General features: G+C 35.7%; 1 protein-coding gene and 2 pseudogenes across 2 annotated transcripts; all 3 read left to right on the top strand.

Moving 5' to 3' along the window:
- The first annotated feature begins 13,231 nt into the window (after positions 1 to 13,231).
- Positions 13,232 to 28,186, top strand: LOC110132927 (arylacetamide deacetylase-like; annotated as a pseudogene).
- On the top strand, positions 22,765 to 27,706 carry LOC139034669 (S-adenosylmethionine decarboxylase proenzyme pseudogene; annotated as a pseudogene).
- A 9,795-nt stretch (positions 28,187 to 37,981) lies between the features above and the next one.
- On the top strand, positions 37,982 to 55,556 carry LOC110132928 (arylacetamide deacetylase). 2 transcript variants are annotated; one of them, XM_070466574.1, is made up of 6 exons: positions 37,982 to 38,181; positions 44,496 to 44,565; positions 44,783 to 45,002; positions 45,958 to 46,027; positions 47,234 to 47,405; positions 52,423 to 55,556. In XM_070466574.1, exons 3-6 carry the CDS (start codon positions 44,819 to 44,821, stop codon positions 53,017 to 53,019), a joined length of 1,023 nt encoding a protein of 340 aa, XP_070322675.1. In that variant the 5' UTR covers positions 37,982 to 38,181; positions 44,496 to 44,565; positions 44,783 to 44,818; the 3' UTR covers positions 53,020 to 55,556. The 2 variants fall into 2 exon arrangements, with proteins under 2 accessions (XP_070322675.1, XP_020742214.2); XM_020886555.2 differs by lacking the exon at positions 44,496 to 44,565.
- Positions 55,557 to 56,396: the final 840 nt, after the last annotated feature.

Genomic DNA, 56,396 nt, shown 5'->3' with positions numbered 1-56,396 from the left:
TCATATTTTCTTGCCAATTTTTTTTTCAAAGTGTTTGCCTCAATGCAACATCATTTGTTTATCACTGCAAAGTTCACTTCTTAATGCAAACTTCTTCCTGTGCTCAGATACCAGATCGGTGCCAATGATCTCATAGGCTTTTTAGGAAAAAGCAGCTCTATTCTTGTGACAAATGAGGGGCATTTAAGTGGGAGGCAGTAACTCTACATGTAGCATCAATGAGTGAAGCCCAGGACATAGAGGAAATCACAAAACCCATTTGAAATTTTGATCTCTGAAAGTCCTGGTGTCTATATGGGGTTAGTAGGCTGACAAATAAAACTGCTATGTTATTGGACTGTCTTAGTCAATTTGGGCTGCTGTAACAATAACTATAGAGTTCGTGGCTTATAAAACAATAGAAATTTACTGCTTGAAGTTTTGGAGGTTCAGAGTGTCAACATGGTCAGATTGTGGTGAGAGCTCTCTTCTGCATTGCCAACTGTGACTTCCGTGACAAAGAACACCGAGGGGGCAGGCTTTTCTATGAGTCTTATAAGGGCACTCATTTCAGTCACGAGGGCTCCACGCTCATGAACTCACCTAATCCTAATTGCTTCTCACAGTCTTCACTTCACTTCCTAATACCATCACAGAGAAGGTAGGGTTTCCACATAGGAAACTTGGGGGGCACATTCAGTCTATAGCCTAGACTGGTGAATAAACAGTAATGACCATATATTATGTAATGTTTGATAATTTTGGAGAAATACTGAGGGAGGCAACTCAGGGCTAGTATGGCATCTCCTCCCAACCATCAGAAATCAAGGCTTCTTTCCATTCCTCCTCAGCTATTATCAGGCAGAACGAGGGGCAGGTTAGGGGAATGGGAGAATCAGAAACTTTCATTTCTGTTTTTATCAAGAAAAACAATAGCATTTCTGCATGTCTCATTTTATGTTTCATTTTACAGAACTGTGTTTCATGTGGACACACACAGCTGTCAAGTTTGCTTAAGGAGTAATATTTTTTTAACCTGGGCACAACGTCCTGAACAAGATTTTATTTTTTTCACATAAAACCATGAGAGAGAATTAAGTAAACAACTAGTAGTTAGGTCACAAATTCTGTAGGCATAAATGGTTTAAATTACTTGTGGAAAATACACAGGAATATTTGTGGTCATGTATTACATGAGACAGAAGTATAAATGAATCATACTTATGGTTCCAAAGGGAGCACCACTGGGATACTTGTGTAATATTTGTGTACTCAGTTGAAGAGGACTTTTTTACTTGTATCTGTATGTCCCACTCTTTTACCTCCTTCAAACCACCTACCCATAAATCAAAACAATGTATGTTAATTACCAGGTGGGAACAAAGTCTTAATTTGGAATAGAAAGGTATGTTTAAATATGGACATAACATATGACACAAAGTACTTTTTTAAACCTATATAAATAATAGTGATGCAAAAGTTGATGTCGGTTGTATGTGTCTCCTTAGATTTCCAGCCTAAAGTTATAGCAGAGGGAGGGATCAATAACTAGCAAAACAACAACATCAACAAAAGAATTCTCTATTCTCAGCTTAAGTTTCCCATTACAAAAGTCCATCCAAATCCCCACATTTGGTTTTTACCAAGTACAATAGGATGAATAATTATAGGTGTCCTGATGACTTCTTGGGCTTTGCTGATAGCTCAGTTGGTAAAGAACCTGCCTGCAATGCAGGAGACCCTGGTTCAATTCCTGGGTTGGGAAGTTCACTGGAGAAGGGATAACTGGCTGTCATTAATTGATCTTTACCCCTCTCTACGTCAGTCCTCACTCTCAATCACTTTCATTTCTCACCCCCTAATCTCTGTAATGTATTCCCTGTCCCTGATTCTCCCCTTTCCACAACCCCTTCTCAGTTCCTATAATCTTCCACTGAGCTCTCTGGAACTCCTGGATCATCATGAACAGATATCCATAAGATTTTATCTGTGCCTTCCATTAACTGTCATCTGAGACGTAGTACTTAATTGAGGACCAGGCTTCTATTTTCTCTACCACATTGATCAAACCATAAGTATCTTCCTTGTTCATTGATGCTACCAGACTATTCTTTCTCCCTACAGCCTCCCGCATCATGATAGTAGACTTTATCATCAGTTACCTTCCCATTATGTAGTCACCTGCCAACCTCTGCATCACTGATTCTAATGTCTCAAAGATTTCACCTTTAAAGTTATCGTCGCTATCTCCACTATCACAATTGGGGATTTCAAAATCTGTATAGATGATAAAACTAACAGTGTGGACTGTAAATTGTTTGACTTTCCTTCCCCCTGATAATGTTGGCCTTTAGACTTTGTTACTAACTGAAACTGCACTCTATAATCTCAGTATCAAAGACTATCATCTGACTGTAACCTGCTGTCATTCTAGGTCACTCTTACTAATACTCCTAATTACCATGTACTTGAATTATATCAGCATTTTAAATTTCCTCATTCTGCACGTATTTTTCCTTCCTTATGCAGATTTAGTTCTTCAATCATTATGATCACTTTCTTGTATACACCCCCAGATTCTATTTCTTGCTCTCTATTACATTTTCTCATCTGTCTTTTTTCTTGATCTCTTAGTGGAGTGCTTCTGCATTTGGGTTTTGTTTGTTTGTTTTTAAACCCATACTCTCTTCTCTGGTGATATCAGGTAGTCTCATGGCTTTCAATAATCTGTAAATTAAAACCCCAATTCACATCTCTGGTCTGAACCTTCTTAACTCCAGATTAGGTGTACATATACATCTATATACATACTTTACAATCCCAGCTGGATTTAAATAAATACTTCAAACTTAAATTTCTGATCTTCTGTCAAATAACTGTTGATCTTCATCTTTCTCATGTCTGCAGATAGCAACTCCTTATTTCTAGTTATTCAGGGCAAAAACAAACAAAAGTAAAGTAAAACCAAAACAAATAAACAAAAACTCACTTTTATTTGTCTCTTTTTTTTTCTGTCACAGTTATCATTATTAAATCCTCTTAGCCAAAATATATCCTGTATCCAACCCTTATTTATTCTTCCATTGCTAACACCCTGATCTAAATGACTATCAATTTTTGCTGGAAATAGCCCCCCAAAATTATAATTTCTCTCTCCTTTTTCATTTTGAATCCTTAGAATCAATTTGCAAGATGCTAAACAGAATGATCTTTTTTAAAACGAAAGATGATGTTACTCCTCTTCTCATGGTCCCCCAAGAAGTTTTGTCTTCACTAGGGCAGTAGCCAAGATGTCTGAAGGAAACTTTTAGGTACATACACCTCAAACTGCTAAATGAAATATGCAATGACTCTTTCTAAATTATGAATGGGTTGAGGGGGAAAGTAGAGGAAAGTTCGGGGACAAAAGTGTTCATAAAGTGCAAATCCTGAGATTCCTACTTGAGATTTCTCTGACATTGTTAAGTGAGACAGTAAGTAGCACATGTCTTAGGTGATCAGGCCACTTTCTGTGGCAGGAGCTGTTTATCCCATAGCCCAGGTACCAGAAAGCAATTTTCTTTTACAAGGTAGGTTTTGAATCTATAATCTGACTTTAAAACATAGATTTTATTGTTCTCCTTCTGTGGCAAAGAGATCAGGGGATGACTGCCGATTAAAAGAGCTTCTGACAGGTGCCGCGAGAGTCACGCCACTCCATGGGGGTACCACAAGTGCAGGCCCCAGAGTCAGTCAGGACGCAGAGAGAGCAGGGGAAATGTGGGCCAGAGCTTCACTGCGGTTTCCAAGGGAAAGAAGATAGGCAAGGTGGGGTAACAAGTTTAGGGTCGGCTAATTTGAATGATTTCAGGGCACTGTTGGGTATAGGGGCTGTCTCTGGCTGGTACTTGGCCCTGTGGTGATTAGGTGATTAGATGACTAAGCCCTGGGGTGATTAAGATAAAGAGACTTTAAGGGAGTGGGTTCTGAACGGGTTGGTTTGCATATGAAAAATGTGCTCACAGGCCAGTTGGTGGCTTATCTCTATCCATTAGCTGACCCTGAGAGGGGTAGCCCCTCCATGGTCAGAAAGACCTCAGATGTTGAAACACCAAAATATAGAGAAAAGGAAACAAAAACATGCTAACTGCAAGTCCCAAAGGATGCCACTGGATAGCAACACTTCAGTTCTACCACAGACTCAATCTGCAATTGACCAGGTAGTGGACACCTCCAAATTCATCTTTGCAGTGGCTGCAAAAAGTCCCCCTCCCCTTTTTGGTTTGTTTGCTTACTTAGCTAGTTCAAGAGTTGAGTGTGTGTGTGTGGGGGGGGGGGGGTTGTTTTTTTTGTTTTTTTTTCGTTGGAGGATAATTACAATATTGTGATGGTTTTTCCCATACATCAAAATGAATCAGCCACAGGTGTACACGTGTCCCACCCGTCCTGAACCCCACTCCCACCCTATCCTTCTAGGTTGTCCCAAGCGCTGGCTTTGGATGCCCTGCTTCATGCATCGAACTGGCATTGGTCATCTGGTTTACAGATGGTAATGTACCTGTTTCAGTGCTATTCTCAAATCATCCCACCCGCACCTTCTCCCACTGAGTCCAAAAGTCTGCTCTTGTTTCCTTTGCTGCCCTGCCTGTAGGATCATTGGTACCATCTTTCTAAATTCCATATATAGGCATTAATATACAGTGTTTATCTTTCTCTTTCCGACGTACTTCACTCTGTATAATAGGCTCCTGGTTTTCTACCTCATTAGAACTGACTCGAATGTGTTCCTTTTTATAGCTGAGTAATACTGCATTGTGTGTATGTAACCACAGCTTTCCTATCCATTCATCTGCCGATGGACATCTAGGTTGCGTCCATGTCCCAGATATTGTAAACAGTGCCTCAGTGAACATTGGGGTGCATGTGACTCTCTCAATTCTGGCTTACGCGGGGTATATGCCTAGCAGTGGGATTGCTAGGCCTCTAAATATCCTAATTGAGAAGAAAAATACACCAGATAAAAAATGAATGTTCTGTGCTTAGTCGCTCAGTCGTATCCTACTCTTTGCGACTGCATGGACTGCAGCCCGCCAGGCTCCTCTGTCCATGGGGATTCTCCAGGCAGGAATACTGGAGTGGGCTGCTGTGCCCTCCTCCAGGGGAATATTTTTGACCCAGGATTTAAGACAATGTCTCCTGTGTCTCCTGCATTGCAGGTGGATTCTTTACCACTAAGCCACTGGGGAAAATCCAACAGCAAAATAAACTGAATCTAAAATATATTTTCACTATGTATTACCATACCAGAAATTTAAAAAGAATTCTGACTGATCAGAAAAAAGCAGTGTTCCTGGGAGAAAATGTATCAAACCTTTAAAAGCGCAATTCTAAGACACAAAAAGGAAACATTTCTGTATTCATTTTATGCGATAGTTACCTCAAAACTAGGATAGTAGAAAAGGAGAACCTACAGATTGATTTTACTTATGCATAGCTATGAAAAATTCTAAAAACATATAAGCAAAGAGAATACATTAGCAGAGTATAAGGACAATATATCATGACTAAGAAGTGCTTATATTAATATTAGGAATAAAGGAATTATTCAGTATCTTTGTTAATAGTAATGAGAAAAATCATATGCTTGTCTCTAAATATCTCAAAGAGAAATAAAAGTTCACATTCACTTTTTAACCTTTAAACAATATTCATGTAATAGTAATAGGATATTTATATGGCTAAATAAATTATTATAATCCAAAATTAACTTCATGATAATATCAAAATTAAATAGAACTTATGAATGTCATTATCTTTACTATATTTCATTTTCTGGGTAGATCCTACCCATCTCAATTAGATAAGAAAATAAAATTTAAATAAAACAACTGGAAAGGACTTAAGTTATTATTGTTTCATATGACTTGGATAATTTAAGATAACCAAATAAAAAATATTAAAATAGATATGCAGAAAGGTGTTTAGAAAATTAAAATTTAGAAACATATATAAAATTAATGAAAAATTTTGTACTTCCTATAAACAAGAAGAAAAGTTAGAAAATATTTACCAACATTATCCTTTCTTTTTCACATTACTCCCTTACCTATAAACCCTCTGTTTCATTTCTTATTCCTCCCCAGTTCTCAACCAAAATGAGCAGTGTACATATTTTATTAAGTCTTTTCATTTTAGTAAGTTCTATGATCTACTAAAAAAAGTGTAAGCAGTGACATATTTATTTTCTTGGGCTCCAAAATCACTGAGGATAGTCTCTGCAGCCGTGAAATTAAAAGATGCTTGTTAGCTATGACAAACCTAAACAGTGTATTAGAAAGCAGAGACATCACTTTGCTGACAAAGGTCCATATAGTTGAAGCTATGCTTCTCCAGTCTCATTACCGATGGTAAGAGTTAGACCATAAAGAAGGCTGAGTGCCAAATTATTGATTCTTTTGAATCATGGGGCTGGAGAAGACTCTTTAGAGTCCCTCGGACTACAAGGAGATCAAACCAGTCAATCCTAAAGGAAATCAACCCTGAATATTAATTAGCAGGACTGATGCTGCAGCTGAAGCTCCAATACTTTGTCCATCTGATGCAAAGAGCCAGCTCATTGGGAAAGACCCTCATGCTGGGAAAGACAGAAGGCAAAAGGAGAAGAGGGCAGCAGATGATAAGATGGTTAGACAGCATCACTAACTCAATGGACATGAAATTGGGCAACTGCTGGGAAGTAGTAAAGGACAGGAAAACCAGATGTGCTTCAGTCCATGGGGTTGCAAAGAATCAGACCCAATTTAGCGACTGAACATCAATAAACATCTACTATGACTCTTACAAAAGTTTCTACTTTACCTCAGTCTCAGGTGCTTCATTTTATTCTCTTTTGGATAGTTTTTTTCATACATACTCTCCCATTCTCTGTAAAGTTTTGACAGGAGCTTTAGAAATAATTCTGATGTAATGTAGGGCTTACTTTTCTATTTACAGGTAATTTGGAGTTTGAGATTGTTAGTATTATTTGTTATACTCAATGAATTTTATGGTCTTTTGGGAGGATATTTCTTGAAGTTTGAAATTTACGTGGTCACCATTATTCTTGACTACTTAGAAGATTAACAATTGAAAATTAAAACCTAAAAGATGGCTTTAGCAACATATCAAACTCAACTGAAGTGAATATTAAAACAATAGATAGGTATAAAGAAGCAGAGTACATCAAAGAGAGAGAAAGATACGGAAGATTTGAGAGAGAATTAAATGCACAAAGACTAAAGGGAATAAATACTGGGGACTAATTTGCATTTTTTGACATAATGTGTGAGATATGGTTATGGCATATTTATTTTCCCATAGATGTTCATAATCTTTCTCTTTATATCTATTGTCACTGCTGTTTTTATTATCAATTTGTAGCAATGTTACATATAGTAAATAAATTAATCTTCCATTGCTGATATGTCAGTTTCTTTTGAGATGGTCATTTTATGTTTTGACAAAATTTGAGTGCATTCTACAAAATTTGATATTTTAAAACTGTTAAGTATTCTTAAGAAATTTGCATGTATGATTCTATAGTTGCAATCATAATTTTATGAAGTCTTTGTAGAAAAATACCTTAGTATTTTATATTGATAATTGCATATTAATAAAATTAATTTAAACTGTTTTTACTTTTTATTAATGTTTATACTAGAAAAAGTTTAATTACATAAATGGCATTTGTGGTTCATATAGTTCTAATAAGAAGGATATAGATTCTTCTTAACTCATTTTTATTATGGATACAGTTTATTAGAAAGTTTATTTTTACAAATTTTCTCTTTAAATTGAGTTATAAATAATGTATGTACTTTTAAGTGCAGAGTGTGGGTATTTCAAGTAACTTATCTTTGGCTCTGAAGAAACATTTGGGAGTATATTTTGAATGTTTGCTTACATATTTAGATATATTCCATATATACTATCCTATTTTACTATCCTATTTATAATTGAATATTTCATTATATGTGTAATTACAACTTTTTATTAGAGAAGATACTAAAAACAAAGCAAACATTGAAAAGAGTTTTAAATTCTTTGTGAAAGAGGCAGTGTAATTCCCTTGCAGTTAAAGAAAGTTTTATTTATTGAACAAGCATGTACTGTATGGCTACTCTACACCAGCCTCTGGGTTTGAGATTGGGCATGTGGCCACAAAACAAGTTCTCAGTGTAAGCCTCTATTGAGAGAAGAAAGAAGATAATTAACTTTTCTTTCTTAGAAAAGAAAGAAAAGATTTTTCATTGCTAGTTTATAGAAATACAAGTGATTTCTGTGTATTAATTTTATATCCTGTGACTTTACTAAATTCATTGATTAGTGCTAGTAATTTAGGATTCTCTAGGTATACTATCATGTCAAAAGGAGAAATTAAGACAACAATCCCATTCACTATTGCAACAAAAAGAATAAAATATCTAGAAATAAATCTACCTAAGGAGACAAAGGCCTGTATGAGGAAAACTATCACTGATGAAAGACATCAAACATGACACAAACAGAAGGACAGATATGTTCTTGGATTGGAAGAATCAATATTGTCAAAATGAATATACTACCCAAAGCAATCTGCAGATTCAATGCAATCCCTATCAAGTGTAATTGTTCCAGGTCTTGGCACTCAGAGGTTGCAGCCTGACAAATGAAAATCCTGACTGTGGGAAAGATGTTTCCCAAGACTTTTTATGCTCCTTGATCTACAGCCATGTGGACAAGTCCATGGAGGAAGTAGTTGATTTGTCCACTTCCTAACCCATAATTCTCTCCTGCTTCCCATCATACAACCCATGGCCCTGCCAGGTTGAGACACTACTTTGCAATATTGCCTTATTTCAAGTGACTTATGTGTATGTGTCATAATTTATGTCATGTTCGCTTGTGTCTTTCTGAAGCAGTAAATATTGCTTTAGCTAAATCCCTTTGGTCCATCAACAACTAATGAGAGCCTATTTGTTAAACAGATTGCTTGAGATCAAGGTATTGTTATTAGATGGAGTGAGAAGATCAAGGGGAGTAAATGCAACCACTTTCTTTGTGGTGTTCTCTCTCCATGAGATCTTTTACAATATCCATAATATTTCAGAGCAGATTACTGAATCCTTGTAAAGAAAGATTGGTATTAATAAAAAGACACAGATGTATAGAACAGATTTCTGGACTCTATGGGAGAAGGTGAGGGTGGGATGATCTGAGAGAACAGCATCGAAACATGTATATTATCAAGTGTGAAACTGATCGCCAGTCCAGGTTGGATGCATGAGATAAATGCTCAGAGCTGGTGCACTGGGATGACCCAGAGGGATGGGATGGGGAGGGAGGTGGGAGGGGGGTACAGGATGGGGAACACATGTAAATCCATGGCTGATTCATGTCAATGTATGGCAAAAACCACTACAATATTGTAAAGTAATTAGCCTCCAACTAATAAAAATAAATGAAAAAAAAAGGGGGGGGGGAGGAATAAAAATAAAAATAAACCTGAGATGAATTTGGTGAGAATCACATACAGTTTCTTCAAATCACAACCATTCTCTAAGCATGTGAAAAAACTCCTTAATTTGCTATTGGAAACCTATTTAAATTTTAGCACTTAATTAGGTCACAGAAAAATAAGAGCCTAGATTTAGTTAGTTTAAATTCCAAGAGCTTTTCCACAAACATTTTGGAAACGTCCTCATGGCTAAAAATTTGGAAATCTCATGCATCTCCTGCCTTGCTGAATATAAGTGAAAATGAATGTCAGATAAAAGTCAAAAATTTAGTTCACTGACAATCTCTTCTGTGAGTATTTTTACAGTGCTGTGTGTGGTGCCCTGCTGTGCCATTATTTTAATCTCCTTTTTCTGTTCTCTAGTGTACAGATAGATCCATGTAAGGGAAACATGTCCGTTTTCCTAGAGCTTAACATTGCTTCATAGCATACTCACCCCGTGCACAGGGCTTGTCTATCCTCAATGTTTTAGCCCAGATAAGAAGGAAGATTTTCCCCATCAGCTCGCTCTTGAAAGCCTGACTTTCTTGACTCTTACAGACCGTGCATTGTCTAGAAAAAAGAGAGTGATCCAGGTGGAGAGTAGGGAGAAAAATAAAAATATTCATGTAAAAGATATACTCCTTTAATTCATAGAATTCTAATTAGAATTCTTTCTCTACTTTTTAGTGGATTAATAATCCTCTAACAGTCAAAAAGATTTTGACTCTCATAGCTGATTATGCCTTTATTCTACTATACTTTCTGCTCTGGTTATTCTTGGCCTTTTCTATGTTGCCACCTACTTTGCTAGAGCAGTGGTTTCTTAGGGTTCATGCATTAAATTGCTGTGCTTCATATTTCAGTCCAGCAATTTAGGCAGCACCAAAGAGTAAACTGCTTTAAATAGGGCATGAGTGAAATGATATCTATCTGGGCATGAATTTTTTTTTTGGGGGGGGTCACACCTCATGGCTTGTAGGATCCTATTTCCTGACCAGGAGTCGAATCCAGATGCCCTGAAGTGAAAGCACAGCATCCTAACCACTGGACAGACAGGAAATTCCCTGGGCATGAATTTTGATTGTATTCCTTTCTTACTGTAGTTTTAATAATAATATATATATATTGATAATAATAGTAATGATAACATTGCAATTTAATGAAGACCTCCAAGATGCCAAAATTTATGCTTAGATCTCTATATTTATCAGTAATTTAATTCAAATAACAGCCCTATTATATAGCTGACAGGCCTTTATTATAAATGAAATTATTTCTTTGTCCATACAAGTAGCAACTGTGTAAGTTTCAAAGATCTTATCTTTATGATTATAAACATGATATGCTTATCATATTTTAAAAATAAATACCTTTATTACATAGGTTATGATGTAACTAGCTTTCTCTATTTTGATCCCTACTCAGAAATTCAACTTCTTGATCTCTAGCATACAAATTATGAAAGGATTCCCTCCCTTAATTAAAACATGCATCACCCACACATTTACCTTTTTTTTTTATTATAACATTTAAGTTCTCTCAGCTAATTTCAATTGTATAAGTGTCAATGATAGTCATCTTGTTAGCACATTATATCTTCAGATCTTACTCATTTTATATTTATCCTATTGTGAAAGTCTTTACCATTTTACCAACTTTACCCTATTTCCTCCACCCATGTCAGTCCCTGGCAACCACTTTACTGTTCTCAGTTTGGCTTAAAAGAAATAAAGAAACAAATTCTACATATAAGTGGTACTATGCAGTATGTGTCTTTTTCTCTCTGGCTTATTTTACTCAGCATGATGCATTCCGGATTCACCCATGTTTTGTAAACGATAGGATCTCCTTTTGTAAAGGTTAAATATGTGTATTTTTTTCACATTTCTTGATCCATTTATTTGTTGACACTTAGGTTGTGTAGAGTCCTCTCTTGTGTTGTTGGAAGAGGGTGTTGTCTATGACCAGTGTGTTCTCTTGAGAAAACTCTGTTAGCCTTTGTGCTGCTTAATTTTTTACTCCAAAGCCAAATTTTCCTGTTACTCCAGGTACCTTTTGACTTCCTACTTTTGCATTTCAGTTCACTATAATGAAAAAGACATCTTTTTTGGGTGTTAGTTCTAGAAGGTCTTGTAGGTCTTCATAGAACTGTTCAACTTCAGCTTCTTCAGGATTAGTGGTTGGGGCATAGACTTGGATTACTACGATACTGAATGGTTTGCCTTGGAAACAAACAGAGATCATTCTGTCGTTTGTGAGATTGCACCCAAGTGCAATTTTAGACTCTTTTGTTGAATACGGGGGGTACTCCATTTCTTCTAAGGGATTCTTGCCCACAGTAGTATATATAGTGGTCATCTGAATTAAATTCACCCATTCCAGCCCATTTTAGTTCACTGATTCCTAAAATGTCTATGTTCACTCTTGCCATCTCCTGTTTGACCACTTCCAATTTACCTTGATTCGTGGACCTAACATTCCACTTTCCTATGCAATGTTGTTCTTTAAAGCACTGGACTTTGCTTCTGTGATCAGTCACATCCACAACTGGACATTGTTTTCATTTTGGCTCCATCTCTTCATTCTTTCTGGAGTTACTTCTCCACTCTTCTCCAGTAGTGTATTGGGCACCTACTGACCTGGGGAGTTCATCTTTCAGTGTTGTATCTTTTTACCTTTTCATTCTGTTCATTTTTCTCAAAACAAGAATACTGAAGTGGATTGCCATTATCTTCTCTAGTAGACAACATTTTGTCAAAACTCTCCACTATGACCCAGCCATCACGGTTGGCCCTACACACAGGGTTCATAGCTTCATTGTGTTAGACAAGGATGTGGTCTATGTGATCAGTTTGGTTAGTTTTCTACGATTCAGATCACAAACTCCTTATTGCAAAATTCAACTTAAATTGAAGAAAGTAGGGAATACCACTAGACCATTCAGGTATGACCTAAAGAAAATCCCTTAGGATTATACAGTGGAAGTAACAAACAGATTCAAGGGATTGGATTTGAGAGACAAAGTTCCAGAACTATGGCCAGAGGTTCATGACATGGTGCAGAAGGCAGTAATCAAAATCATCCCCAAGAAAAAGGAGTGCAAAAAGGCAAAATGATTGTCTGAGGAGACCTTACAAATAGCTGAGAAAAGAAAGGAAGCTAAAGGCAAAGGAGAAAAGGAAAGATATACCCATCTGGAAGCAGGGTTACAAAGAATAGAAAGGAGAGATAAGAAAGCCTTTCTAAGTGATAAATGCAAAGAAGTAGAGAAAAACATTAAACTGGGAAATACTAAAGATCTCTTCAAGAATAGTGGAGATATCAAGGAAACATTTCATGCAAAGATGGGCACAATAAAGGACAGAAATAGTATGGACCTAACAGAAGCAGAAAATATCAAGAAGAGGTGGAAAGAATACACAGAAAACTATACAAAAAAGATCTTCATGATCCAGATAACCAGGATGGTGTGATTACTCACCTAGAGCCAGACACCCTATAGGTAAGTCAAGTGGGCCTTAGGAAGCATAACTATGAACAAATCTAGTGAAGATGGGGGAATTCCAGTTGAGCTAGTTCAAATCCTAAAAGATGATGCTGTGAAAGTGTTGCAACCAAATTGCCAGCAAATTTGGAAAACTCCGCAGTGGCCACAGGACTGAAAAATATGTTTTCATTCCAATTCCTAAGAAAGCCAATGCCAAAGAATGTAAAAACTACCCCTCCATTGCAGTCATCTCACACACTGGCAAAGTAATGCTCAAAATTCTCCAAGTGTGGCTTCAACAGTATGTGAACCGAGATCTTCCAGATGTTCAAGCTGGATTTAGAAAAGGCAGAGGAACCAGACATCAAATCGCCACTATCTGCCGGATCATAGAAAAGCAAGAGAGATCCAGAAAAACATCTACTTCTGCTTTATTGACTATGCCAAAACCTTTGACTGTGTGGACCACAACAAACTGTGGAAAATTCTTCAAGAGACGGGTATACCACCAGCTTACTTGCCTCCTGAGAAATCTGTATGCAGGTCAAGAAGCAACAGCTAGAACCAGACATGGAACAACAGACTGGTCCAAAGTGGGAAAGGAGTATGTAAAGGGTGTGTATTGTCACCCTGCTTATTTAACTTATGTGCAGAGTACATCATGCAAAATGCCAGGCTGGATGAAGTACAAGCTGGAATCAAGATTGCTGGGAGAAATATCAATAACTTCAGATATGCAGAATACATCATCTTATGGCAGAAAACAAAGATGAACTGAAGAGCCTCTTGATGAAAGTGAAAGAGGAGAGTGAAAAAGTTGGTTTAAAACTCAACATTCAAAAATCCCTAATACCAAAACCAGACAAAGATGCCACACAAAAAAGAAAACTATAAGCCAGTATCACTGATGAACATAGATACAAAAATCCTCAATAAAATTCTAGCAAACAGAATCCAACAACATATTTAAAAAGATCATACTTCATGACCAAGTGGGCTTTATCCCAGGGATGCAAGGATTCTCTAATATTTGCAAATCAATCAATGTGATATACCACATTAACAAATTAAAAGATAAAAGCCAGATGATTATCTCAATAGATGCAGAGAAAGCTTTTGACAAAATTCAGCATCCATTTATGATTAAAAAAAAAACAGAAAGCAGGCATAGAAGGAACATATCTCAATGTAATAAAAGCCATATATGATAAAAACACAGCAAGCATTATCCTCAGTGTTGAAAAATTGAAAGCATTTCCCCTAAAGCCAGGAACAAGACAAGGGTGCCCACTCTCACCACTACTACTCAACATAGTTTTGGAAGTTTTACCCACAGCAATCAGAGAAGAGAAAGAAAAAAGGAATCCAGATTGGAAAAGAAGTAGATGACATGATTCTCTACACAGAAAACCCTAAAGACATCACTAGAAAATTACTAGAGCTAATCAGTGAATATAGTAAAGTTTCAGGATATAAAATTAATACACAGATATCCCTTGTGTTCCTATACACTAACAATGAGAAAAAGGAAAGAGAAATTAAGGAAACAATTCCATTCACCATTATGATGAAAAGAATAAAATACTTAGGAATAAATCTACCTAAAGAAGCAAAAGACCCGTATATAGAAAACTATCAAACACTGGCAAAAGAAATCAAAGATCACACAAATAAATGCATAAATATACCATGTTCATGGATCAGAAGACTCAATATAGTGAAAATGAGTATGCTACCCAAAGCAATCTATAGATTCAATGTAATCCCTATCAAGTTACCAATGGCATTTTTCACAGAACTAGAACAAATAATTTCACAATTTGTACAGAAATACAAAAAAACCTTGAATAGCCAAAGCAATCTTGAGAAAGAAGAATGGAACTGGAGGAATCAACCTGCCTGACTTCAGACTGTACTACAAAGCTACAGTTATCAAGACAGTATGGTACTGGCACAAAGACAGAAATATAGATCAATGGAACAAAATAGAAAGACCAGAGATAAATCCACACACCTATGGACACCTTATCTTTGACAAAGGAGGCAAAAATATACAATGGATAAAAGACAATCTCTTTAACAAGTGGTGCTGGGAAAACTGGTCAACCACCTGTAGAAAAATGAAAGCAGAACACTTTCTAACACCATACACAAAAATAAACTCAAAATGGATTAAAGATCTAAATGTAAGAGCAGATACTATAAAACTCCTAGTGGAAAACATAGGCAAAACACTCTCTGACATAAATCACAGCATGATCCTCTATGACCCACCTCCCAGAGTAGTGGAAATAAAAGCAAAAATAAACAAATGGGACCTAATTAAACTTAAAAGCTTTTGCATAATGAAGGAAACTATGAAAGTAAAATGAAAGTAAGTCGCTCGGTCGTGTCCGACTATTTGCAACCCCATGGACTGTAGCCTACCAGGCTCCTCAGTCCATGGGATTTTCCAGGCAAGAATACTGGAGTGGGTTGCCATTTTCTTCTCCAGGGGATCTTCCCAACCCAGGGATCTATAAACAAGGTGAAAAGACAGCCTTCAGAATGGGAGAAAATAATAGCAAAAGAAGAAACTGACAAAGAATTAATCTCCAAAATACGCAAGCAGCTTATGCAGCTCAATAGCAGAAAAATACATGACCCAATTAAAAAATGGGCCAAAGAACTAAACAATCATTTCTCCAAAGAAGACATACGGATGGCTAACAAACACATGAAAAGACTCTCAACACTCATTATCAGAGAAAGGCAAATCAAAATGACAAAGAGTTATCATCTCACACTGTTCAGAATCTGTTCAGTTCAGTTCAGTTCAGTCGCTCAGTCATGTCCGACTCTTTGAGACCCCATGAACCACAGCACACCAGGCCTCCCTGTCCATCACCAGCTCCTGGAGTCTACCCAAGTCCATGTCCATCATGTCAGTAGTGCCATCCAACCATCTCATCCTCTGTCGTCCTTCTCCTCCTGCCCTCAATCTTTCCCAGCATCAGGATCTTTTCAAATGAGTCAGCTCTTCACATGAGGTGGCCAAAGTACTGGAGTTTCAGCGGCAACATCAGTCCTTCCAATGAACACCCAGGACTTATCTCCTTCAGGATGGACTGGTTGGATCTCTTTGCTGTCCAAGGGACTCGCAAGAGTCTTCTCCAACACCACAGTTCAAAAGCATCAATTCTTTGGCATTCAGCTTTCCTTATAGTCCAACTCTCACATCCATACATGACCACCGGAAAAACCATAGCCTTGACTAGACAGACCTTTGTTGGCAAAGTAATGTCTCTGCTTTTTAATATGCTCTCTATAAATGTAAATTACTATAGATATGTAAATGAATATAATTAATAATTATATTAAATATATTAAATATATTTATATATTTATACAATTTTATAGAATATAATAACATAGTAATATATAAATAATAATATAATATTAATCATTGCTGACTAATTATTAATTAATATTATTAATATATTATATATTATATTCTATATGTATAAATACATATTTAATAAATCTATATGATATATTTAATATGTTTAATTTTATATATTAATTATTTAATATATATTTAAATAAATAAATTTAATAGATATATTATATTATATATTTATAACTTATAAATATGTTATAATTTATATATTTAAATATATAAATATATATTATATAAACTGTATATAATATTCCATTGTATATAATATATATGTATGTATACCACATCCTCCTTATCCATTTATCTTTTGAAGGACTGTTAGTCTGCTGCCAGTAGATATCAATGTCTGAAAGACATTCCTAAGTTTTTTTTAAAGACACCAGATGCCCACAGATGAAAAGTATGAACCACAAGCACATAGGCCTGACTGACTGGCCCCACAGGGTTGATGATGTTGACTCCCAAAATAGCTCCCTTGGCCAACAACCAATCAGAAAAAGATCCAAAAGCTTCTCAGACACCCTGCAACCCACTCTTGTAATGTTGCCTTTAAAAAGCCTTCCCCCAAAAGCTATTGGGGTTTCAGGTCTTTTGAGTACTGATAAGATAAGGAGATAAGTCCCGGGTGTTCATTGGAAGGACTGATGCTGAAGCTGAAACTCCAGTACTTTGGCCACCTCATGTGAAGAGTTGACTCATTGGAGAAGACCCTGATGCTGGGAGGGATTGGGGGCAGGAGGAGAAGGGGATGACAGAGGATGAGATGCTGGATGGCATCACCGACTTGATGGGCATGAGTTTGAGTAAACTTCGGGAGCTGGTGATGGACAGGGAGGCCTGGCATGCTGCAACTCATGGGGTCTCAAAGAGTCAGACATGACTGAGCGACTGAACTGAACTGATGAATAATAGCAATTTATTGTGTAATCTTTTTGACTGATTACAAGATTTTTTTGGCTTGTTTTTCTATAAATTTATTTCTCAAGTCAACAAAATCTATACTTTTAGGAACTTCATTTTTAATACATGTAATTAAAAGTGAAAATAGGTGCATTAGAGAAACATAAGTTCACAATTTTTAGTAATCTTTATATTTTGGATATTAGCCACTTAGTAGTTATTTAATTTACAAATATCTTCAACCATTCAGTAAATAACTTTTTCATTTTGTTGATAGTTTCCTTCATTGTGTAAAAGCTTTAGTCCCATTTGCTTATTATTCCTTTTGTTTCCTTTGCCTGAAGATACAGTGTTGAAGAGCATACTGCTATGCTTTTTTTTGTAGGAGTTTTATGGTTTTAGGTCTTTAAGTCTTTAATATATTTTGAGTTTATCTGTTTTTTGTTTTTTTTTTCTTTTTTGGTGTGAGAAAGTAGTCCAGTTTGATTCTTAGCGTGTAGCTCTCCAGGTTTCCCAAGACCATTTGTTAAAGATGTTGTCTTTACCCCATTGTATATTCTTGCCTTCTTTGTCATAGTTTAATTGCCCATATAAGTATTGATTTATTTATGGGAAGCGCTATGCTATTCCACTGATGTATGGGTCTATTTTTGTGCCAGTACCATACTATTTTGATTACTGTAGATTTGTAGAATAGTTTGAAACCAGAGAGCATGATAACCACCAGCATTGCTCTTTTTTCTCAGTATTATTTTGGCTATTCGGGTGTTTTTGTGTTTCCATACAAATTTTAGAATTCTTTGTTCTAGTTCTCCAAAGCATGTCTTTGGTAGTATGATAAAGATTGCATTGACTCTGGATTGACTTGGGTAATATGGTCATTTTAACAATATCAGTTCTAATTCATAAGGACAGTGTATTTTTCCTTATGTTTGTTTCATCTTCAGTTTCTTTCTTCAGTGTCTTATAGTTTTCCAAGCCATGGTCCCACTATGCCTTACACTGCATGCTCACTATGTTTGAACACATAGTGACTGCCACCTACTATGTCTATGAGCCTGAGCATCTAAAATGATGTCCTTCACTAATTTCTGATATTTTTAAACTGCATCTTCTCTTTTTTTTCTCATAAGTCTGACTAGAGGCTCATCAAATTTATGGTTTCTTTTCAAGGAATACATCTTTAGTTTTCTTTATTTTCCATTTTTATTGATTTCTGGTCTGTTTTCCCTTATTCGTTCCTCCACACTTTGGGTTTACTTTGCTAGTCTAATTCCAAATTCTTAATGAAGGAAGCTTAGATCATATCCCTAAGATCTTTATTCTCTTCTAATATATGAATTTAAAGCTATACATTTCCTGCAATCTGCTTTCTGCAAAGTTTGATATGCTAAGATTTTCAATGTCTACAAAATATGGGTTTTTTTTTTTTTCAGTTTGTCCAGAGATAACTTCCTCAATCAATGAGTTATTTAGGAGTATGCTGTTTAGCTTCCAAATATGAACATATTCCCCACAAATCATTGGGTTTTTTATTTAATTTTATTACTGCAACTTAATTATACTAGCTATATTTAATGTAATTTAATTATATTTAATTATACTAATTATACTATGGACAGAGACAATACTTTGTATGATTTTAACCCTTTTTTAGCTTGTTGAGATTGTCTCCCAGATTTGTCATGTGGTGCACCATTGTGAAAGTTCTGCCTATAGTTGAAAAGAATGTTATTCTGTTGTCATTGGGTGGAATGCCCTCAATAGGTCAATTAGTTCTGTTGGGTTGATAGCATTTTTCAAATTTTCTATATGCTGACTGTTTTCCTATTTACTTGCTCTACCAGTTAGTAAGATTGGAGTATCAATTTGCAACTAATAATTTCAGATATTTCTGTTTCTTCTTTCAGTTTTATTTCAGTTCGCAATTCTTGCATTATGAAACTTGCTACTGTACACTTAATAAGATGGCTGTGTCTTCTTGGAGAACTAGGTCTTTTGTTCTTATAATTCCTGATACAGGTGTACCCTCAGCCACTCAGTCGTGTCCGACTCTGCGGCCCCATGGGCTGCAGCCTGGTGGGGTCCTCTGCCTATAGAATTTTCCAGGCAAGAATACTAGAGTGGGGTGCCATTTCCTACTCCAGAGGATCTTCCTGGCCCAGGGATGAACCCTGTTTCTTGCATCTCCTGCCTTGGCAGTGGATTCTTTACCACTAGCCCATCTTGTTATATATACTACTCTTTATGAATTATATATGTTTGAAAAATGAATTTTTTTTCCTTAGAGCCCCAATCAGTCTAGACCTTTGAAGAGACAACCATTGAAGTCTTCTGTCTCTTGAACTGTTGGTCTACCTCTCATTTTTATGAGCTTGTTATATATTCTAAAAACTAACATTTTCATAATAAAAGTCTTGCAAATACCATTATTCACATTGTAGCTTATCTTTCCAATCACTTTATAAGATTTTTAAAATATCAATTCTTCATTGTAACCAAGCTGAATTTATTAATATGTCTATCATAGTTTCTGAGGATTTGTGTTTAATATGTACATATATATATTTTGGGGTGGGGCTTCCCTGGTGGCTCAGATGATAGAGAAACTACTGCAAATGCAGGAGACTGGGGTTCTATCCCTGGATCAGGAAGAGCTCCTGGAGAAAGGAATGGATTAAATTGTTCTTCAGGACTTTTTCCTCTCACTCATCCTCATAGAATCTGGAAGTATAGAACAGCAAATAACCTGTATTTCTTTATCTCCACATTTTTGTTTTTCTCTAGGCTAAGCTCATTCAATCTGCCTAAAAGCATTCTGCTCAGTTGATCCCAAGCTTTACTTTCTCTTCAAGTCTCAGTTCAACTGCAAATTAAAAACCTTTCCCTTCACCAGCATCTTTACAACTATTCCAATGAATTTTGCCCATATTTGTATTAGGATGTTCTTTTGGCTCTGAGAATAAAGCATTTGCTTAGTTCTCCTACTCATTGACAGTATTTAATACAGAATTATATATTTCATATTAATATTCCTATTGGATGAATGTATAAATAAAGAATTACTGTCACTTATGGGAAATCATCATATAGTAATAAAGCATCTGGGATTGTATATCTTCTGGTGGTATCACGACAGATTTTTTGAAACTTTGTAACTAAAATTTTTGGTGTCATATTGAATATTAATGTGCCCTCCTTGGATCAAAAACACCTTTTGCATTTAGAATAGATGTGTGTGTCTGTTTCATTTTAGGCCTTGTGTGCTGAAATATTGGGGATAAACCAATTTATGGATTCATGGCATTCTTTTCAGGATTTCAAAGCATTTCACCAATATCATATGAAAATGTAACAGTGAAAGATACAACATGTAACAACACTCCTGTCCGTATATATGTGCAATAATGGAAGCCAAAATCCTTAAGAGGATTGTTTTATACCCATGGTGGCGGTTGCTGTTTGGGTAGGGTGATAAGGGTGATATTTTGGAAGATTCACTTCATATAGTGTAAATGATGACTCTCATACTATGATCTATAAGTTAAACATCGTGTTTCTGCTTCTGAGACTCATTTCATTCAAGCAACATGAATTAATGGAGTTTTTGAAATCTCAACCTAAATAAATGTTTATTAACATTTGGATTTTAAAACATTTATGTTACAAAAATTATGAGAGTTTCTGATCCTATCACTCACTGATAGAACTTACGAATTTTCCAGAATGAAGATGAAGCTCCTTAGAAAATAAAAGCGTTTCTTTGTCTTTGAGCTTACTAACATATTGCTGCAAATATCTTATTTATCCTTCAAGACTCAAATGATTATACTTCAAGTATGCTTTCTCAACGGCACCATATAGAGGTCAAAAAATGTTCCGTTTTTTAAATTAAATGTTAAAATATCATCTGCTTTCTTGAAATCATCTCCTGATTAAGAGCATACAACTAAATAATGAGTTATGTTTTCTTTCCTATTTTTCCCCCAGCAACATTTCTATCCCTTTCCCAGATCAAAATTTATTCAGAAAAATAGTTTTGTTTCTATGTTAAAAACACTTTTAGTAAATTTTTTTTTTCATGTAGGGTATCACAATGGATAGGACTGTGGATTAAAAGTATCAAGATTCTATTCCAGGCCCAAGATCCAAGGTGCTGAGTGTGTGGTTTGCAATGGAAAGACATGCCGCTATGCTACGTTGGGTCTATGCCGTGGGGTGAAGCAGGAACCAAAGAAGTCCAAACAGTCCTTCTAAAGTGTGGAACCCAGAGCAGCACCCCAGTTCCCTAGGTCGGAAGGGAGTCTGATTGCCAGTGTTCTCGGCTGGGTGACTTAGGGAGGGCTGGCATGAAACTAGTAATATTTTCAAATGGTGCGGGAAGAGATGATAGCCATACTGTGGGACTAAGAACGGTCAGAGACACAAGAGGAGCCTAGAAAGAAGAGGACGGCAGGAAAGAGGATGGCGCTGGCAACATCTAACGCTGAAGGCGTCCTGAAAAGTTGAAGAATGCCTCATGGACAATTCTATTGATTGTATGAGGGCAGAAATGACAGAACGATGCGATGTAGATGAAGAGTGAAAGAGATCTGAGGGCAAAGCTCTGCCAGCACACGAAAGGAGGAACACGTCTTGCTAGGAGAGCTAAGAAGACCAGTGGAGAGGTTGCGTTAGTTGCATGTATGCGGAGTTGATTGTTGAAAAGTAATTAAGGGAGTGCTGCTTAAAGATTACAGTGAATAGGCAGCGTTATTAACTGCTCTTGATACAGTTGGGTTTCTAAAGGAAAACTTTTTTATCATGGCTGATTTGTCTTTCAAATCTGAAAGCTTTGTTCCTTAAGCTATTTTGCTAGATTTGTACTTATATGAGTGCTAATTCCCGACTCACACACACACACACACACACACACACACATTCTCATGAAAAATATTTATACAAACTTGCAGTCTCTTGTTTACTCAAATCCTTTCCAAATTCTACCCAGAACCCTTGGGAGGATTAATGAGAGATTTCTCCCCTATATCTCAACAGGGCTGTCCACTCACCTCTGTTAAGTCAGCTATTTTATTTTCTTTTGTAATCTTGCTGTTGACCTGTATCTGTGCCTGTATGCCTCATTGATGTGAGCACCTTAAAGTCAGAATATATCTCTTCATATTTGCATTCCCAGCCTCTGACTACATGCCAGCTGCATAAAAGGCAGGTAAACAAAGCTAATTTGGACTAGGCAATTGAAAAACTTCTCAAATGGAAAAGGGGCAAATGAAAGGATCACCAAAGAGAATGATTCACATTCTATTGAGATGTGAGTATGTGCATTGATCAACATGAAACTAGGATCGGACTTTTTCTTCCCTTTTGTTAGTATTTCACAATAAAGAGAAGAAATTTACAATATTGCCACGGTAAACTTTATTCTTAACAGTACCATTTTTCAATTGCTATTAGTAATCCATTATTTTTTCTTTTATTTCAGATTATTATACCTCTGACCTTCTGTCAAGATGGACAGCAGACAGGTTGATGCAGTTGTCACATCAACCAAGTAAGAGCTGTGTTCATTTGATTTTAGGCCACATGCCTCACATATCAACATACAGTCAGCTATAGAGTGTCTTTTATGGCAAAAATTAATCCATGCCCCTGATGAGACTGACTATGACTATAAATAGAGAAATCTAATGTCAGAGGCTGTCCAGTCCAGCATTGGAGAAAAGACATACACATAATTCAAAAAGAAACAAACACCAAAAACTTAAAACATTGTTCAAGGCTGCAGAATCAGAGGGACTTAACTACTGGCTCCGGATTTTTCCCTTATAATTAGTAGGGTACTAAGGAGGTGAACTTTGGGGCCAGAGGACTGAGATTGAATGTAGATTCGGCAAATTGATAACTGTGTGATATTTTAAAGGAAGCAAACTCTAAATATTAACAATTTGCAAAACTCATCATTTATATGGGGATTAAATGTCATAATACCTGTAACAGTGCTTGGAATGGTGCCTAGAAGCTAGTAATCCACTGTATAAAGCAACTATTACCATGTTAACTATGAAAGGTAAGACAGAACCTATCTTAAAGTCCTTTTTAGAGCACTGTTTAGAAAGAGTAGGAAAAAGGTTTGAATTTTCTATGGAATATACTCTCTGTGAGAAGCTACTTAAACCTTAGAAAATAAAGAATTAATGGACTAATGCAGTAAAGATTATGTCAAATTGGAATAATTTTATAAAGTTGGAAAAATAACTCTGTAGAAACAGGTAGTAATAATGACTGATTTTTTAAAAATACAGTATGGGAATTACCAAAACTAGTCATTCTGTAAATATTTGTTGCTAGCAAAAGATAGCAGTTAGAAAGTTTTCCCCCAAAACTGAACCAAATTGATCATTCAAACTCTAAATTTTGATTATAAAAATGATATTCAGAGATTGCAGTCACATTTTATGATTAGGAAAAATACAATTTTCAACAAGTATCCTGTTGATAAAAACAAAATTTTATTTTTGATTGTGAATCAGAAGTACCTGCCTTATATTAGTATATGACTAAGAATCACTGGTTATAGCACAGGAAACTCTACTCAATATTCTATATACTCTTTTGTAATAACCTATATGGCAAAATGATCTGAAAAAGAATGGACATATGTACAACTGAATGACTTTACTATACACTTGAAACTAATACATAAATCAGCTATGTGCATGCTAAGTCACTTTAGTCGTGTCTGAGTCTTTGTGAGTCCAAGGACTGTAGCCAGGCTCCTCTGTCCATGGGATTCTCCAGGCAAGAATACTTGAGTGGGTTGCCTTGCCCTTCTCCGGGGGATCTTCCCGACCCAGGGGTCAAACCTGCGTGTCTTATGTCTCCTGCATTGGCAGACAGGTTCTTTACTACTAGTACCACCTGGGGCACCCCAATAGAAAATAAAAGGTAAATAAATAATAAAAAAAAGCTTAATGGTAAACAAATAATTGATTGTTTTTCTATCTCATCTACAGACTAGACCCAAAGTACCATTTTCCAGTTCAATTTGAAGATGTGTACACTGCATTGAAAAGTTTTTTACAACCCCAAATTCTTGCAAGATGTGTAGATCCTGTAAGAATTGGTATCTCTGGAGACAGTACTAGAGGGAATTTAGATGCAAGAATGGCCCAGCATTTTCACTTACTAGGTTTTCTTTTATCTTGTATTAAAAAATTTTGATTCTTACTTCTAAATTATAAATATGCTCTTTAAGTATTTTTTCTTTTACTTATTTTGAGGAACACTGAGGTGAACAATTTTATACTTTAATACTTTTGTAAAATGCTGATACAATTTCCTGTATGGTATATAAGTATTTTTAACAAAGAAAATCAATAAATGATAGCAATAACTATAATTAGGAAATAAAAATATTTTATTTAATCTGAGTATATTCATAATATATATTCAGAATGTTGTATATTATAATATACTATAATATGCGTATGTATCTTACTAGAAGCAAATATAGGTCATCACTGAGAGAAGGCAACCTCATCCTATATCTCAATTTATTCCAAAAATTAACTTTTCATTTCAATAATCAATAGAAAGCTGAAGGTAAACAGGTATATAGACAAAGAGGAAAGTAAGAACTAGTTAAGGGCGAAAAAATCACCCAGATTCAGATTTCATTATCCTTAGAAAAAATGTTTTAGTAGAATCTGTTTAATAGAAACAAAAATATATTTTAAAACTTAGAAATATGCTCATGGAAGAAGCTGTAAATTATGGATTATTCAAAAAATAAAGAAATAAAACTTCAATTTATGAAAATATTAGCCTTCAAAGTTAAGCATTTAATATAGACTTTAAGATTATTTTCAGAGAAGTTTTAGATTCATGGCAAAATTGAGAAGAAGACAAAAATTTCCAAACTACCCTCTGCCACACATACTTAGCCGTCTTCATTATCCACATCCCCACCCAGAGTGAGTCATTTGTTTCAGTTAATGAGTTAGTATTTACACATCATCATCATCATCCAAAGTTCATAGTTTGCTCTTGGTTTTACAATGTAGATATTTAGTATTATATTGACTGCAATACAATATAGAAATTGGAAGACAGATCAGAAAAAATTGTAGTACTGAACAGCTAGATTAAAAGAAAATGCAAAATGAGAAAAGACATTTAAGACTAATATGAATATATTAGACCAATATATGAAAAGACTAATATGAATATATCTTTCTATTCCAAGGACAAAATGAGGACATATTTTTGGAAATAAAATTAAAGAGAATTCACTGCCCAGCCTACTGTCGCTTAGGATTTTAAAGAGGATAATTTCAGGCAGAAGAACATCAACCACAGATGGAGGACCAAAAAGGCAGGAAAGGACTCAGAGTGTGGTCCACGATGTGCGCCAACACTTGCTGTATCCTCTCTCAAGGGGAAACAGCGAGCCGCAAGAGACAGCTGTACCTGCCTCTGTTCCCAACAGACTCACGTTCAGGTTCCCTCACACACCAAAAAAAAAAAAAAAAGCCAAGAAATGTTTATTAATCCTTTTTCTTAAAAGTTAATATAAAACAATGGCAAAACTGAACCTGAACTTTACTGACACAGGTGGAACCATCTGCAGTGGCGGCATCATCTGTGGGAACAAAGATTTAATGTAATTGATTTTCTGTGGTGGTTGGTGGGTCACTAGTCTCATGGTTATGGAAGCTGCACATTTTTTGGAGGAAAATCGAGAAACTGCTGGAAGTTTGGTTCTCCAGGCAGCAGCCCAACACAAACCAAGGATCTGGGGATCTTCTCACCATACCAAGATCAGACTGGGCCATATTTTTGAAGACTGTGCAATGTCCAATCCTGTGACAGAAACTGACAAGCAGGAAGCTTATGTACTCAGTGAGAGTAGTATCTTTGTCTCTAAGAGACCCTTTCATTTTGAAGATATGTGGTACCATCCTCTTGCTGAAAGCACTGATTCCCTTGCTGAAATTTGCTAGGGATTACAGTGAATTTGGCTTAATTTAAAGCTTCTTTTATTCTCATAAGAATTTCATGAAGTTGTCTCACCAAGGATACCCCCCACAGGCAAAAATAGACTTTATTAATGCAGTTTTCCCAAATGAAACAGCATGTTGTATGGGACGCATGAATTCTGACTGTTGGTATTTTGTATACTTTGGATTTCCCAGAGAGTTGGGTAATCAGTCAGCCAGATTCAAACCCTGGAAGTTCTGATGAGTGAGCTTGACCCAGCAGTCAGTTTAAAGAAGAAAATCATATGGTTATCTTAACAAGTGTGAACTGTTTACAGATAATACTCAGCATCTATAAAGATGAAGCAAATAGGAAATGGTGAATAGAAGAGAATTTCCTAACTTTGAAAAAAGTATGTAAACAAAAACACTTGGAAGAAACATCATTCTTATTGGGTAGTTATTAAAAGTTTTCTCTTGAAAATTGGATGCACACTACCACTACCAAATTGTACCTGAAGTCCTGGCCAGTTCTCTGAATGATGAATAAGCAATACCATTTTTCAGTGTGATAATCAGTTTGCCTTCTATTAAATAGGCCAGTACTTCAGGTATATCCAAGACAAAGTTGGTAGTGTTTGGAAAAACAACCTTTTGAAAGTCTGAAAATTTTAATTTATCCAAACATTACTGTGCAACAAAAAAGAAAAAAAACTTGGGTTACTAGATACATATCTTATGATTGATAGAATAATCATTTTGTCTCATTGTTCTCAGAAGCACATTGCAGGAAAATTAGCTTAGAAGAAAATGATAAAATTTTACTGTTCCTGGAAAGACAAGGACTAGGCCTAGAAAAGATAGAGCAGAGCTGAAAAAAATTAAAAATTAATAGTTTCACATGGTTTATACTCTTTCAAGATCAAACATCTCTTCAGTATGAGAGCTATCTCCTCCCCATCACAATGTTTCTTGACATACTTAAATATTTAAAATAGTCTTAATAATGAAAAAGAGGATCAAATACCTGCAGGTTACATAAGTATACATTCATATTATAATAAAAGATCCTTTAACAAGGTTTATGCAGAGAGTCCTGATTATTTTTGTTTTGAAAATTAAAATTTATATTTAGTTTATGGACATCTACCACTAAAATTTGCTTGACATTAATATTTTTGTTCTTTTACCAACTGTGTAAATTATGTTATATTTTTAAGGATTTTTAAATTTAAGTATGCCTTTTTTGCAATGTGGTTTTTTTTCCCATTAAAATGACTTATACACTCAACATATCCTAATATTTTTCAGCTCTTAGAAGATCCACATGTCAAGATCAAACTCAAGGTCCAATCTTTAATATATCCTGTTCTTCAGAATTTTGATTTCGATTTACCATCATATTGAGAAAATGCACAGTAACCAGTTCTGTCTAAATCATTCATGGTCAGATTCTGGAGTGAATATTTTACTACAGATAGATCAGTTAAGAAAGAAATGCTTTCCAACCAACTCATTCCCCTGGAATCAAGCCATCTGTTCAAATTTGTTAATTGGAGTTCTTTGCTCCCTGATACGTTTTAGAAAGGCCACATTTATAAGACTCCAACTCATGGTAGTTTAGAGCTGGCTAAAAAATATTCAGGGATTCAGGATGTGACACTTCACCTTCACTAGCTGATAACCACAAGTTGTGTGGTTTACCCCTGACCTATGTCATCACTTGTCAATATGATGTCTTAAGAGATTATGGCCACATGTATGTTACTCGACTTTGGAATTCTGGAGTTCAAGTAGTGGATAACCACATAGAGGGTGCATTCCATGGAACACTTTCTTTTCTTTTTACTAAAGTTGGTTATAGTGCAGTCAATCAGTATATTAGTTGGCTACATGAAAATCTGTAGTAAAAATCTGATCAATATAAAAAAATGTAAACCCCAGTGTTGTAGGAAAAGCTTGCAAAGAATTCACATTAAGAATGTGTGTTTTAAAGATCAGTCTTCCTAAATCCACATGCATGTAATTGTTATTGTCAAGGAATGTTTTTTATACATTAGTCTCAGAGTGAATTCACTCACTTTTGTTTCTCAGAATGTATTATTTTTCTGTTATTTCTTTCATTTTAAAAAGTCTAGGTTTCTTACATTCCTTTCATTTTCCTTGCTTGATAAATGTTATTTCAGCTAGAAGAAATATGTGCTTGTTAATTACAAAGGATTCACTCAGCATGATTTCAGGTCCTTGGAGAAGATCCATTTATTGATGGCATGAATGAAGCTGTTGCTGCTGTAGCAGTTTAGTCACTAAGTCCTGTCTGACTCTTGTGACCCCATGGGTGCTAGCCTGCCAGACTGCTCTGACCAGGGGATTTCCTAGGCAAAAAATGTTGGAGTGGGTTGCCATTTCCTTCTCCAGGGGATCATCCTGGCCCAGGATTAGAACCTCCATCTCCTGCATTGTCAGGCAGATTCCTTACCCTGAGCAACCAGGGAAGCCCAAACACTATCATTGGGCTTCCCTTCACTGGGGGTCAAGTGGTTGAGAATCTGCCTGCCAATGCAGGGAACACAAGTTCGGCCCCAGGTCCTGGATGATTCCACATGCTGCCAAGAAACTAAGCTTGTGCACCAATACTATTGAACCAAAAACAGCAAAGTTACCTGAGAATGTTTATATAAAACAAGCAAAATCATTGCTATATAAATGAATGGATATGAATTTGACAAGAACAGAAGCCCAGAAGCATAATTTATGTATCATTATTATGTATATTCTCTAAAATTTATACCTCACCTCAGTCACTCAGTCGTGTCCGACTCTTTGTGACCCCATGGACTGCAGCGTGCCAGGCTTCCCTGTCCATCACCAACTCCCGGAATTACTCAAACTCATGTTCATGGAGCTGGTGATGCCATTCAACTGTCTCATCCTCTGTCATTCCCTTCTTCTCCCGCCCTCACTCTTTCCAAGCATCAGGGTCTTTTCCAATGAGTCACTTCTTCGCATCAGGTGGCCAAAGTATTGGAGCTTCAGCATTGGTCCTTCCAATGAATATTCAGGACTGATTTCCTTCAGGTTTCACTTACTGGATCTCCTTGCAGTCCAAGGAACTCTCCAGGGTCTTCTCCAACACCACACTTCAAAAGCATCAATTCTTTGGCACTCAGCTTTCTTTATAGTCCAAATCTCACATCCATACATGACTACTAGAAAAGTCATAGCTTTGACTAGATGGACCTTTGTTGGCAAATTACGTCTCTGCTTTATAATATGCCATCTAGATTTGTCATAACTTATCTTCCAGGAGCAAGTGTCTTTTAACTTCATGACTGCAGTTACCATCTGCAGTGATTTTGGGATCCAAAAAAAAAAAAAGTCTGTTACTGTTTTCATTGTTTCCCCATCTATTTGCCATGAAGTGATGGGATGAGATGCCATGATCTTAGGTTTCTGAATGTTGAGCTTTAAGCCAACTTTTTCACTCTCCTATTTCACTTTCATCAAGAGGCTCTTTAGTTCTTCTTCACTTTCTGCCATGAGGATGGTGTAATCTGCATATCTGAGGTTATTGATATTTCTTCTGGCAATCTTGATTCCAGCTTGTGCTTCATCCAGCCTGGCATTTCACATGATGTACTCTCATATAAGTTAGATAAGCAAGGTGACTGTATACAGCCTTGACATACTCCTTCCCTGATTTGAAACCAGTCTGTTATTCCATGTCCATGTCCATGTTGCTTCTTGACCTGCATACAGATTTCTCAGGAGGCAGGTCAGGTGGTCTGGTATTCTCATCTCTTGAAGAATTTTCCAGTTTTTTGTAGTCCACACAGTCAAAGGCTTTGGTGTAGTCAATAAAGCAGAAGTATGTGTTTTTCTGGAACTCTCTTGCTTTCTCTATGATCCAATGAATGTTTGCAATTTGATCTCTGGTTCCTCTGCTTTTTCTAAATCCAGCTTGAATATCTGGAATTTCCTGGTTCATGTACTGTCGAAGCCTCGCTTGGAGGATTTTGAGCATTACTTTGCTAGCTTGTGAGATGAGTGTAATTGTGTGGTAGTTTGAACATTCTAACAGAAGCAGAAGGTATTAAGAACAGGTGTCAAGAATACACAGAAGAACTATACAAAAAGATCCTCATGACCCAGATAATCACAATGATATTATAACTCACCCAGGCCAGACATCCTGGAATGTGAAGACAAGTGGGCCTTAGGAAGCATCTCTATGAACAAAACTAGTGGAGGTGATGGAATTCCAGTTGATCTATTTCAAATCCTGAAAGATGATGCTGTGAAAGTGTTGCACTCAATATGCCAGCAAATTTGGAACACTCACTACTGGCCACAGGACTGGGAAAGGTCAGTTTTCATTCCAGTCCCAAAGAAAGGCAATGCCAAAAAATGCTCAAACTACCACACAATTACACTCAGCTCACACACTAGTAAAGTGATTCTCCAAGCCAGGCTTCAACAGTACATGAACCATGAAATTCTAGATGTTCAAAAACTGGTTTTAGAAAAGGCAGAGGAACCAGAGATCAAATTGTCAGCATTCATTGGATCATTGAAAAAGCAAGAGAGTTCCAGAAAAACATATATTCTGCTTTATTGACTATGCCAAAACCATTGACTGTGTGGATCACAACAAATTGTGGAAAATTCTTAAACAGATGGGAATATCAGACCACCTGACCTGCCTCTTGAGAAATCTGTATGCAGCTCAGGAAGTGACAGTTAGAACTGGACATGGAAAAAGAGACTGGTTCCAAATAGGTAAAGGAGTGAGTCAAAGCTATATTTTGTCACTCTGCTTGTTTAACTTATATTCAGAGTACATCATGAGAAATGCTGGGCTGGATGAAGCACAAAGTGGAATCAAGATTGCCGGGAGAAATATCAATAACCTGAGATATGCAGATGACACCACCCTTATAGCATAAAGCAAAGAAAAACTAAAGAGCCTCTTGATGAAAGTGAAAAAGGAGAGTGAAAAAGTTGGCTTAAAACTCAACATTCAGAAAATTAAGATCATGGCATATGGTCCCATCACTTCATGGCAAATAGATGGGGAAACAGTGGAAAGAGAGAGAGACTTTACTGGGGCGGGGGGGGGGGGGGCACTCCAACATCACTGCAGATGGTAACTGCAGCCATGAAATTAAAAGACGCTTACTCCTTGGAAGGAAAGTTATGACCAACCTAGACAGCATATTAAAAAGTAGAGACATCACTTTGTCAACAAAGGTCTGTCTAGTCAAGGTTATGGCTTTTCCAGTGGTCATGTATGGATGTGAGAGTTGGACTATAAAGAAAGCCGAGTGCCAAAAATTGATGCTTTTGAACTGTGGTGCTGGAGAAAACCCTTGAGGGTCACTTGAACTGCAAGGAGATTAAACCAGTCCATTCTAAAGGAAATCAGTCCTGAATATTCATTGGAAGGACTGATGTTGAAGCTGAAACTCCAATACTCTGGTCACCTGATGTGAAGAACTGACTCATTTGAAAAGACCCGGATGCTGGGAAAGATTGAAGGCGGGAGAGAAGGGGACCACAGAGGATGAGATGGTTGGATGGAATCACTGACTCAATGGACATGAGTTTGAGTAAACTCTGGGAGTTGGTAATGGACAGGGAGGCCCAACATGCTGCAATCCATGGGGTCAGACACAACTGAGCGACTGAACTGAACTTAACTGATTTGGTATTTCCTGCTTCCCTGGTGGTCAGATGGTAAAGAGTATGCCTGCAGTGTGGGAGACTGAGGTTCATTCCCTGTGTTGGAAAGATCCCCTGGAGAAGGAAATAGCAACCCAGTCCAATATTCTTGCCTGGAAAATCACATGGACAGAGGAGCCTGGCAGGCTACCATCCATGGGGTTACAAAGAGTCAGACACAACTGAGTGACTTCACTTTCTTCTTTTCTTATTTCATATTTAAGGCTGTTACAAATTGCAATACCTTATTTGTAATTGTCATTTTCTTACTATTGATATCAGGAATATAGAAGCAAAATTGCTTTTATATATCTATATTTCAAAACCTTGCTTTAATTTTCTTAGTAGTTCTAAAACTTCTCAATGAAATATTTAAGACATTCTATGTAGATAATCCTGCCATCTGTGAATAATTATCCTTAAAAAATCTTACTTTTTATGCATATTTCTTATCCTATTGCACTGCCTAGGACCTCCAGTAAAATGTTAGAGAAAGAAAGAGTGGCTAGAAAGGACACTTTTATGTTTTTTCCAGTGTTCAGATTTTAATTATTAGATATCAAGTCTACTATTTAAGTGTTTGATATTAGGTCTGTACTTTGGAGTTGCTTTTTACCAGTGTGTATATTCTCTTCTCCTTCAAGTTTTGAAGTTTCACTGGGACAAGGAAATAATTGCTGAGTTTTGTCTAATATGGTTGCTACATAAATTGATATGATTGCAAGCCTTTTTTCCCCTTTATCCAGTTTATCTGGTTGTTTAATCTGCAAGGTTAATTTTTGAACTCCAGAGAGGAAATCCATAATGGCATACAATACTTTATTACTTTTTTTACTTTTTATTACTTTTATTACTTTTTCTTTCTTTCTTTTTTAAGAACAGATTTTTATTCCACTTAGAGACTCTTAATTGTGCTCCATAATCATCAGAGTACATGACAGTCAGTGAATGACTTTGTAAATAAAACCCCTCATTTTTATCAACTGCCATTGACTCCTCTGCTCTCTGCTGAAGAAAAGGAGAAAGCATCAATGCAAAGTTGTCAGGTGGGGTAGAAATACACAACGAAGAACACAGCACAAAGTCCTTTCATGTGTGAATTTCCCCCTCGCCCCACAAGACCAACACTGTATCATTCCATTTGATCTATTACCAAGCCTACTATTTTGATAAAGGTCTTTGAGAACGTTTGTTTGCAGGGCAGGAACAGAGATCCAGAAATAAGAATGCACCTGTGGACACAGAGGGAGGTGGGGAAGGGTGAGACAGATTGGGGGATAGGACAGCCATGCACGTGTGGGAACCTCCGGTATAGCGCAGGAAACTTCGCTTGGGGCTTTGTAGTGATCTCGAGGGGTCAGATGGGGGTGGGTGGCAGAGAAATTCAAGAGGGAGTGGATATATGTACACATATAGATGATTCACTTAGTTTTACAGCAGAAGCTAACACAATGTTGTAAAGCAATTATACTCCAATTTTCAAAAGGTAATGATTTGGAAAATGTGAACATGTAGCAACAAAGAATAGCTATTGGGCCAGAAACTAGTAACACTTTAGAAAATAGATCAGCCATATAGCAGGAATATAGAACATGATAACGTGCCTCCCAGAACATGATAACCCTGTCTGAAACACATTTCTAAGTTGCTTTTTTAAAAATAAATGTGTATTTATTTGATCGCACCAGGGTTAAGGTGCAGCACATGGACTCTAGTCCCCTGACTTAGTTGAACCTGGGTGCTCAGCATTGGGAGCTCAGAGTCTTAGACAATGGACCCCAGGGAAGTTCCTCCTAAATTGTTTTTACAGACACCAGACTCCCACACTAGGAAACTGTTAACCACAAGTACATAAACCTCAGACTGGTTTGTACCACAAGGTTGATGATGTTGACCCAAGTATCTCCCTCAGCCAGTAACCAATCAAAAAGAAAGATCCAAAGTCTTATCAGGCACTGTGCAACCCACAACACTAATGTTGCCTTTAAAAACCCTTTTCTGAAAGTCATTGGGGATTTCAGGTATTTTGAGCACTGACTGCTCATTCTCCTTGCTTCAGTTCAGTTCAGTCACTTAGTTGTGTCTGACTCTTTGTGACCCCCTGGACTGCAGCACACCAGGCCTCCCTGTCCATCACCAACTCCTGGAACTTACTCAAACTCATGTCCATTGAGTCAGTGATGACATCCAACCATCTTATCCTCTGTCATCCCCTTCTCCTCCCACCTTCAATCTTTCCCAGCATCAGGGTCTTTTCAAATGAGTCAGTTCTTCACATCAGGTGACCAGAGTATTGGAGTTTCAGCTTCAACATCAGTCCTTCCAATGAATGTTCAGGGCTGATTTCCTTTAGGATGGACTGGTTTTATCTCCTTTCAGTCCAAGGGACTCTTAAGAGTCTTCAACACCACAGTTCAAAAGCATCAAAGATCAGCTTTCTTTATAGTCCAACTCTCACATGCATACGTGACCACTGGAAAAACCATAGCCTTGACTAGATGGACCTTTATTGGTAATGTCTCTGCTTTTTAATATGTTGGTAATGTCTCTGCTGTCTAGGTTTGTCATAACTTTTCTTCCAAGGAGCAAGAATCTTTTAAGGCAAACCATTCAATATCACAGTCATCCAAGTCTATGCCCCGGCCAGTAATGCTGAAGAAGCTGAAATTGAATGGTTCTACAAAGACCTATAAGACCTTCTAGAACTAACACCCAAAAAAGGTGTCCTTTTCATTACAGGAGACTGGAATGCGAAAGTAGGAAGTCAAGAAACACCTGGAGTAACAACCAAATTTGGCCTTGGAGTACGGAATGAAGCAGGGCAAAGGCTAATAGAGCTTTTCCAAGAGAACTCACTGGTCATAGCAAACACCCTCTTCCAACAACAGAAGAGAAGACTATACACATGGACTTCATCACATGATCAAACCTGAAACCAGATTGATTATGTTCTTTGCAGTCAAAAATGGAGAAGCTCTATATAGTCAGCCAAAACAAGAGTGGGAGCTGACCATGGCTCAGATCATGAACTCCTTATTGCCAAATTCAGACTTAAAGAAAGTAGGGAAAACCACCAGACCATTCAGGTATGACCTAAATTATATCCCTTGCAATTATACAGTGGAAGTGAGAAATAGATTCAAGGGATTAGATCTGATAGAGTGCCTGAAGAATTATGGATGGAGGTTTGTGACATTGTACAGGACACAGGGATCAAGACCATCTCCAAGAAGAAGAAATGCAAAATAGCAAAATGACTCTCTGAGGAGGCCTTACAAATAGCTTTGAAAAGAAGAGAAGTGAAAAGCAAAGGAGAAAAGGAAAGATATACTCATTTGAATGCAGAGTTCCAAAGAATAGCAAGGAGAGATAAGAAAGCCTTCCTCTGTGACCAGTGCAAAGAAATAGAGGAAAACAATAGAATGAGAAAGACTAGAGATCTCTTTGTTTGGCACCATGCAATAAATGCTGTACTTTCTTTTACCACAATCCAGGGTCAGTTGATTGGCTTTGCTATGTTTTGGGTAAGCAGACCCCAATCTATGTTCAGTAACACTAGCAGATGATGTTCTGAGGATGACCGGTGTTGTCCTTGAATTTTATATAGTTCATAAAGTTCAACTTTTCAGTGATGCAGGAACATGTCCAAAACCACACATACAATGGCCACCTGGCCCCATTTTGGATGCCTGAACCACAGTTTTATATCTTGTCAAAACAAAGAACAAACATCAAATATGACTGGTACATTCCTTCAAGGTTTCCAAAGAGACAGAATAACATGTACATAGTAAGGCAGCACAACATTGGTGTTTGGGAAGAAAACCTCATTTTCAGTAGTACTAGCATTAGTGATGTAGGAAGGGGAGCATATTTCCTTACCTTCAAATTTGGACATCCTAAACAATCTGGTGACTGCATTCTTTTATTTTTTAGTTGGTTAAAATAGATGATTGTTTGACAGGCCATAAGACAGACTGTTCTACTTGGCAGAAAGTTCAAGACAAATCATGTGTAATCCAGGATGACTTCCACATATCACAGTATATGAAAATTTCTTCCATCAAAATGATCAACAGGTACATGAAAAGGTATTCAATATGACTAATCATCAGGGAAATACAATTCAAATAGATATCACCACACACCAGTTCGGATGGTGATTTTTTAAAAAGTCATGAGAGAAATGTGAAGATGTTGAGAAAAGGGAAACCCAATCCCATGTTGGAAGAAATGTAAACTGGTTCTTCCACCATGAAAAATGTTATGCATTTTCCTCAAGAATTTGTTTTTAATTAATAGCATGTTAATACAGAAGTTTAGTTTTCATATATCTGTTTTAATCTGAGAAAGGTTTGCTTTTTGATAGGCAAGCTATTGCTCACAAATTCTATTACTTATACTATTACTGTGACTTATTCCTAAACTTCACCTGAATGTTTTTAAAATTAAAGTATGTATTTTAAGAGAGAAACTGTTGAACAAAGAAAGAAGAGACAGAAGCATATAGAGAAGTGTGATAGTTGATCTTTAAACATTTCACCCTGAGTCTTAACCTGCTCTTTCATCCTGTCCAATGCCTTCTCCTAAAACTACAACCATATGAAAATTTGTATGTTTTTGTTTTAACACTTAATTAATTGCCAGGCAGAGAACACATACCAGGTAAGAAATTCAGTGAGTCATTTTCAGAGGAGGAAAAGCAGACGTTTTTAAGAACTAAAGAGTGAAAGGGCATACTCCTCAATGATGATGGTCATTAAGAACCGAAACGCAGCTGGAATGTGGTACTGACGAGTCCATAGGTCTGTAGACAAGGCCCCTTGGTCAATTGTCAGGAAAGAATTTCCAGTTAAATTCAGGTCAGGGTTACTTAAATTCATGGTTCTTTAAGAAAATTAGCCTCAGAAGTGTTTTAGCATTAAGTTTTGATTCTCTCCTGGGCAAGTAGTTCTATAATTTAAAAATTTTCCTTTTATACTATTCACCTTCTATACAGAAATTCCCTTAACAACACCTAACAAGGTAGATATCCAAGTTCTTTTTCTTTCTTTCTAGAAAGTGGAACAGTAACAGAATCACACATTTTACATAAATCAGCAGAATTAGCTTGGGTACACATGTATGATATCTTCACTTCCAATTTTATTTATTGGAGTTATGTAACAATTGAGGTTATAGATTAACCAAATAGAATTTGAAATAGTAAGTTATATATTAAGCTGAGAAATGCACTTTTAAAATTGGACTTACAAAGTCTACGTCAGTGCCTTTTTTTCACAAAGTCCATTATCTTTCCCTGGTTAACCCAACAGTGGACCTAAGACTTGGCTTAGGCTTGGGTACTGCAAAGTTTTCCATTATTCACTCCAAAACTACTCCAGTCACTACAGAGCCATTAAGATGATCACTTTGTATATGATTGGCTTTTAATAAAGCTATAATAAAGACATCATTAAAGATATATCAGACTTTTTTATGGATCCCTTTGCTTTCCTCTCTTTCCTGGTGGCTCAAATGGTAAAGAAACTGTCAGCAATACGGAGAACCCAGTTCAATCCCTGGATCAAAAGATCCCCTGTAAAATACCCCTTGGGATACCCACTCCAGTAGTCTGTCCTGGAGAATTCCATTGGCAGAGCAGCCTGGTGGGCTACAGCCCATGGGGTCAAAAAAGTTGGGCACAACTGAGTCACTAAGACACACACACAGAGGAAGTGTGTGTCTGTTCTATTTTCCAGAATCTTTGAGAATATTCTCTAACGTGCTGTTCCACAGTTATTTTTCTTATATGCTAATGCAGGCAGATTTGATATGACCTGTCAAAATGTGAGTGTTATCCCTTACAAACTGCACCCTGGAGCTTCAGCTCTTATCCTCAGCTCCAGTCCTTTGTACCTGCCGTGTAACAACCTATTGCGGCAATGAGGGAACGTCATGGCCCAGAAGTTATATAATAACTAGGTGGTGTTTCCCTCTCTTTAGCTTCAGGCATTGAAAGAGGTCTAATATTGTCTTGCTTAAGAAGCAGAACAGTCACAACATGGGGAAAAAATCTTTTGGCTTTCTGATATTAGGAGTCCTCTTAGCAGGTTATATTTATGAACCTCTTCCAGATAATGTTGAAGAACCATGGAAAATAATGCTATTAAATACCTTTATAAAAACTTAATCATATTTGGTAAGTGAAAATATTTCTTAATCAAGAAAGTCAAGTTTTCTAAGATTCTAGTTTTGTTTCATTTCATTTTGGCAAGTTCTTCATAACCTTGGCTTCCTGTTGTCAAATTCTCCTGACTGCTATGCCACTGAGTGTCTCAAAGCAGACTGTAGCAAGATGACCAAGGAGGCATTCAGGTTGTATTTCTAAAGTGATCTATTCTGCTAGCAGTAAAAATGTGTGTGTGTGCATATGTGTGTGTGACAATCTTGTTTTTTCTACTCTTGCATGCTTTCAGAATTCCTTTTTTTTTCAGTTTTATTTATTTTATTATAAAATTCTATTATAATATTTATTATAATATTTATTTTAATAATTATTATTATATTTTAATTATTTTATTTTATTGTAATAATTATAATAATATTTATTATAAAATTATAATATTTTATTTTTTATTTATTTTCTTTACAATATTGTAGTGGTTTTGCCATACATTGACATGAATCCACCATGGGTGTACATGTGTTCCCCATCCTGAACCCCCCTCCCACCTCTCTCCCCATCCCATCCCTCTGGGTCATCCCAGTGCACCAGCCCCAAGCATCTTGTATCATGCATCAAACCTGGACTGGTGATTCGTTTCACATATGATAATATACATGTTTCAATGTCATTCTCCCATATCATCCCACCCTCGCCCTCTCCCACAGAGTCCAAAAGACTGTTCAATTCATCTGTGTCTCTTTTGCTGTCTTGCATACAGGGTTATCATTACCATCTTTCTAAATTCCATATATATGCGTTAGTATACTGTACTGGCGTTTTTCTTTCTGGCTTGCTTCACTCTGTATAGCTTTCAGAATTTCATACAAGATTCAGAAGTCATATGCTTGAACTACCCTGTAGTTACCTATGACATTTAAACACTAGTAATGGTTTTGGAACACAATACATGCTTTAGACATGCAAGTAGGTTCTCATGGTATAGAAAAGCTGACTGTAAATGCCTAATAAAAAACATGAGAGGTTTGTTGTTGTTGGTCAGTTGCCCAGTCATGTCTGACTCTTTGTGACCCTATGAACTGCATCACGCCAGGCTTTTCTGTCCCTCACAATATCCCTAAGTTTGCCCAAGTGTCCAAGTTTTCATATAGTCAAGAATAAGAGGTTTAGTTAGAGGCAATCAGTTATCACCACTGGATTTGTTATGACTACTTATTTGGAAACTGATCCAGTTTACTCCTCTAACCTCCTCACTGCAAAATTAGCCTCCTCCCTCTGTCTGTCTGTCTGTCTGTCTCTCTCTGTCCCTCTCTATATATAAAAGGAATCAGCAAAGATGGTTTGGTGGCAGATTGAAAGCTGCTAGAGTTCTGACCAGTAGAAACCTTTAATCTCAACATGCATATTTCCAGGAATGGAAAGCTCACTACTGTTTTATGTAGTCCACTCCAATTTTTAAAAAATAATTTTAAATAAATTTTATTTTTTGAATAGTAATGTGCCCATATATTTCAAAAATCAAAACAATAAGAAAAAAGTGGACACTGAGAACTCCTGCTCCCATTCCTGTCTCTTTCCAACCTTTTCTTCCAGGTCTTCGGAGAACATCAGTTTTATTAGCTATAGTGATTCATCCTGGGGTTGCTTTTTACACATGATGCTAATAATAATGAATACAACAATAAAAACATACTTTTGTCTCTTTTTCATTCTTCCATAAGAAACAGCATAACAAGTATTCTGTTGGTTTTTTTGCATTTCTCATTTAATCATATATCTTATAGATCTTTCCACATCTTCATGTAAAAAGTCCTCTCATTCTTTTACATAATGCAAAGGATTCAGCAAGTGTATAAAATATAGTTCACTTATTCAGCCCTATTGAGGTGCAAAATTTTGTTATTTTCAGTATTTTGGTATTACAAGCAATAAAATAGTAATACATGAGAAACTTTCAGAGATTGCATTTTGTCTATGATAAATCCATGAAATGGGATTGCTGAGCCAATTGGAGTTTTGCTAATTATTGCAAAGTCATTCTGTAATATTTTCCACTCCAACCAGCAAGGCATGAGAACATCCATATTCTCTCAGTTCTCAACAAAAATATATTGCAATTTTTCTTGATTTTTTTAATCAAATAAATGATAAATTGTATGCTAGTACAATTTTATTTTGGGTCTCCCTTAGATTCTGCCTAAGAAGCTCAGGAAGCAGAACTGTGTTTCCCACAGACAGTCCTTTAAGCTGATTCATAGTGCTAGTGTCGTGAGACGAGTCTGGGAGAGCTCCAACAAGGCTAAGGAAATAACAAATGTCTTCCTCTTTGCAACTACCAGCTTTGTTTCAGGGTCTATATCCGCACTAGTGTCATAATAATGGCTGACACGTGTACCCCATTAGGGAAGCAAAATAGTAGTCTAGCCCCAGTTTGTGTTTATCAAGTAGAGCAGGCTAAATAATTTTTCAGGCCTGGTGCAAAATGAAAACTCGAGAACCCTTGTTCAAAAGGCAGGGAGAAAAATGCGCAAAAATATTTAATCATAAAACTTCTCCTTTAAAACATTTATTACTCATGATTTATAATATATGTGAGCTTCCCAGGTGGCGCAATGGTAAAGAATCTACCTGCCGATGCAGGAGATGCAAAAGACAGGGGTTCGATCCATGGGTTGGGAAGATCCCCTCAAGTAGGAAATGGAAACCACTTCAGTATTCTTGCCTGGAAAACCCCATGGACAGAGGAACCTAGTGGGCTACAGGTCAGGGGTTGCGAAAGTCAGACACGACAGATCACACACACAGTGTTGAGCTAGGTATGTTTGGGCTTCTCTGGTTGCTCAGCGGTAAAGAGTCTGCCTGCCAGTGCTGGAGATGCAGGTTTTATCCCTGGGTTGGGAAGATCCCCTGGAGGAGGAAATGTCAACCTACTCCACTATTCTCGCCTGGGAAATCCCATGGACAGAGGAGCCTGGCAGACTACAGTCCACTGGGTCACAAAAAGTCAAGCATGACTTAGCAAGTAGACTGCAGCAACAAATAATACAGGTTATAATGAATACATGAATAACATACACAAATTATAAAAATATGCATGTCTTTATGTGTTACAATGAAGAATAATAACATTAAGGTAATGCTTTTGATTTATTAAGTCTTTTCTCATCTTTCTATAAAGTTATTCATCAGGTCAACAAAATCTATACTTTTAGCAACTTCATTTTCAATACATATAATTGAAAGTGAGACCGATTGCTTATGGCAAACACAAGATCATATTAGTTTTTAATAATCTGTATATTTTAGATATTAACCCCTTATCAGTTATATCATTTATAGAACATCTTTTCCCATTCAGTAGACAGACTTTTCATTTTGTTGATAGTTTCCTTCACTGTGCAAAAGCTTTTTAACTTGATGTGGTCCCATTTGTTTATTTTTGTTTTTGTTTCCCTTGTCTGAAGAGACATTTCAAAAAAAAAATATTTCAGAGACTGATCTCAGAGAGCATACTGCTTATTTTTTAAAGAGTTTTATTGATTCAGGTCTTACATTTATGTCTTTAATATATTTTGAGTATATTTTTTAAATGATGTGAGAAAGTAGTCCTGTTTGATTCTTAGCATGTAGCTGTCCAGTTTTCCCAACACCATTTTTTGAAGAGGCTGTCTTTTCCCGCATTGTATATTCTTGCCCTTTGTCATAGATTAATTGCCCTTATAAGTGTGAGTTTATTTCTGGTCTTGAGATTCTAATCCATTGATGTCTGGATCTGTTTTTTTCCAGTATCACAATTCTAATATTCTGATGTCTGGGTTTGTTTTTTTCCAGTATAGTCCTTATACTGGACTTATTTGATCAATACAGCTTAGTAGTATAGTTTGAAATCAGAGAGCATGATACCTCCAGCATTGTACTTTTTTATCAGAATTGTTTGGGTTATTCAGAGTCTTTTGTATTTCCATATAATTTTAGAGTTCTTTATTCTAGTTCTATGAAACATGCCATTGGTATTTTGACAGAGATTGCTTTGACTCTGTAGATTGCCTTGGGGAGTATGGTCATTTTAACAGTAATAATATCAATTCTTCTAATTCATAAGCATTGTATATCTGTCTATTTGTGTCATCTTCAATTTCTTTCCACATGTCTAGCAGTTATCCAAGTCCTGGTCCCATTTTTCCCTACACTGCACATTCCCTGGGTGGCCAGTCCAGTCGATCTGAGCACCACACGCTGACTGCTGCCTACTGTGTCTATGGGTCTGACCATTTAAAATTGTGTCCTTTCATTTATTTCTGACATTGGTAAACTGAAACTTCTCTTTTTTTCTGAGTATTCTGACTGGAGGCTGATCAATTTTATGGGATTTTTTTTTCAAGGAATAAATCTTCAATTTTCTTTATCTATTTTTATTTTATTGATTTCTAGGTTTTTCCCCCTTTATTCTTTCCTTCATACTTTGAGTTTAATATGCTAATCTAACTCTAAATTTGTAGTGGAGGACGCTTAGATCTGTTCCTTTAGACCTTTCTTCTCCTCTAATAATTCATTTAAAGCTAAGAATTTTCCTTCAGTCAATGTTTTTTCTGCACTCTATGAATTTTGATATGCTATAATTTCATTTCAATTGCTTAAAAATATTTTTTCAATTTGTCTAGAGGTATATTTTCCTTGGCCAATGAGTTATTTAGGAATATGTTGTTTAATTTCTGAATGCGTAGGGATTTCTCATACACTATTATGTTTCCAGTTTTTATTTTACTTATGCTGTGGGTTGACAACTACTCTGTATGATCTTAATTTTTTTGGCTTGTTGAGATATTTTTTCCCCCAAATTTGTCATGTGGTACATCTTTGTGAAATTTCTTTATGCAGTTGAAAAGAATGTGTATTCTGTTTTCATTGGGTGGAATGTCCTCAATACATTAATTCTGTTGAGTTGATGGTTTTTTCAAATTTTCTATATGCTTACTGTTTTCCTATTTACTTTTTCTATCAACAAATGAGATAAGAATGCCAATTTCCAACTAATAATTTGGATTCATTTTTTGTTTCTCCTTTCAATTTTTCAGTTCTCGATTCCTGCATTATTAAGCTCTGTTATTGCATACACATTTTAGTATTGCTGTGTATTGGAGAACTAGGCTTTTTGTTATTATGATTCCCGATACTGTGCCTTTTTTCAGAAGTATATATTATAATACAGTCTTGTTATCAGGGTGGCAGACGATTGGTTGCAAAAACCCCCTCAGAAACCAATATCAATGCTACAGTCCCTTATATTAAATGGCACAGACCAATTAATACAGCCAGTCCTCCTATCAGTGGATTTTGTATCTGTGGATTCAACCTGTGTGTGCCTGCTAAGTCGCTTGTTATGTCTGACTCTGTGCAGACATAACACTATGGACTGTAGACTGCCCGGATCCTCCGTCCATGGGATTCTCCAGGCAAGAATACTGGAGTGGGTTGCCATGCCCTCCTCCAGGGGACCTTCCCAACTCAGGGATCAAACTGGCCTCTCCTAGGTCTCCTGCATTGGCAGGTGGGTTCTTTACCAAAAGTGCCACCTAGGAAGCCTAGATTCAACCCACCAGAGATTACAACCCTAGGATGTGGATTAGGAAATGAAAGAAGGTTAAGCTTATTCCACCATTTTGTTTTATTTGCCATTCCTTTTGAATTATATATTTGAAAATTGAGCATTTTTGTTCCTTAGAGCCTCAGTCATTGTAGACCTTTCATGAAAAAAAATGTTGGAGTCTTTTGTCTAGTGACTTGTTAGTCTATTTCTTACTGTAATCAGTTTGTTATATATTCTAAAGACTATCACTTTCATAATTGCAAGTTTATTATTTACACTGTGCTTTGACTTTTCAACCACTTTACTAGATGTCTAAAATATTACTGTTAGATATAACAAAACTTAATTTATCGATATGTCTTTCATAGCCTTTGGGTTTTGTTTGGTTTTTAATATGTATGTGTTGTATATTTTATTAAATTCTTCTTAAGGTCTCTTTCCTTTCATTCAACCTCTTGGAGTCTGAAAGTATAGGAATAGCAAACAACCTGTGTTTCTCTATCACCACATTTTGTTTTTCTCTAGACTAAGCTTACTTAATCTGACTGAAAGGTTATCTCTTCAGTTAATCATCCAAACACTATTTTCTTTTTAAGTCTTAGTTAAAGTGGAAGTTAAAAACCTTTTCCTCACCTTGACAATTATTCCAAAGAATTTTTCCCATATTTATATTACAATGTCCTTTTATAACTTAAGTCTTTCATTTGACTGTGATTTTTTTTTCTTTTCTTCTCTTTTTGAGGATGAATAGTTTGCCTAATTCTACTGGGCATTGACAAGAGAATTATATACTCCATATTAATATCTATTGGGTGAGTGTATAAGTGAGGATTAATATCACTTAGGTTATTCTTCATACAGTAATAAAGCATCTGGGTTTGTATATCTTCTTTTTTTGTTTGTATAATCATTGATTCTTCTGACTATATAACTAAGATTTTGGGGGTCATATTGAATATTTATGTACACCTCTTGACTCAAAACATTTTTTTACAGTTAGAGGATATGTGTACCTTTATTTCATTTTAGGACCAGTTTGCTGAAATATTGGGGCTAAACCATTTCATGAAATCGACATTCTTTTCAAGCTTTCAATGTTTTCCACCAACATCAGATGAAAACATAACTGTGAGAGATACAACATTCAACGATATTCCTGTCCGTATATACGTGCCCCAACAGAAAACAAAATCATTAAGAAGAGCCTTGTTTTATATTCATGGTGGTGGCTGGAGTTTGGGCAGTAATGGTAAGGGTGATGCATTGGTAGATTCATTTCATATAATGTAAGTGATGATTCTCATACTAGGAGGTGCAAATTAAATATAATGTTCCTGCTTCAGAAATTCTTTTCATGAAAGCAGCACAAATTACGGTTTTGAAATCTCAGTCTGAATAAAATTTTATTAACATTAAGAATTTAACACATTTTTGTTACAAAAAATAAGACAGTTTCTGATCCTACCACTCTCTGACAGAACCTACAAATTTTGCAGAATGAAGACTAAGCACCTTAGCAAATAAAAACCCTTTTTGTCTTTTGAACTCATTAACATATTGCTGGAAATGTCTTATTTATACCTTAAGACTCAAATGATTATTTTCCAAGTTCCTAATGGCCCAATATAAATGTGAAAAAACTTTCCAATTACTTAATTAAATGTTAAGGTATAGTCAGCTTTCTTGAAATCATCTCCTGATTAACAGTATAGGACTAAATAATGGATTGCATTTTCTTTTATTTCCTTGAAGAACATTTCTATCTTTTCCCAGATCAAGTTGTACTCCAGAAAAACAGTTTAGTTTTTATGTTGAAAGAAGACATTTAGTACCTTTTTCGTGTGTTATCACAATGGACAGGACTGTGGATTGAAAGTAGGAAGACGGTGTTCAAGGTCCAAGGTCCAGTGTGCTGAGAGTATGGTTGGCAAGGGTGAGACATGCCACTGTGCTCTGCTGAAATCTTTGGCAAATGAAAAGGAAAACTGATCAGGGGCAAGTGAAAGGATCACCAGACTTAACAACTCACATTCTACTGACATGTGAATGTGTCAACTGATCAACAGGAAGCTAAGTATTAGACTTTTTTCTTTAGGTAATATTTTAAGATAAAGGGAGGAAATACAAAGTCATCATAAACTTTATTCTTGACAGTATCATTTTTCAATTCTTATAGTGATCCAGTATTTTTTCTTTTATTTCAGATTATTATTTCTATGACCTTCTGTCCAGACGGACAGCAGACAGACTTGATGCAGTTGTCATATCAACCAAGTAAGAGCTGTGTTATTTTATTTTAGGCCATATGCCTTACATATCAGTATATACTCAACTATATAGAGTGTCTTATTATGGCAAAAATTAATCTGTGCCTCTGACGACATTGGCTATGGACAGACAAACCTAATGTCGGAAGCTGTCCAGTCCAGTAGAGAGAAAAGGCATACCCCATATTTGAAGAAGGAAGGGAGCTCAGAAAGGCACGATGTTGTTCAAGTGGAGTTAGCCAACAGTATCACATGGATTTAACTACTACCTCTGGATCTGTCCCTATAATTAAGGAAATTTTGGAGCCAGAGGATTGGGGTTGAATGTCAGCTCTGCAGATCTGGTCTGTGTGATATTTTAAAGGATACTGAAGTCTAAGTATTAGTGATTTGCATATCTCCTCATTGACATGGGGACTACATGTTATAATACATGTAACAGTGCTTAGAAAGGTGCCTAGAAGTTAGTAATCCATTGATATTACCCTTATTTACCATTAAAGTAAGACAAAACCTATCTCAAAGTCCATTCTAATATACACTTTAGAAAGAATAGAAAAAGGATTTAAATGTTCTATAGAACACACTCTCTGTGAGAACCTTGTTAAACATAAACTAAAGAAAATTCAGTTAATGAACTAATGGAATAATTATCATATTAAACTGATATTTTGATAAAATAACAGTAATTCTAGAGAAACAAGTAATAATAATGACATTTTTTAAAAAAATAAGTTAAAACATTTACCAAAAATAAGCACTCTGCAAATATTTTTTTCTAGGAAAGGTAGCACTAGTTAAGTTTTTCCCCAAGACTGAACCAAATTTAACAATTCGACTTTACATTTTGATTATAGAAATGGCAATATTTAGAGATTCCCAGTCAAATTTTATGATTAGGAAAAGCATGTTACCAAAAAATATGTTGGTAGAAGCAAAATTTTAGTTTTGAGTTTGGGTCAAGAGTCCAGGAAAATCAATGGTTATAGCACAGGGAAGTCTGCTCAACATTCTGCTATAAACTATATGGGAAAGGAATCTGAAAAAGAATGGATATAATATGTATATGTGCAATGGAATCACTTTGCTGTACGCTTGAAACTAACACAACAATGTTAATCAAATATAAGCCAATATAAAGTAAAAATTAAATAAAAATTTTTCAATGATAAGAAAATCAGTGATTAAGAAAGCATTGTTTTCCTATCTGCAGCTACAGACTAGCCCCGAAGTACCATTTTCCAGTTCAATTTGAAGATGTGTACACTGCATTAAAATGGTTTTTAGACCCCCAAGTTCTTGAAAGCTATGGTGTGGATCCTGGAAGAATCGGTGTCTCTGGAGACAGTGCTGGAGGGAATTTAGCTGCAGCGGTGGCGCAGCAGGTCAGATGCTCGGCATTTCACTCCTGTGTTCTCTTTATGTTTCAGTTACCAACTTTAGACTCATACATCAGGATTATAATCTGTGACTAATTTCATTTTACTTATTTAGGAAACATTGAGAAGAATGATTTCATACTTTGATACTTCTTTATATATAAAATGCTGAAACAATTTCCTATATAGTCCATTGGCATTTTTAATGAGAGAAAATCAATAAAGGGTGACAATAAGCATAATTAAGAAATCAGAATATTGTATGTAATCCAAGTATATTCATGACATGTGCTCAGAATATCGTATATTATAATATACTTTAATATGTGTATATACGCTTGCCAGAAAGAAATATAGGTCATCACTGAGAGAAGTCAACATGATCCTAGGTTCCAATTTATTCTTAAACTGATTTTTTTTTCAGTAATCAACAGAGAGTTGAAGGTAAGCACATATACAAAGAGGAAAATAAAAACAAGTTAACAGGAAAAAGATATCACCCAGATTCAGATATTGTTATTGTTAGAAAAATGTTTTAGTAGAATCTGCTTAAAATAAAAGAAAGTATATTTTAAAATTTGGAAATATACTCATGAAAGAAGCTATAAAAACTAATATATTTGAAATATAAATAAAATTTCAATAAATAAAAACATTACCCATAAAAATTAGGCTTTCAATGTAGTTGTTTTAAGATTTTATACTTTTTGAGCAATTTTAGATTCATGTAAAAATTGAGAAGAAGATGAGAAATTTACAGTCTACCCTCTGCCACATATTCATAGACTCTTTCATTATCAACAACCCCACCCAGAGTGGTACACTTGTTACAGTTAATGAACTTGTATTTACACGTTATAATCCTCCAAAGTTCATAGTTTATATTAGGGTTCACTCTAGGTTTAACTATGTAGAAGTGTTAGTATATTGACTGCAATACAACAACATAGAAAATTAGAAGAGAGATCAGAAAATTGTTTGTAATGTTGAACAGAGAGATTAAGATAGAAAATACAAAATAATGAAAAGTCATTAAATATATGCCAAAAAGACTAATATGAATATATCCTTCTAATCGGAGGACAAAATGATGACTTTTTTTAGAATTAAAATTCCAGAAAATTCACAACCCAACATACTCTCCCTCTGGATTTTAAAGAGGATTGTTTCAGGCAGAAGAAAATTAACCACAGAGGGAGGATCAAGAAGGTAGGAAAAAATAAAGAGAAGGAAAAAAGGTAAATAGATTCACAAACTAAAATGAAAGTGAACATGACTCTATAAAGCAATAATAATTGTGTCCTGTGATGTAAAAATAGAAATAAATTATTATGCAAAATAACAATGACCCATGCATAGAAGGGCTAATTAGAATATCAAAATATTCCAACAACTTTCTATTCTGTAAGAAGGTAATAAAGATATAATTAGTATTAGACATTGATAAAGTAATGAATTTTATGTTTATCCTTAGCATACGTATAAAAATGTACCAATAAAATGATATCACAGGAAAATTGAAAAATAAAAAGTATTTCAAAGAATACAAAAGGGAAAAAGAATAATAGAATAGATGAGATAAATAGAATGCACAATAATACATAAATTATAAATATAAACCAAAAATATTAATAAATGTTCTGATGTAGATATACTAAAAATTCTGGTAGAATACAAAAAATAGAAACAATAAAATTTAAATTCCAACGGAAGTTGCATGAATAGGGTGCTTTAAAACATAGATATAGATAGATGCAAGAAAAAAAGATAGTAAAAGATATGTCAAGCAAATACTAATCAGTATACTTATTTTATAATCATATTAAATAATCTTAGAGGAAAAACACTATTCCTTGAATTAACATGCAACATTCCTAACATTCCCTTTATTGGAAGATAAGAAAAAAAAAACACATCCATTTACATGCATTAATAACAGTCTGAAAACACAGCAAAGCTGATAAGAAATAAAGGAAAATAAACAAGTTAATAGCAAAATTGGAAGAATTTTACTAATCTCTTTCAGTAATAGAACAGCATGGTTGATAAATTTAAACGGTGAACATAAAATAATAAATAGCAGAATGTACATTTCTTTGAAACACACAAAATATTTTTCTTAATCAGGCACATATGCAGGGTTAAAAACCAAGTCTCAAACAATTCAAAGAACTGAAATCAAATAGACCCCTGCTATTCATAGCATCGGAGAAGGCAATGGCACCCCACTCCAGTACTCTTGCCTGGAAAATCCCATGGACGGAGAAGCCTGCGGTCCATGGGGGCGCTAAGAGTCAGACACGACTGAGCGACTTCAGTTTCACTTTTCACTTGCATGCATTGGAGAAGGAAATGGCAACCCACTCCAGTGTTCTTGCCTGGAGAATCCCAGGGATGGGGGGAGCCTGGTGGGCTGCTGTCTATGGGGTCTCACAGAGTCGGACACGACTGAAGTGACTCAGCAGCATTCATAGCATAGTATGTGGACTAGCAGTATCAGCAGCATCTGGGCACTTATTGGAGATAGAAAATCATTGGTCTTAGCACAAACAACCTGAATAACACTATGCATAGGTAACAAGAATTCCAAGTGATTCTAAGTATGCACAATAAAATTTGAGAAATCAAATTATTTTGATTATATCTCTGTCCACAGTTAGCACAATGCTTTGAACTACTAATAAAATATCAAGAGAAAACTCTGTTATGTTTTGAAAGTAAGATGCTCATTCCTGATTAATCCAAGTGTGAAAGAAGAAATCATAATGAAAATGTGAAAATGTTTGACCTGCATTATAATAGATATACATTATACTGTGTGAAATACAGATATATCAGCATTCAGAGGAAAATATACAGCCTTAAGTAAATATAAAAAAATTGCTAAAATTGACAGGTCAGTATCCATTTCATGAAATTAAAACAAGAAAAGAAAGTTTAAAAATAGAAACAAAGATAAAATAAAAAGGGATAAGAGATAGATGAAAGCATAAAAATGAAATTAAAAATAAACCAGTAAGATCAGCAAAGTCAACAGAGATGGTTTCTTGAAAAAGCAATACAGTTGATTAGTCTGGGTGAGACAGACAAGAAAAAAATGATGAGAATCTTAAGAACCTGATAGAAGGAAGAAAAGGAGACTATAGCTATATATCTTACAGATATTAAAAATACAATAGTATACTTTGAACACCTTTACTGCAATGCATTCAAATTTACATGAAATAGAAATATTCACCATAAAAGGAACTGACTCTAGGGGAAATATGAAACAAGGATTATATTATTATCATGAAATAAACTGAATGGTTATTTTAATATTTTTGCACGCACACACTCCAGGATCAAATAGTTTTAAACACAAACTCTAACAAGTATTTTTAATAGAAATATCTACTTCTAAAAACAAATTCCGAAAGTTAGAAAATTTGCATTTTGGGAGGCTGACGTATCTTGATTTGTAACCTGACAAGGTCAATTTGAGAAGGAGAAATGATAAACATCTACATTTATGAACACAGATGCAAAATCCTGAACTAAAATACTATCAATACTTTGAACAGTTAGTATATCATGACTATTTTGAGATCCTTCTAGTAGATTGTGATAGGTTTAACATTAAAATACCTTTAATACAATTCTCCAAATTAATAATTTAAAGAAGAAAATAATGATTATCTTAATAAAAGTAAATTGTTTAAAGATAATATCCAGCACCTATAAATATGAAAAAACTAGGAAACAGTGAATAGAAAAGAATCTCCTTAATTTGAAGAAGTATGTATACAAAATCACTTAGAAGAAACATCATACTTAATAGGTAATTCTTAAAAGTTTTCTCTTGAAAACTGGATACACACTACGTGTACCCAATTGCACCTGAGGTCATGGCCAGTGCTCTGAATGATAAGCAAGCGATACTATTTTTTGATGTGCTAATCAGTTTGATTCTTCCTGAGTATGTCGGTGCTTCAAGCATATACAAGATAAAGTTGGTTCTGAAAATTTGACTTACCAAACGTAACTATGCAGTAGACTAGATACATATTTTATGAATGATCAGTTTGTTCCAGTAACAGAAGCACATTGCAGGACAATTAGCTTTGAAGAAAACTATAGAATTCTACTGTTTCCAGAAGAAGATGGGGACTATATTTAGAAAAGCACAAACATTCAAATATTATTGGAACTATTAAGTTTAAATATTAAATTTGAGTAGTAAGTTAAAATATCAAATAAGTTCAAATATTAAAAATTTAATAGTTCTGTATAATTTAAACTTATCCAGAATCAAGCATCTCTTTAAACCTCAAGCTATCTCCTTCCCATCTCAATGCTTGCTAACATATTTAGATATTTAAAATAACTCTAATAATAGAAAAATATGTTAATCACTCAGTCATGTCTGACTCTTTGTGACCCCGTGGACTGTAGCCTGCCTGGCTCCTCTGTCCATGGAATTTTCCAGGCAAGAATACTGGAGTGATAGCCATTCCCTTCTCCAGGGGATTTTCCTTTTCCAGGGTTTGAATCCAGGTCTCCGGGATTGCAGGTGGATTCCTTATAATCTGAGCCACAAGGGAAGCTCAATAATAGAAAAGAGAAGATCAAGTATGTGACTATAAACTAACAGAACCTCAGATTATAAATCCAGGTTCCATAAGTATGAAATTATGTTTAGTAAAAGATCCTCTTTAAAAAAATAATGATTCTCTTGCACAGTCTATGAGGAGGATATGAATTAATTTTGCTTTGAAAATTAAAACATATTAAATTTATGAACATCTAATATACAGAGAGGCCTGGCGTGCTGGGGCTCATGGGGTTGCAAAGAGTCAGACATGACTGAGTGACTGAGCTGAATTGAATACTAAAATTTACTTGATATTAACATTTTTATTTTTTTATCAAAATGTGTTATTGAATTGTATTTTTAAGAACCTTAATAATGCATTATTTTAACATTGTGGTTAATTTTTTCATTAAAAAGACTTATTAAAACAATATATTATAATTTTTTCAGCTCTTAGAAGATCCAGATGTCAAGATCAAGCTCAAGGTCCAATCTTTAATATATCCTGCCCTTCAGAATTTTGATTTCGATTTACCATCATATCAAGAAAATGCACATTATCCAGTTCTGTCGAAATCAGTCATGGTCACATTCTGGAGTGAATATTTTACTACAGATAGATCACTTAAGAAAGCAATGCTTTCCAACCAACACATTCCTCTGGAATCAAGCCATCTGTTCAAATTTGTTAATTGGAGTTCTTTGCTTCCTGAAAAGTTTAAGAAAGGCCACGTTTATAAGACTCCAACTCATGGTAGTTCAGAGCTGGCTAAAAAATATCCAGGGATTCTAGATGTGAAAGCTTCACCATTGCTAGCTGATGACAGCAAATTGCGTGGTTTACCCCTGACCTATGTCATCACTTGTCAATATGATGTCTTAAGAGATGATGGACTCATGTATGTTACTCGACTTCAGAATTCTGGAGTTCGAGTGATCCATAACCACCTAGAGGGTGCATTCCATGGAACACTTTATTTTCTTTTTACTAAAGTTGGTTATAGAGCAGCCGATCAGTATATTAATTGGCTACATGAAAACCTGTAGTAAAAATCTGATCAATATGGAAAAAGGTAAGCCCCAGAATTTCAGGAAAAAAGGACAATAACCCAATGGATTCCTGTTAGGAGCACATGTTTTATCTACCACAGTCTTCCTAAATCTACATGTACATAACTGTTGTTGTTGTGAAGGAATGATTTTTATAGGTTAGTCTCAGAGTAATTCACTCACTTTTGTTCCTCAAAATAGATAGATATTATTTATCTCTAGCATGGATTAAGTTGTTTCTCTAAGTATTTTTTGTTCCAGTTCAATATCAACTGTTCACCATTGCAAAATACATTTCTTAGTGCACAACTCATCTCCTTAGTCCAGGAAAATGAAATATAAGTCATTATATATTAAAGATATCTGGATCTCTTGAATTTTGATGAGAGGGTAGGGAGAACTTACTTTAACCAGACAAAAGCAATATATACGTTTGGTTAATCTGGGTCCTTGAGATTGGCAAGGAGTCAGTATAAGTAAATAATTCCAAATATGTATGGTTGATCAGTAATAGGAGAAACACAAGTAAACAAAATATATATGTATGTACATATGTGTATATATATACACATATATGTGTGACATATGCTTGTATATGTATATATGTGTGTGTATATATGTGTAAACACACACATAATACATATATCCATATCCACATACCAAACCTCAATATAGTAATATGTATTCTAAAATAATTCTGGGAAAATAAATTATTGAGGAATAAAATAGGTAAATTTGAAGATGTTTTACTTGAAATAAATTGATTTTTAAAAATTGTGTGTGTGCCCCTAATGGAGACTTCCTGAAACATGAAATCAGTAATTTGAAAAACGCATTTCAGAAATCTTTGTGGAATACTTTTGAAAGGTTGCTGCTGAACGATAAGAGGCCGGGATTCTTGGCCTCCGGAGGAGACGAATTCAATCCGGGGCCAGAGACAAGGCTGGATTGCTCAGAGCTTTTGTGTAATAAAGTTTCATTAAAGTATAAAGGAGATAGAGGAAGCTTCTGACACAGGCATCAGAAGGGAGCAGAAAGAGTACCCCCTGCTAGTCTTCAGCTGGATGTTACATGGTCACTAGTTGTCTGTTAATGAAAAGAAAGGAATGTTTTAAAATTCAGAATGGTACCAGGCCCCTCATCCATAAATTGCATTTTGTGATAATCCTGGCACCAGATGATTCACCCCAGGCCATAAAATGATTGACTTGAATCTTGTAGAAGGGCAGATTACCATACAAATAGTTTTGTTTACATAGACTAGGGAAACAATATCTGAGTATAACATACTGGTTTGTCAAGCAGGTTCTGAGCCATTTGGGGGCATTCAAGACAGAGTCTGGGGTCATTAGCATAGCTTAAGACCAACATTTCCATAAGAAAATTGCATTGGTTAACTCAAGGTTTGAGAATAGTTAGCTTCAGGTGAAACCAGGTGTCATGGCAACTGAGCATTTTAAGACAAATCTCCTTTTAAATTTGTAGAGAAGGAAGAAAAAAATCTCTAGTTTGTTTCCTCCTGCCACTTAAGAGAGATAAAAACGTCTGGCACTTGCAGCCTATTTCCTCCACTTGGAGACCCCTGGCCTTCCTGCCTGTTACCCACCCTCTCACTTTAGTTACTGGTGTGTGCCATTATCCTCTGGCTGCTTCTAAGGGTGCTGCAACAGAAAAATATGTAGCTAATAAAGACGGTCCAGTGTTACTCAGAGTTCAGTGTACTAAACATTCTTGCTTAACTGAATCAGTGTATTATTACATGTGATACTATAACATAAAACAAGTAAAATCACTGCCAAATAAGTGAATGCACATGAATTGAGCTGGTGAGGGACAGGGAAGCCTGGTGTGTTGCAGTCCATGGGGTCACAGAGTCGGACACGACTGAGCGACTGACCTGACTGATGAATTTGACAAGAACGAGGTACAGATGTGTAATCCTATATGATTATCATTTATACTTTCTTAAGCTTATACCTGATTATTTCATATTTAAGGCCATTGCAAATTTCAGTGTTTTCTTTTTGTAATTTTCATTTTCTAACTGTTGATATCAGGAATATAGAAGCACACTTGCTTTTATATATTGATCTTATTATATCCCAAGACCTTGCTTAATTTACTTATTAGTTGTAATAGCTTTAGACTAAATGATTTATGATTTACTTTGTAGGTAATCCTGTCATCTGTGAATAAGAGTTTTAATTACTCCTTAAAAATGTGTATGTCTTTTATGTCTCTTTCTTGTCTTATTGCACTGTCTAGGATCTCCAGTATAATTTTAGGGAAAGAAAATTTGAGGAGAATGGAGACTATTGTTTTTTCCAGTGTTCAGATATTAACTATTTGATATTAGGTCTATCATTTAACTGTTTGATATTAGGTCTGTATTTTAGAGCTCATTTTCACTGAATGTGTGTATTTTCTCCTGACTCAAGTTTCCTTGGTGACTTTGGGAGCAGAAAATAATTGTTGGATTTTGTCTAATATGGTTGCTACATAAAATAAGATAAAATATGCTTTTTTAAAATTCAGTTTATCATGTTGATTAATCTACAAAGTTGATCAGTTTTTATATTCAATAGATGAATTCCATAATGGCATACAATACTTTATATAATACCTTTCTTCCTTTATTTTGTTAAAGAACAGATCTTTATTCCAACTAGAGACTCTTAATTGTGCTCCATCAGCATCAGGGCACTTGACAGTCAGTGAATTCAGACCCACATTTTTATCAACTGCCCATCATGATGCCTTTGCTCTCTGCTGAAGAAAAAGAGAAATCATCAATAGAAATTTAAGTCAGGTGGGATAAAAATGCACAACAAAAAACACAGCACAAAGTGCTCTCGTATAATTCCCCATAAGACTGGCACTGTATCATTGCATTCAATCTACTGCGAAGCCTGCTTATTTTGTCAGAGGTCTTTGAGAGACCCCCGCACTGTCCCACAGCCTGTGAGGTCTCTTGTGTTCATGCACTTGCCTTCTTACCAGCTTTTGAAGTTGATGATTTCTTGCTCAGCTTTGACATCCTTTTGCCTTTTCCCTTTTCTTTTGACTTATTCATCATTGATAATTTAATCATAGTTGTTTGTGGCAACCTCTGTGTGCATATCCTCCATCTCTACATTTTGCAACTGCTTGGTGCAATCTGAGCTTCTAATTTATCTGGAGAGAGAGCATCAGTAGTAGCTCCTCTAAAAAGAAATAAAATGAACACAAGTATTCTCTACCCCACCTCTTCTTGACAAGACTTTCATTTGGCTGCTTATTTTAAATAAATTTACATATTTTAAAACAGAAAGAAAGGCAAATGCTGTATACAACATGCAAATGTTGTATACAACCAAAAGAAGCAGACAAGATAT

Source organism: Odocoileus virginianus, chromosome 4, assembly GCF_023699985.2.
Source record: "Odocoileus virginianus isolate 20LAN1187 ecotype Illinois chromosome 4, Ovbor_1.2, whole genome shotgun sequence".
Classification (NCBI taxonomy): Eukaryota; Metazoa; Chordata; class Mammalia; order Artiodactyla; family Cervidae; genus Odocoileus; species Odocoileus virginianus.
Note: the sequence above shows the minus strand (reverse complement) of the source record. Positions and strands in the feature narration are given on the sequence as shown.

Coding starts and splice junctions, on each gene's coding strand:
- LOC110132928 (XM_020886555.2), top strand. CDS start 44,819: ATGAAATCGACATTCTTTTCAAGCTTTCAATGTTTTCCACCAACATCA. Junction 45,003..45,957: donor CTGGAGTTTGGGCAGTAATG/GTAAGGGTGATG, acceptor CTTTTATTTCAG/ATTATTATTTCTATGACCTT. Junction 47,406..52,422: donor CTGCAGCGGTGGCGCAGCAG/GTCAGATGCTCG, acceptor TAATTTTTTCAG/CTCTTAGAAGATCCAGATGT.